Source organism: Peromyscus leucopus, chromosome X, assembly GCF_004664715.2.
Source record: "Peromyscus leucopus breed LL Stock chromosome X, UCI_PerLeu_2.1, whole genome shotgun sequence".
Classification (NCBI taxonomy): Eukaryota; Metazoa; Chordata; class Mammalia; order Rodentia; family Cricetidae; genus Peromyscus; species Peromyscus leucopus.
In genome coordinates this window covers 27,105,096-27,176,840 of record NC_051083.1, presented here as the reverse complement: position 1 = coordinate 27,176,840, position 71,745 = coordinate 27,105,096, and the positions used below count along the sequence as shown (strand labels likewise).

General features: G+C 41.2%; 1 protein-coding gene and 1 pseudogene across 3 annotated transcripts; both read right to left on the bottom strand.

Moving 5' to 3' along the window:
• Positions 1-17,232: 17,232 nt before the first annotated feature.
• Prps2 (phosphoribosyl pyrophosphate synthetase 2) lies at positions 17,233-53,884 on the bottom strand. 3 transcript variants are annotated; one of them, XM_028883553.2, is made up of 7 exons: positions 53,630-53,884; positions 45,895-46,087; positions 36,636-36,734; positions 35,041-35,165; positions 23,516-23,689; positions 22,155-22,314; positions 17,233-19,931 (listed from the first exon to the last, which is right to left on the bottom strand). In XM_028883553.2, exons 1-7 carry the CDS (start codon positions 53,749-53,751, stop codon positions 19,839-19,841), a joined length of 966 nt encoding a protein of 321 aa, XP_028739386.1. In that variant the 5' UTR covers positions 53,752-53,884; the 3' UTR covers positions 17,233-19,838. The 3 variants fall into 3 exon arrangements, with proteins under 3 accessions (XP_028739386.1, XP_028739387.1, XP_037055357.1); XM_028883554.2 differs by having other exon boundaries at positions 45,904-46,087; positions 53,630-53,883; XM_037199462.1 differs by lacking the exon at positions 53,630-53,884 and adding an exon at positions 53,070-53,528.
• On the bottom strand, positions 35,621-35,738 carry LOC114702953 (annotated as a pseudogene).
• Positions 53,885-71,745: the final 17,861 nt, after the last annotated feature.

The following is a 71,745-nucleotide window of genomic DNA, read 5'->3' as shown; positions in this document are numbered from 1 at the left end:
GGCTACTGGGTTCTTCTTCATTTGCTGTAGCATGCCTGTAGAATCAGAAATAAATTTACCACGGAAACAACCCAGATGGCACCCTCTGCTTCTGCTTTTCATGAACAATGCTGGAAATTAAGAGAATGTGAAGGGATTAAATTTTTTTTAGGTGACTGTGACTCCTAACAAGGGGTCAGAGGAAGGTTGCACTTGATTGTTTCCAATTACTCTGAATTACTGAGAAGTAGAGTAGGCACTGCAAGGGAGAATCAACTAGTCCACATTCATTTGGATGATATGTACTTTCTAATCTGCCTGGGGTATCTTCCTCTGATCCACTTTCTAATTTGTGGCTATATAAAACTGATAAATCAGCTTCAAAATCCCAGGCAACCAATAATGCCTGCAAAACAGGAGACCTTGTCAACTGAGACAAGTAGTAGTAATCCCCTAAAATTGGAGTTATGGACAGCTGTGAGCTGCCACATGGGTGCTGGGAATCGAAACCCATGTATGCTGGGAATCAAACCCTGATCTCCTTCAAGTACTTTTAACCACGGAGTTGTCTCTCCAATCCTTGAAGCAAAGTCCTCACAGCCTATTTCTTACAACTCTGGAATTAGTACAAGAAAAACAGTGGACTTGATTCAGATCATACAGCAAGGGATAACCATGCAAGCAATAAGAAGTAAATGCCCCCTTAGAAAACAATATATAAAAAGTAACAGCTGTCTCACATAGAAACAGTAACTGATCTGAACTGGTTCTGGAAGGGGGAAGCCATTGAAACAGTAGATTCTAAAGTGGATGAGGGAAAAAAAACTGACAGGAAATGCAAGGGACTCGGGTGGTGTGACAAAGTGCTTACCACAATATAGACTTACCATAATGTTTATTTACCCTGCACCCCCAGTACAGTCTCCAAGCCTTTCTATCTGGCTTTGGGGAGTTGGAGCCTGGGCCATACAAATAACATCACCTTGCTAGCTGATGCCTTCTGGTTGGGTTTGGGCAAAGAGAGGCCCTGGTTGTGCATAGGAAGGTAGAGTCTTTCTCCCTGTGGCTTCCTCCCTTTGTTTGGCTGGCATTGGTTATAACTCTTATTTACTGATGCTCTGGTCCCTCTGGTGGTATTGTCCCCACTGAATTCTAGTGATTGTTCCTTTCCCTTCCCCCTTTGGGCTCAAACTGTGGAATGCTCTTCCCTGAAGTGCTGTGTCATCCCTTTGATTTCCTTAAATCCAGTCCAAATATACACCTACTATGCTGAACTCATCAGTTTCTAAGATGAGCGTGGTATCTGTTTCCTGTCAGAGCTGTGGAAGCTGAAAACACTTACGTGACATGAAATATATTGGTGTTGGAGACAGTGGCGACAGCACTGTAAAAAAAATGTAAGTTTGTTTAAATTGATTTGTAGTTGCTATGCAATCTCAGTCAAATACCAACAGGATTTCATGAGAAACTTGCCAGATTGACTTGAAATGGGGACATTTGGGAAATCAAGCCTCTTTATTTATTCAATAATATGGGCAGCATTATCCATGAATGTCATCTGCTTTTGAATAATGAAGGGCATATTACCGAGTGCTCTGCATTGAATCTGATAGGGTAAGATCACTTTTGCGAACAGCCAGGTAATTGTGAATGAAAAAGGGTCAAGGCAAAAGCTTCTCCCCTAGATCTATGAATGTATTTCCATAATGCTGCAATCCTGAAGCAGCATGACACTAAACTTAGTAAGGAAACAGAACAGTCAGAATTAGGTAAAAAACACTCATAGGGATATGAAAGTCACTTCAGTGGCAAAAGGGATAACTCAAATAATCTTGGGCAACTGGCTTGGAGTTTAGAAAACAGTAAAGATATTTATCACATTCAAATTACTTTCTTAGAATCCAAAACATAAGACACAGCACACCGAGAGTGTTGAAAGAAACCATAGGGAGGGCTAGAGAGTTGGCTCAGTGATTCAAAGTACTGGCTGCTCTTTCAGGGGTCCTGGGTTTGATTCTCTGTAATCATATGGCAGCTCACAACCATCTGTAACTCCAGTCCCAGGACATCCAGAGTGCTTTTCTCTTATCTATTCAGGCACCAGACATACATGTGGTGCACATATATGCATGTGGGCAAAACACTCATACACTTAAAATAATAAAATAAAATAAAAATGAAACCAGAGAGAAGGAAGAAAGGAAGGAAGAAAGGAAGGAAGGAAAAATGACTCCATAAATGACTAAAAATAAAATCTAATTCCTTATCTACAAAGGGAAGGATAATGACATACAATCAGAAAAGATGTGTTTAGGACTTACATGCCTAGGTCATGAGAGATTATGATATTATATTCTGCTTTCTTGTATTGCTATTTATCCTTGATTCACATCTCTTAGTTAACCAAATGGTATTGTAGAACCCCAAATCTTGTTCATTGTGGGTACTTAAGAACTTTCTCTTTATTAATGATGGAAGTGACCGTGAAAATCAAAACAATTCAAAGGTGAATTTTGAACAGAAGAGCATTAGGCAGATTCATTGATTGAAGTGGCCAGTAATCTTCTTGGAGTCACTACCCGGTTGAATTAACTAGTTGAGTCAAGTGAAGCCTTATGACTCATTCATAATTAGTAAGGCCTCTAGTTTCTTCTTCACTTCTGGTGCGAGTGTGTAAGGTACTTTGATCATACTCACCCATACCCTCCATCACCATCCCCTTTCTTCTTCCTCCCCCTCCTGTTATTCCCCTTGTTCCTCAGATAGTTTCACTTCTACATTTCAGTCATCTCTACACATGCAATTTTGTGTGTCCATAAAGTCTAGGACCCACAAGGGAGAGAAAACAAGCAATAATTGTCTTTCTGAGGCTGATATAATTTCCTTAATATGGTGATCTCCAGTTGCATCCAGTTTTCTGCAAATAACATAACTCCATTCTTCTTTATGATTGAAAAAGTCTCACTGTGCATATATACTGTGCTTCCTTTACCCATTCACTCCTCTATTGTTTGGACATGTTGATTGATTGTGTAACTTGGCCATTATGAACAGTACTGCAGTAAGTGCGGATGTTCTAGTATCTCCATAATATGTTGATTTGAAGTCCTTTGGCTAAATATCCAGGAGTGAGTGGTATAGCTGGACCCCATGATAGTTCTAGTTAGTGTATTTTGAGAAATCTCCATAGTGACTACCATAGTGATCGTATTAGTTTACATCCCCGTCAGCAGTATATAATGGTCCCCTTTTGCCCTTCTTCTCCCTACTATTTGCTCTTATTTGTTTTCTTGCTAATCACTGTTCTGGCAGGCGTGAGATGGGATCCCATGTGTTTTTTTTTTTTTTGGGGGGGGGGGGTGTTTGGTGGCTAGCAAAGGTTAGCACTTTTTCAAAAAATACATTGATTGGCCGTTTGCACCCCAGTTCTTAAGAACTGTATTCTCATTTAATTAGTGCACTTATTTCCTGGCTTGTTTGAGTTCTTGTTCTATGTGTATTCTGGATAGTAATCCTCTGTCAGATGTTTAGCTTGCAAAGATTTCTCCCTGTTCTGTGGGCTGCCTTGTCTTTTCATTCTTTTTTTTTTAATTCCACAAGTTCCTGTTTATCAGTTGTTGGCTCTATTTCTTGATCAACTGGAATTCTACTCAGAAAGGTCTTTTTTAAAAATTATTTTTATTGTATGTATGTAAGTGTCTTGTCTACCTATATGTCTGTTCATGCATGCCTGGTGGCTACAGAGTCTAGAAGAGAGTGTCAGATTCCCCTGGATTGGAGTTACAGATGGTTGGCAGCTGCCATGTGGGTGCTGGGAATTGAACCTGGGTCCTCTGAAAGCCCAGCCAGTGCTCTGAACCACTCTGTCATTTTCTTGACTACTAAGATGTTTTAAGCTGGGCGGTGGTGGTATACACCTTTAATCCCAGCACTTGAGAGGCCGAGGCAGGCAGATCTCTGAGTTCAAAGCCAGCCTGGTCTACAAAGTGAGTTCCAGGACAACCAGGACTTTTACACAGAGAAACCCTGTCTCGAAAATCAAAACAAACAAAAAAATAAGATGTTTTAATCACTTTTCCCTCTCTTTTTTGTCTACCAGTTTTAATTTTTGCTCTTACATGAAGGTCTTTGGCCCATTTGGAGTTGATTTTTGCACAAGGTGAGAGATAGAGATCTAGCTTTCCCAGCACCATCTGTGGGAGAGGTATTTTTTAACCACATATATTTGGTATAATTGTCCAAAATCAGGTGGTCGTAGCTGTATGGCTTTATTTCTGAGTCTCCTATTCTATTCTATTGGTCTGTGTCTGTTTTAATAGAAAATAGTCATAAAAACTCTTTTATAATAAATACATCAGTTAAATATTTAAGTAAATAAACAATAAAAAAGAAACGAGAGATAGAAAGAACACTAGATTGAATGGGACCTTTTGGCAAAAAAGAAGGCAATGACCTTTTTCACAGAGGCCAGACCAGGACACGGGCTGTTATCCTCAGTTTCCCTTTGCCATATCTCTCTGAGATAAGGCACTGAACCTGAAGCTCACCATTTCAGCTTATCAGGCTGCCCAGGGAGCTCTTGGAACCTGCCTATCTCTGTCCCATATTTCTTCAGGTATGGACATGTCAGCCAGGCCTGAATTTTTACATAGGTGATGGAGCTTCAAGCCCATGTCCTTGTGTCTGCAGAGCAAGCCCTCTTACCCACTGAACCATCATCTCCCCAGCCCCTCAGATGTATTCCTATCTCCATTTCTCCTAGAAACCGTATTTGTTAATGCATACTTGGTTCTGTTCTTGGCTTTGCAGTTGAAACGCCTTTCATACTTCAATCTGGAGAGCATCTATACTGCAGATTTTATATAGCCTTTCCTCACAGCCACCAAATATTCCTTGGCGTGAATAGTCCACGGTATAATTCATGTTTTCTCTAGTATGGCCATATGGGTAGTGTTCTAGTTAACTTTGACTGTCAACGTGACACCCTAGAGTTATCTGAGAAGGGAGTTTCTACTGATTTTTTTAGAGATAAGCTTGTCTTGTGGTCATGTCTGTGGAATATTGCCTTCATTATTAATTGATGTTTGAGGGACCAGGACACTGTAAGCAGCACCCTTCCCTGGGCTTGTGGTCCTGGGCAAATATAAGAAAGCTAGCTACAAGCCTGAGAGAGCACAGCAAGCAGCATTCTTACATGGTTTCTGCTTCAAATACTTTCTTGAGTTCCTCCCCTGTCATCCTTCAGTGATGGATTGTGGTCTGGAAGTTTAAGCCAAATAAACCCTGTCCTCCCTTAACTCACTATTGGTCACAATGTTTTATCACAGCAACAGAAAAGGAACTAGAACAGATAGTTAATTATCATTGGTATTACAAATCACATAGTACAATTATCACATGACTTTTCTTGGGGAGTTAGGCACAAAAGTTTAGCCACTCCAGATAGGGCACTGATGACAGACCAAAACAACCACTGAACTCAAGTCTACCCCGGTGAATGAATAAGTGTAATGGGTTACTTACAGGAACATGGGTTAGGAGTTTCTTACTAGAGCACAGGCATCTTCTAGTTATACTACTGAAGAAGTGTCTTGGTGCCAAAACATGGGACCTAAAACCTGAGAAACCTTAAAAAAAAGAAGATTCTAAAACAGAGTTAAACACAGCTTCCTAGTTGTGTCTCTCAGGCCAGCCATGAGCTACAGTATGGTGGGTTCGCAGTGGCATGTGGACTTGAGTGTACATGGCAGATTTCTGCCATGGTACACAGTGGCATCTCCAAGCTGCACAGTGTACTGCATTATGACAGATTTAGCTTTTGATAGTACAGAAAAAAAAAGAAAAGAAAAAAAAAGAGGATTCTGGGTTACATGCTGCTAGATGGAAACATAGATCCACTGTGTCCCATAGTCATCTGTGAGCCTGGTTGCCAGAGCTGGTGGTAAACTAGTTCTGCCATGTTGGAAAGCTGAGGTAGGTGCAACCAGCAGCCAAACCTGCCATTTCAGTCCTAGTAATACTGCAGTTTAAAGCAATGGGTTCACAATAAGACAGATTAAGATGGAATAGTTTACAGTGTATGTAAAAATGTATGTAGGCTTGGAAGAGAGAAGAAAATGAATAAAGACAGTTATATAAAGAAATAGTTTTAAAAAAATAAAGTCTTTAAAGAGGCAGTAAAAGTATTATAAAAAAAATAAGCCATATAAAGATGGAAATCACACAGAGAGTCTGCTGGATTATATTGTTTTTGGGATTTTTAACTACAGAGAAACATTTGATTGTAAAGCCTGCTCAGTTAAACCAATATGTATATTTTAAAGATATCTTGACTTCAAAATTTGGATCTAAGGATATGTTGCTTTGGAAAGGAGGCTCTGCTTTTGTTTCCACAGGAAGCTATGGATTTGTTCCACATTAAGATGAATCAGGCTTGACCAACCAAGCCCCCCTGAAAGGTCTCTGATGACACCATGGCCCAGATGATCCAACATCCAGAACGGTTTCAAGGCAACTGGCTCAGAGAACACAGGCTCACAGACTATTCCAGTAAGTACTTGACCAAAATTCTTAATTTTCTCAGGATCCCCATAAGACTACCAGCACCCTCTATCAGCAGGAAATAGTCTAGAAAACTATGCCTATACCCCACCCCAAAAAATAAATTATGGATGTTTGTCTTTGTTTGAGTTGTTGGTTACAAATTGTTATTGGTCACAGTCAATCTCTTTCTAAAAAAGAAAGGGGGATATGATATGAAAATATAGAATATAGATAGGATAGGATAAAAGGGTGGATTATTGAACCTACATTTAAAGAGAAACTTATTTAAAATGTTTTACATTGGTATAGATTTTAGTTTATTGATACAAATTTAAAGTTAATTTGTTATACTGTATGTATATTTCTACTCTTGTTTAAAGTATTTTCTTTGTGCAACTCATTTGAAATTGCAGTGTATAGTTGAGAAATACAGATTAATAATTAGTCATCTATGATAATCAAACTTATAGTCATGTTAGTTAAGTTTTCTAGGTATACATAGATAGATTTCAGTTAGATAGGCAGTCTTCAAACATTTCAAAGACCTACAGAATATGGCATTTAAAATGTTTTAAAAACTTAGACTTTCCTAGACAATGAGACATGTCTGCTCCTGGCAGCACCGATTTACTTCATAGAGAAAGAGGGCCATCAAAGACACTCTATATGGACTTTATTTTCTTCTTGTCAAAAACAGCCATTTGGGCAAGAAACTGTTCTTGCCTGGACTACTTGAAAAACTGTCGCATTGATTGTATATGCAGGAACCATAGAAAGGTGACCACTGAACTTTGCAAGGCAAAATGGTTCTTCAGGTTTCTGCTTTGCAGAAGAAACTGCCAGACATTCTACAGGACACAGAGAAAAGTGACTGAGAGACTTTAGGCTTATGGGCTGAAGATGGATGCCCCAATACTGCAGAGGAACTTTGGATGACTGTCTAGGCAGGCAGCTGTCTCTGTCATTTGCAGAGTTTTGAAAGTTGCTTACAATGCTCTTCCTGTTTACTTAGGTAATATTATATCCTTCTGAGGTCTTTGATGTAGTTAGACTAGATAGTTATAATTATGGTTTTCCTTGGTTATGATAAGAGATAAAGTAGATATGAAACGTGAACTCACAAATATATGATAAATAAAATATATTTTTTAATTTTGCCAAATATGAAGAGACTAGATATTGTAACTGTAATTCTTGCTTGATAACTGTTTTGTTATATATAATTTTACTATGTTAAAGTTAAAACTTTCCCTTTTAAATGAACAGAAAAGGGGAAATGCTGTAGGATAATGCTTTTGTACATGGGTTTAATAAAACGCTGATTGGCCAGTATCCAGGCAGGAAGTATAGGTGGGATAAGCAGACAAGGAAAATTATGAGAAGAGGAAGGCTGAGTCACTAGACGCCATCCTGCCATCCAGGGAACAGTATGAAATGGCACACAGGTAAATCCACAGAAACACGTGGGCAACATATAGATTAACAGAAATGGGCTGAGTTTAAGTGTAAGAGATAGTCAGTAATTAGCCTGAGTTAATGGTTGAGCAGTTTTAATTAATACAAGTCTCTGTGTGCTAACTTGGATCTGAGCAGCTGTGGACTGGGTGGGACACAGAAAATTTCCAGCTACAGTGTCTCCCTCCTCCAGCAATTGTTAGTCACTTACAGGTCCTTGAGGAGGATAGTGCCTTGTGTATCCCATGAACCTCCCTCCCTGATGAGGGAATTACAATGGATTTAGTCTTCTGAGAACATCATGTGGGTATTTACATCTGCTCTGATTTCAAGACAGCAGCAGACATGTCATGTCTGGAAGACAGAGTTCACAGCAGCAACAAAAATCCTAGGCATGGGGAAGGCCTTCTGGAGAGTGAGCTGGTGCCCCTAGTTTGAATGATGATGGGTTCTGTATCATTGGCTGAGCCCTCTGCAGTGAAGTTAACTCAAAAGAAGTCATTGGATGGAAGAGAGAGAGAGATGAAAATAAGTCCCAAACAACTACGATGATACCAATAGACATGCTAATACGGAAAGGAGAAAACTGTGGAGCCTCAACCCTAGGTCAAAAACTATGGGCAACTGGGGAAAGCTAAGAGTGGGAAAAATGGTCTTCCCCAAGGAAAAACCTCCCAATTGGTTATCCAATACCAAGTGGCTAGCCCTGAGATTATATACATAGAGGTAACATTATAGACTGAGCAGGTTGTATTTATGTATTTAGGTATATATGTAACAAGAATTTTAAATAGACTCTGCATCTGAGAGAAAACAAGAGGGGGTTCATGGAGGAGCTGGAAGGAGGAAAGGGAAGGAGAAAATGTTGTATAATATAATTAAAAATTATTTTGAAAAAGAAAGAAAAGAGCTACCATGATACATGCTTTCTTAAAGCTAGAGAAATTCTTTACTGATGTTGAACTACATAAATTTGCTAATTGAATTGCTCAAGTTCATTCAATGCTGTGGTCCAATGTATAGGATACCTCTCTCTCTCTCTCTCTCTCTCTCTCTCTCTCTCTCTCTCTCACACACACACACACACACACACACACACACACACACACACACACACAGACTCCTTGCCTGATTTGGGAAAGCCTGTGAGAGGCAGGTAACATTCTTAATGATCTCCCATTCCTGCAGTTGTTTCTACTCTCTGATGTTATAAGCCAGATGTTTGGTGACAAATATCAGACTTGGGCATGAGGATGCTCTCCTCTAATTTCAACATAGTGTGCTCAAGCCAGCCTGAGTTTCAATGTGAAGGTCTATCTACAACAACAAACAAAAACACACATCACAGTGCTTTCATAACAGTTCCAGAGTTTTGACCTCTTTAGTTAGATACAACTTTGGGCATTTAAAACATAACACTCTTCTATGTGATATATTTGCAGATACATTCTCTTTGCAGCTGGCATATGGAAAAAACCCACAAACTATGAAAGTCTTTGTGTATAATGCATTTTTAGCATTGTAAAGCCCCACTGTCATAATTAACTTTTTCTTTTGTTTTTCATTCCCCCTTTAAACTGAGATATGAAATACCCTGCTGCTTAGTTCTTCTGTAAGTTTCATTTTACTATGAAATGAAAGTGCTGTGAAGACAACTGTGGCAGAGCATGCAAATTAATGTGACACACATCTTCTTTAGGGCTGAAGGCTGGTCCAAAATACACACTGGAATTCACCATATGAGTCGGAAGGGGCAAATGTTTGGAAAGAAGGCCCTTGATCCAAATCGTGGGGTAGATGACTTGGTTTCAAAGAAAGGAAAGGCCATTTTGAGATGAAATCACAAGCACAGGTGAAACTTAGCTGCCAGTTTTTGAAAATGCATATATTAAAAAAAAATCAGGGGCTGGGGCCATAGCTCAGTGACAGAGCAATTGTCTAACATGGAAATGGATGTGGATTTGATTCTTCAAAGCCACAATCCCCAAACTCAGAACTTAAGTTCATACAGTCAGAAGTAGTCAACACATTTCTAATTAATGCAAGGGCTTGCTAATGTATTGTTATAAGCAGTCAACCATTTGCTTCCCTTTCCTTTGGTGGCCATCCTGTAGAAGGTTCATCTTTTCTTTGTGTTTCCTCAGCAGAGTTCCTGTATGGTGATATTTTATTTGTGCCGAAATGTGATTTTATTTGTATGTTAATAAATAAAATTGCCTGGAGATCAGAGGTCATAGCAAGCCATAAGCAGAGTCAGGCAGTGGTAGCACACGCCCTTAATCCAATCACATGCCAGGCAGAGTCTCTGTGTGGTCAAGGACACAGCCAAGTGTGGTGACAGGAACCTTTAATCCCAGTACCAACCATAGAGACCTGGAGGTTTGTATAGACAGGCAGTGACGAGGAAGTCATGTGGTTGGGTTTAGAGCCAATGAGAAGGCAGAACAGAAAGGCAATAAAAAGTCAAGTCAGACAGGAAGAAGCTCTCTCTCTGAGGAAGCTACTGCTGGTGTTAAGATAAGGTAGTTGTGGCTCTTGCTCTGATCTCTTTGGCTATTACCCCCGTATTTGGCTCTGTGTTTCTTATTTACTAAGACTGTTTAGAAATTCATCTGCATTCCTGAGTCACTTTGGTTTGGAGCTTCTGATGAACAAAATCTTGTTTGGTGACATAAACACTTTGAAAATTTTGTCATGCCTCAGTTTGCCTTTCAAGCAATGCGTTTATTCTGTTGACAACTCTATGGAATTAGAGGTACCATCAGTCATGTAAATCTAACAACAGAATACCTGGGAGGCAGCTATATTAAACTTAATTTACCCACAAGGGAGCTAACCCTTGAAGAATCATATATTTATTACTAAGGCAGACTCCTGGCATTTTAAATTTTATTTATTTATTTATTTATTTATTTATTTTGAGGCAGGGTAACAGCCCTGGCTCTCTTGGAACTCACTCTGTAGACCAGGCTGGCTTTGAAGTCACAAAGATCTGCCTGCCTCTGTCTCCCCAGGACTGGGATTAAAGGTGTGCCACCAAGCCCAGCTTCTTTTATATTTTTAAATATGTGTATATATGAATATATGTCAAGTTTGTGCACGTGAGTGCAGTATGTGTGAAGGCCAGGAGAGAGCATTTGATCCCTTGGAAGTGGAGTTACATGTGGTTGTGAGCCACCAAGAGTGATGTCGGGCACCCAGCCAAGACCCTCTGCAAGACCATATGTGCTCTTCAGTGTTGAGCCATCTCTCCAGGACCTCAAGTCTTGAAACTGCTCACCCTCATATTTTACTATAAGTTATGGAATCAGCCAGGATTTTTAGCAACTTGATATATCCTGAGTTATGAGTTTAAGGATTTCTGCCCCATATTTGATGTTTCTACTTATATTAGATACTGTCATGTTTTGCTTATCTATTGCTGTGTAAAAATCAACACAAACCTTAGTGTCTTTAACACAGCACCAGTTTGCTGTTAATGCCAGCAAACAGTTGGCTACAGTTCTGCTGGGGAGCTTCTCAGTTGTTCACATCTGTGGTCTTTCAGGAGACCCTCTCCCACAAGGCTGTCAATCAGGTGGTTTTGCTTCTATCTATTGCCTCTGTGCAGGAGTTTGAAAAGCAAGGAGATGGGCTTGGTGGGGCAGACCTGAAGTTCCAGCTACTTGCGTTTAAGGCCTGCTTGGGCTACACGATCACTTTTCTTTTTTCCATGTGATTTAACTGGACTTTTATGGTGGCTAGTCCTAACAGCAAGCATTTCAAGAGAAACCATCTCTGGTAGACCAGTACATACTAAGTCTTTGCTTGCCTCATTCTTGCTAGTGTTTCATTTGTTGCCCAAGGCCAAACTCACCATGGAAAGGCAGTCCATAATGACATGAATACTGAGAAGCATAGTCCATTAGGAGACATGCAGGTAATAACACATCTCTTGGGGTTACTACAATGTCCTTGTAAAGGAATCAGTAGGTCAAGATCTGTTGTTTCTGATTCTTTTTTGTTTGTTTGTTTGTTTGTTTCTGATTCTTTGAAGGATGTTGGCTTGCAAACATCATGAAGCCTCTGCTGGGCAGAGACAGGAAGTTAACTAGTCCACATCTAGCCTCGACTACATAGTGAGACATTTTCTCAGGAAACAAGAAAATAAAGCAGAAGAATACTTTGGAGGGACTGGACAGATTGCTTGGTGGTTAAGAGCACTTGCTGAAGATCTGGGTATAACTTCCAGCACCCACATCAGGCAGCTCAAAACTGCCCCTCACTCCAGTTCCAGGGGATCTGATGAGCTCTTCTGGCCTCCAAGGCCATCAGGCAGCTGATGCACACACATATTTGTAGGCACTCACACATACATATAAAACTGAACTTTTTTATTTTTATTTTTTGGAGACTGAGTCTTTCTATGTAGCCCTGGATATTCTGGAACTTGCTATGTAGAATTTTTTTCTTTTTAAGAATACTACAGTTCTAAATATTGTGTTATTAGAATTTTTTTTTTTGAGACAAGGTTTCATGTAGTCTGGGCTTACCTCAAACTTCCTATGTAAGCAAAAATGACCTTAAACTTAACCCCCTTATTAGCCTCCTAAGTGCTGTGATTAAAAGCATTTCCCATGTCCTATTGTACCTGATTGTGCAGTTACAGAGATTGAACCCAGGGCTTTGTGCATGTTAGGCAAACACCTACCAATTGAACAATACTACAGTCCATAGTTTTAGAATATTAAATGGCATTAAAAAGCATAATATGCTAAGAAAGAAAAAGCTCTAGAACAAGTATTCATCTCAATATAAATCACTCTTTTTGTCACTGCTAATATTGCTCATTTATTACATTACTTTTCCTCAAATTTATTAAAATATGATTACTGAAAGCTGTTTCAGTTACTATTTTATTGCTGTGAAGAGACATCATGATCAAGGCGTCTTGTAAAAGAAAGTATTTAATGGGAGCCTACAGGTCCTGAGGTGAGTCTATGACCATTATAAAGGCAGGAGGGAGAGAGAGAGAGAGAGAGAGAGAGAGAGAGAGAGAGAGAGAGAGAGAGAGAAGGCCACAGCTTTTCTTCCTTCCTAAACAGTTCCACTACCTGGGGACCAAGCATTCAAATACATAAGCCTATGGGGGCCATTCTCATTCAAACCACCACAAGGCCTACTACTGAGCCATGCAAACATAGGAGAGTTTGGTGACCTCAGACTCCTTTTTCAAATTCTCTCTCTCTCTCTCTCTCTCTCTCTCTCTCTCTCTCTCTCTCTCTCACACACACACACACACACACACACACACACACACACACACGCTCACTCCTTGTAACTGAGCATTTGACAATCTAATTACTTCACTTGCAACCAACGCACCTAGCAACTTTAGAATCCCCTCCAGCTTCCATCTGCATCAGCTACATGTACTTCCATATCTGAACAATAGGGCCAGGAACTATGGTTATCCCTGTTGATCAGGATTGAAGAGTTTCCAGAGGTCAGACCTCCATTTTTCCCTCTTTCTTTCTTTCTTTCTTTCTTTCTTTCTTTCTTTCTTTCTTTCTTTCTTTCTTTCTTTCTTTCTTTCTTTCTCTCTCTCTCTCTCTCTCTCTCTCTCTCTCTCTTTCTTTCTTTCTTTCTTTTCAAGACAGAGTTTCTCTGTGTATCTCTGGCTGTCCTAGAACTTGCTCTGTAGACCAGGCTGGCCTCAAACTCACAGAGATTCACCTGCCTCTGCCTCCTGAGTGCTGGAATTAAAGGCTTGCACCACCACCGCCCAGCTCAGACCTCCACTTTTGAGACTAAGAATAAGTTTCAGTTGCTGGGCAGAGGCAGGTGAATCTCTGTGTGTTCAAAGCCAGCCTGGTCTACAAAGTGAATTCCAAGAAAGGCACAAAACTATACAGAGAAACCCTTTCTTGAAAAACCAAAAAAAAAAAAAACAAAAAAAAAAAAAAAAAAAAACCCAGACAAACCAAAATAAGTTGGCCACTCAATAGAGGAAGATAGAGAAGCAGCTTTCTATTATTCCCTCATTGGAACCAAAGTCAGCAACGGGTCCAACTATTTCAGGTAAATATAGAATGATAAAATTGCTGGAACATTGATAGCCTGTTGTGGGATATTATTTTAACTAGTGAAAAGTGTGTTATATTTGTTTATGCTGTGGAATATTACTTTAACTGTGGAAAGATGTGTTATATTTGTTTCTGTTGCATTTTGTTTAATTATGAAAAGATGTGTTGCATTTGTTTCACCTTGCCTGCCTAAGACACCTGATTGGTCTAATAAAGAGCTGAACGGCCAATAGCTAGACAGGAGAGGGATAGGTGGGGCTGCCAATCAGAGAGAATAAGTAGGAAGATAAATCTAGGCAGAGAGAGGAAAGGAGAAGAGAATGAGGGAGAAAGAAGCCAGTCATGGAGACAGCAGGAAAGTAAGATATACAGAAGGAAAGAAAAATAAAAAGCCCCAAGGCAAAACATAGACAAAAAGAAACAGAATAAAATAAGAGCTAAGCTAAGGCCAAGGATTCAAAACTAATAATACATTTCTGTGACATGATTTGGGCGTGGGTTGGTGGCCCAAAAGAAAAAGCCTGGTACAGTAACTATTTTCTCTTATGTGAATTTTGCAGAGACATTTAAATTTCACAGAAGTACAGACATTTGTCATGAGGTCACAATGTGCTTATAGCATGTCAGGGCCAGACTCCAGATTGCCACATTCCTGATTGAGGGCACTTCCCACTGCTTTCCATTTTGGGGCATTCTCATTTCCCATTTTATCGTGCCCTTAAAATTTAAAATGACTTCAGCTGGTTTATCTTTTGGCCACAGAACTCAACTGGGCACCACTTTCTGTGTGGTGGAGGGCTGGAGCCCAACAAGCCCTCAGTGGAGCAACATCTCCATGGCCATGAGGCATTCATTCCTACCTGCCATTTCTGCAGCCCACTTCGGAGTATGTCCTACATGCATCTGTGTGTTATTGTCTAAGTGCTACCTTTGACTCAGACAGGCATGTGCGAAGAACATGTACTTACTCCTTCTACAGTAGTAGGCAAAGAGGTTGTATCCCCCTTAAGGCTGAACACCTGCAAAACTCATGACTGTCTTGTGTCTTCCTGGCTTACAGCCATTTGAAAGGCATACTTAAAATGGCTGCTCTAAGATTTAAAGTTGGCATATACGCTGATCATTTGTGTGGTGTGGTGTGTGTGTGTCTGTGTATGTGTGTGTGTGTGTGTGTGTGTGTGTGTGTGTGTGTGAGAGAGAGAGAGAGAGAGAGAGAGAGAGAGAGAGAGAGATCAATGTCCTGTTGTATCATTCCTCTTTATTCCAGACAGTGTCTCTCACTGAATCTGGAGCTAGAGCTGGGCCGGCAGCCAGCAAGCCCTGTATCCACTCCTCAGAGTGCTGGGCTTATAGACATGTAAACAGCCACCTCTGACTTTTAATATATGAGCTGGGAATTTGAACTTGGGTTTTTGTTTGCCGAGCACCATTTTTCCCTGCTGAGCCATCTCCCTAGCCCGGAAAGCCCCACAAGTGACCAGTTCTAGGTAACCTGATGATTTATGAACACCATTTAGATGAAGGATATGGTGATGTTTCTATCCCGATCCCCCATCTACACTGACTGCCCTCCTTCTAACATATGATGGACCAAAAAGTATGTGCTGGAGGATGGCTGTTACATTCTGGAAAATTCTGTGGTAAATTATCACCTCTAGCAGTGGTCCCTCCACTAAGCTCTTTGTGGGCTCCTGTGGATTCAATGCTCTGAATTTCTCAGCCTTCATCTTTCTCTTCCCCACTTGGCCTGGTGCGTGTAGTTAATGGGTGAATTAGAGGGGACAAACATGAGAAAAGAACCACTTCCAAGAGGGGACAGCATTATCAGGTGCCACCGTAAAGCCGGTGTGTTGTTTGTACTTCTCCTTTGCTCCACTCCTCCTTTCACGTAATCCCAGCATTCCTATCGTGTTCTTCCTCAGTTTCCTCAGACCCATTGAAGTTCTTGACATTTCATGGTGATTTTTTTTTGTGCATGTCTGTATGTGTATGAGACCAGGTTCCACTGTGTAGCTCTGGCTGGCCTGGAGCTTACTATGTACACCAAGCTGGCCTTAAACTTTGGCGATCCACATGCCTTTGTCTCCTGAGTGCCTGAACTAAGGGCATGTGCCACCATGGCTGCATGGGGATTTTAAGGCCTTTGGTTGTCACTCTCATGCACTGTTTTCCATACTTTAAAGCTGGGCTTCACTACAGGAGAATAATTGTGGCTCTATCTTGTCCTGGGGCTAGAGAAGTAGCTCAGTCTATAAAGTTCTTGCTGCTCCAAAGCATTAAGACCTGAGTTTGTGTCTCCAGGACCCATGTAAAAAGCAGGGCATGGCAGCAGTTGCTTGTAATCCCAGTGCTGGGGAGATGGAGACAAGAAGATCCCTGAAGCTCATTGACCAGCTAGTCCCACCAAAACAGTGAGTTCCAGGTTCAGTGAGAGATGCTATCTCAAAAACAAAACAAAACAAAAACCACCAAACCAACCAACCAACCAAACAACCAAACAAAAAAAATGAGGCAGAGAATAACTGAAGATATCCAATATCAACCTTAGTGTTCACATCCATGCTCACACACACTCACACAACACAGACATGCAGTTATTTTGTCCCCACAAGCATAATTTAAACCACCACTGAAGCAGATGGCATGTTCTAAAGGGACAGGAACCCTTTCTGGCATTCTTTAAAACAAAGCACGTGAACAACTTCTATGTAGTCTGTACTTGTTTGGACTGCTCCAATACATGGGTACTGAATTTCACTATTTTGATGCATAATACATTGTCATGATTATGGTTATGCATGTGGGGGTAGATGTTTGCACGCCACAGTTTGCATGTGGTGGTCAGAGGACAATTGTCTCCTTCCACCATGTGGCTCCCAGGGATTGAATTCAAGTTGCTTGGTGGCACTTACCATCTCACCAATCTTGGTCTTTACTTTGAAATGTTAATATCTAGAATGATCATTATGCGGAGGAACTATGATGCTTTTCTGAAAGAAGATAGCTAATAAGTCTTTCTCAAAGCACAGCCTTCAAAATGGTGAAGAGTACACTTTAATTAACTTCTGGCTTTCCTTTAATTTTGCAAACCCGGTCTTAATGATATAGTAACACACATTCTCAGCTACTTCATCAACAGGTCACTTCGTCAAAAAACAAATTATTCTAAAATCATAATAGGAACTATGAAACAAAGTAGTCAGCATGATTTTATTGAAATGCCTTAGTAAATGTCACAGGATCTCAAAATTCTCTAGTCTCTAAAACCAGGGCAAGCACTGCAAAGAACAGACTCCTGAACTTAGTTGACATTGTCTCTAACAAAGGAAAGTCAGCATATGAACATCTACCAGTTGACTAAGAAAATTTTAGCTGGAGGCTAAACAACTTTGGTATATTTCTGTTTCCCTGACTCCCCTTTCTGGCCCTCCTGTCGGGGAGCTGGACAGAGCTATCTGTTGGTGATTTCCCCTTTGTTTCCTTACTGCAAGCAGCAAGGAACAGGGAAGTCCTGGGTCTAGACTGCTCACGAGTCAGCTTTTGTCATTTTGGCCAAACTGGAACAATCACAAATTTAAAATCTGTATTTCCATTGTATAAGGCTCGATTCAGTCTAATCAGTTCATTAGTGTATTCAGAGGTCCTTTAAAACACCTCCTCAGGCCAAGTAAAGCCAGAAACCATCAGTTCTCAATTTAGAGGACAGCCAGGCGGACTTTTATATAGGGGATTAAATCTGAAGATCATTATTGCAAGATCCACTGTATACACTCCTAAGCTTTAAACGCCTTAGATAAAATGTTTACCAACTGGCTTTTGTCATGCCAATACTTTGAGACATGTGCACACACATATCAAGCTGTCTCCATGTGGATGTGCACAGGGATGTCTTCATTCAGCACAGACATGAACCCCAAGAAATACAGACGTCACACATTTATCAAAAATAACAGTTGCATAGTGTCAAATAGGGTTTTTACACATGTCTAGTCAAGACTTTACAGTTTGTACCATAGATCTGAGCATCCCAGGTGATTGGACCACTTTCTTTAGAACAGTTACAAATAAAGTATTGTCAAAATGCTAGTTTCCATAATAACATAAATGATACTTTCTAACATTGATTTGACTTCTGCTGCCCTGAAGTTTGATATTCTAGAGTGCTGGTCAAGTATGTTGCTCAGATGGATAGGATTTTTCTACCCAAAAAATTTAGGGCCAGGAATTTATCTACCACTTTTAAGATTCAGCAAGGGAAAGAGAATGTTTAGCATTCCAAATCTTTAGTTACACAGGCAAATCCTTTTCTTTGGGGTCAGGCAAATTTGATAGGTTGTCCACCAACATGCATATAATCAGTCAGTGAATGGGTGACCTTTGCCACTTTAAATGATGCCTTTTTAAAGACTGCCTTTTGTTTGTTTTTGTTTCATGACACATGGGCTCAGGTTGAGTTTGAACTCACTATGTAGCCTAGGCTGGCCTCAAACTTGTGGTAATCTTCCTACTTCAGTTTTCTGAGTGCTGGGATTATAGGCATAAACCTCTAAACCTTGCTAAAAGACAATTTTATCAAGAATGCCACCCTCAGTGAAATTCCTCACGATGCTTTTTGAACCATTTTTTGAAGAAGCTCCTATTTACTTTTGCATCTGTTGTTTTGCAGGCCTCTTCTATCTTTACATTTTAACAACTTTAGAGATGATAATCAACCATTAGAGATTTAGTACTTCTGCTTACAAAGGGCCAAGAGCATTTAATCCGAGCTCATTAAACAGAGTTTGAATAAATACATTTGGTGGCACTCTTAAAACTTCCCCATTTTATTTATGTGAAAAAACAAAAAATAAAATAAAATAAACAGCCTAAAAAATGTGAGGGGATTTCAAGGAGTTTTTCTTTTGGTGGATATCTACACCAAGAAATTATTGGAAAAAATGAAAAGTAAAAGCTAGTGCTAAAAGTCTGGGCATAAGATGATAGGACATGAGGTGCATCCTAAATAATAATAATTCCTCTGGGATAAACAAAGATGCACATCAATGTGACCATGAACTCACTGACTACATCCTGAAGTGGTATCCAAATCACAGTGATCACTGATTATCATTTGGGAGTTTCAGGTAAGTTAACAGTTATGACATATCCTCAAAGTGGAAATTAAAAGTGATAGCCTTATGTTGTCTTCAATATGTCAAATGTTTACTATGAAAAGTCAATATATCAGTAACCATCTTAGGCTCAATAAAATTCAGTCCCAATTAAGGGCAATAATAAAATAAACTCAGTTATCATTTTCCCTAAAAAACAAGAAACAAAAATTCAAAATGCATGATACCATAAATTTTCTGAGGTTCACTCTGAAGTAAAGGCTATTTAGGATTTTACCCAAATGTCCACAGGCATTACCATTATAATATTTACACAGAAGGCTTTTATTTGAAGTCACCCTTGGCAACTTCAAAATAGATATATGACAAATTTCCACAATGGGATTTTAGGCTTAAAAGTTGTTGCCTCAAAATACTAAAAAGAATGAGGGAGAATACTAGTTCTTATTGACCACAGTTCACTTAAAGACCAAGTAACCACCACCTTCCCCTGCCCCCACAAAACTGAGAAGAAGTAGTCATGAACTTTAGAAGGGGAGACAAGGAATCTCAGAGTGTACATAGATCGGATGCTTTCGCCAGTGATCATCCTAGAATTGCTGAGTCCTAACACTAAAACAGCAGGCAGACAAAGACAGTAGGAAGTTGGAGGAGGCTTGCTCCACCTTCAACATCCCAATCCGGACTACAGTGGGACGTGGCTGAACAAGTAGGACACGGATTCTCCATTGTGGGTTCTTCGAATGGCTTCAGCCAGGATCATTGAAATGTCAATCACCTGAATAGCAAGGGGAAAACACAAAAGGCAGGAGTGAGTTCTAGTTCTCTAAAAGCCAAAAAGCTAGAAAGCCTACAAATGTTTTCTCCAGCATACATACGGTATGTTGTGGTCAAACCTGCAGCCATTTCTTTGGGAGTGTCCACACTGAAAATCTTCAGCTGTTTGTGGAGTTTAGCTTTATAGACATCACAACCAGCTGAGGTGACTACTATCAGTTCCTAGGAAGATTTTCATGGATACTCAGGGCTGCTGTTACCCACAGATGGTCCCTTCTTGGGACACTGGTTATTTAATTAGTTTTCTTTATTCATTGACAGAGGTTTTTCCCTATTTAGAAAAGATAGTGACTATAATCTTTTTTTTTAAGTTACAACTTTCATTTTACTTCTAAAGTTTTTGCTATAATCCAAGCATCCATTTATAAAACATGGCAATGTTTTTCATAAAATATTATAAATCAAATCCTTTATGAACTATCTTTCTATTTGGCTACATTTCAATTTGGAATGCCAACCCAATATGATTTTTAAAACTCTTTTATTTATTTATTGTTATTATTATTATTATTATTATTAGTGTGTGTGTGTGTGTGTGTATGTGTGATGTGTGGGTAAGCACATATATGCCATGGCATATATATGGAGGTCAGAAGACAGCTTTGTGGACTCAGGTTTTCTCCTTCTACCTTTAAGTGGGTTTCAGAGATGGAACTCAGATCACCAGACTTGCACAATAAGTGCTCACCTACTGAGTCATCTCACTGACCCCAAGAATTTTAAAAACATTGAGTGTCTGTCATGATAAAAGCATATCCATGATCATTTTACCTTGGGGTCAGCAAACTATTTTTTCCTGTGGAATATCAGAAAGTTAAAAGTTTGGAGTTATCTCTGTATCAAACACTCAATTCTGCATTGTGGTGAAAAGACAGTCATGGGCAACATAGGAATGAAACATGAGTATGTGTTAATAAAACTTTATTTAAAATATAGAGGCGGGCTAGACTTGGCCTTTGGATGGCAGCTACTACACTACTGTTAATCATGCATAAAAACATAAGGGACAACTACTCTATAATTTTCAAACTTGTCTCCTTGTGCTCAAATGACCTCTTTTTTCTCTCATCTGGATCAGAAATCGTGAAAAGCACCACTGTGTTCCACATTCATGCTTAATGAGGGAACCAGGGCTTCCTCTTAAGACCACAGTGACTGGCCAGGGGTAACTGAAAGATCAATTCAAAACAGAAGCTGCAGTTGTGTCAAGTGTCTACCGTCAGCTCTCTGGTAGCCTATGGGAATATAGTCAGGAGGGACATGAAGAAGTAGGTCCCCAAATATGCTTAGTAGAGCCTTCTGCCTCCCTCACTCCATTTTAGGAGATTATAGATGCAGGAGTGGAGTGTGCTACATAGTAATTCTGTGTTTAACTTTGTTTTTCAGTGTTGAGTATACTAGGCAAGTGCAATACCAAGCTATTTCCCCAGTGCTCTTAATGTTTTATATTGTGATTTTATTCATTTGCTACTTCTTTTGTTTCCTTCCTTCTACCTACTGAACCATCTCATGGGTGCTATTTGCTCTTTCTTTTTGTTTGTTTGTGAGGCAAGATTACGTGCAGCTTGGGCTAGTTTCCTCATGATACTCCTGCTTCTACTTCCAAGTACCATACATAGATCATTTCCTGTTTTTTTTTTTTTAAATTCTCTTTTGAGATACTGTCTCATCCTTCCTAGGATGGCTTTGAATTTGAAGATGACCATGAGTGCTTGATCTTGCATCTACCTCGTCAAGTACAGGGATTATAGGTATGTATCACCACGACTACTTTATTCGGTACTGGGGCTAGAACCCCCAGACTCAATGCATGCTATACAAGCACTCTACCAAAAGCATTACATCCCTATCCTCCTTCCCTATCCTCCATTTCCTTCCTTCCTTCCTTCCTTCCTTCCTTCCTTCCTTCCTTCCTTCCTTCCTTCCTCCCTTCCTTCCTTCCTTCCTTTCCTTCTTCCTTCTTCTTTGCTATTTCCAAATAGTGACCACTGACCTCTTAATCCTGGCCTTTCTCACGGATCTAATATGACTGATCGCCCTTCTGTAATGAGAAGCTTCAGTCTCTATTAGCATCTGCCTTAGCAAACAGAAAGCTGGATACTATGTTAAGGGTCTGAAGCAGGTGCCTTCATGCATGGTTCTGTCTGGGGTATATAGACAGTACCTGAATCTTGGAGCAATGTTTCATTTTGTCCTCTTGTGGAATTGTGTTGGTGACAACAACAGCTTCAAAGGCAGCATTATTTATTCTGGAAATAGCTGGCCCAGAGAAGATTCCATGGGTAAGGATAGCATAAACTTTGGTGGCACCAGCTGAGAGCAACCTTCAAAATAGAAGACAAAAAGTTATGAGTGGCATTGCATATCTGTAACCCTAGCACTAGGAAGACAGTGAGTTAAAAACAAGCCAGAGCTACTGAGCAAAGTCCTGTCTCAAAAAAATGAAGTGTCCACAAATATTCAAATATTCTTGAAATACTCTACATTACTAGTGAGAAGTGTGACCTATAAAAAAAATGGGACGAAACCATTTGCATTTATTAGGCCAAACTAGGGTCTTTTAAATGTATGTGTTAGCAAAATGCTCTGTGTCCCATTAAATCAGGATTATCAACCCTGATATTTGGATCTATATAATTCTTTGTCATACGGGCTATCTTGTCCATCATGGGAAAGCTCAGTAGCATTCCTGGTTCACATACTAGCAACACTCTCATGTCCTTAATTGTGACAAGCAATGATATTTTTAGACAATGTCAAACACTGTCTAGGGAATAAACTGTTCTGTGATGAGAACCACTGATTTCAACCAATAGGGCCAAAACATGTGATGTGTAATCAAGTCAGAACATTTCCAGTGAGAATGAGAGCATCTCCAATTGTATTCCACAGCTATGTGTGGCAAGGGAGTGGGTGGGGGCTCCTGTCCTGCCAAGTATAGCCTTTGGAAAGCCACATGAGTTATGAGGCTAGCCCAAAGGTTGAGCTGAAAGAAGCAAGGGTACAAACAAACAAAATTTCTGTCTTTCTGGGCTCAGTTTCTAGGGAAACACCTTCTCCGATCCTCTTAAAAATGACCTGAAAGTCCAACTTAGAAAATGAAAATGCCCATGGATTGGTGGTGTTTGTTTTTCCTACCAGGGAAAGAGGACTGAGAAAAAAATGAGCCTAGAGTCTCCTGTGGCCTAAAACTCTACTGTCAACTCGTCAGCAATAATTAAGAAACCAGGTTAAATTTCAAATAATAGATGCCCCATGGGTAAATGCACTTGCCACCAAGCCTGACAAGCTGAGTTCAATCCCTGTGACTCATAATGGAAAGGGAGAATTGAGGCACAAAAGTTGTCTTCTGACTTCCACTACTGTACCATAGCATGCATGCCTCAACTTGTGTGCGCGTGCATGTACACATGTACACACACACACACACACACACACACACACACACACACACAAATACAATAAAATTTTATATGGATGACTTTTTTACTGAGATGTTTTCTTGTCTTTCCTGGGATCACTTACTTATCTGCAGCATGGCAGATGGTACCACATGTGTCAGCCATGTCATCCACCAGGATGGCCACACGGTCCTTCACATCGCCCACGAGAACCATCCGGTCCACTTCATTTGCTTTCTTTCTCTCTTTGTGAATCAAGGCAAATTCCACATTCAGCCTGTCTGCAATTGATGTAACCCTGTGGAAAGATGCAAAGGAACATGCCAACACAGTCCAACTAAGAATTTATTACTGGGTGCTAGGCTGGGGAAATAGCTCAATTGTACATTGTTTGCCTTGGAAGAATAAGAACCTGTTCAATCCCTAGAACCCAAGTTAAAAAAAGCCAGGAGTGATGGTACAGGTTTATAATCCTAGCCTGTGGGAGGCAGAAATAAGCATGTCAGCCTATTTAGTGAACTCCAGGCAGGCCCTCAGTGAGAAACCCTGTCATAGACTGTTCCCTAGCAAGTATGTGCCCCAACGGTTCATCTCCAGCACTGCAAAAATAATAAAATCCGTATTTGAAAAAATATTTTAGGAATTCAGGATACTCAAGATAATAAAATTAGAATCAGGAACTCAATAAAAAGGATTAGCTCACACTTGTGACACCAGGCATAGTCGAGACTATACACTGCACAATCCATGTGGAAAAAGACACCGATGATGAACTCTGTCTGCCTCTGTTGTAGCTTGTCACAAATGTCAAGGCACCCTGGCAGTTGGCTAAGACTGCTGGTTAAGAAACTGATCCTCGATTTGTTAGGATTTGGGAGTCCATTTAAAACTCACAGGCACAACTTAAGACAAGTTACTCAGGACTTAACTATTTGCTTGGTTTCTGGGATGAAGGTAGGGACAAAAGTCTTTGTTAGCATATCCAGGCAATTTGTAGGCTTGTGAGGAGGGGCTTCATTGAGGCGTAATGAGACTCTGTCTAGGGGTGCTCAATCTGAAGTTTGTAGGCTGCATGTTTCCAAGGACAACTATGAATATGGCCCAACACAAAATTGTAGACTTACTCAAAACATTAGATTTAAAAGGAAGATTTATTTATTTTTGTTTTAGATGGATGTTCTGCCTGGTGTAGCATGTGTATACAGTGCCTATGGAGTCCAGAAGAGGGTGTTGGAGCTCCTGGAACTCTTATAGATGGTTATGAGCTACCATGTGGGTTCTGGGAAAAGAACCCGGGTCCTCTGGAAGTGAAACCAGTGTTCTTAACAGCTAAGCCATCTCTCAGGTCTGAGATATTTTTTAAGAGCACATTAAGTTGGAAGGGGAAAGTGGTGGGAGAAATGGGGCAAGAATTGGAGGTGAGGGGAGTGAGGATTTGATCAAAATATTATACACATGTGTGGAATTACCAAACACTACAAAAATGAGATTTAAAAATAATCTTCGATTGTATGGTTCTTAAGTGTAAGCTTTCTATATGACAATGAGGTGTTATAATGTCAGAAGGATGGCCACGCCCACCTAAAATCTAGTTCCTCTGCCATCCAATGTGACTGTTCATTGTTGTCAACTCAGGAGAAGCTGAGTACACAAGAGAAAGAGAAAGGGAAGTGATAGTGAGTGAGCCCATGGGATTTTGCATTTGTCTGTGAAAAATAAACTTTGATGATGAAGCTTCTTTTAAAACAATGCATAAATACAATGTGACATTAAATAATAATAATCAGTCACAAAACAATTCAGGCTAAAAAAATGGAAGAACTAACACAAATATACCCTAACTTAGGAGCAGTGCATGGAGGACATCCTTTCAATATAGGGCTATTCATCATGTCATCCTCAGATGACAACCAAGAAAGGAGTGTGGACTTGCATCAGGACAAAGTAAATGGACAACTGTCAGAGAAAAGCCATGTTCTGCTGTGCATGAAGCAGACACAGTTGGTACTCCATCCAGGTGACCATGCCCCAAGTCTGAAGACTTTCAGCATGGTAAGTAGTTCAGAAAATTGTAAAATACATATAACATAGACTTTACCTTTTAAACCACAAGTGTACAGTTTCATGGCATTAAGTGTATTCACAATGATACACAGTTCTGTCAAGTTCCAGAACATGCCACAAAACCAAAAGGAAACCCCACATCTATTAACTCGTGCTGGTATGCCCTGAGTGTCTTTCTTCAAATCTTTTGAGCATTAATCTGAGAGTAGAATTGCTTGAACATACGGAACTCTACACAACTTATTCAGTCAATATTTTCACAGCCTCAAGATACTTTTTACTCAATATGACCAAAGAAAATGAGACAACCTCTTTTTGCTGTTGTGTGTGTGTGTGTGTGTGTGTGTGTGTGTGTGTGTATGTGTGTGTGTATATGCATGTGTGTATGTGTAAATGTGTGTAGGTGAACGTGCTCATGCATGTGCACAGGCCAGGCAAGGATTTGGAGTGTCCCATTCTACCATTCTCCACTGTATCACTTTGAGACAGAGTTCTCATTAAACCTAGAGCTTGCTGCTTTGGCTAGGGTACCTGGCTTGCAACTTCCTTGGAGCTGCCTGTTCCTATTTCCTAGTGCTGAGATTATAGACAGGCGCAGCCATGCCCAACTTTTACTTAGGTGCTAAGGATTTAAACTCAGGTCTCCATGACATTTGGGGCTGCATTTTGGCCCTCTGGAAGATTAGGCAGCTTGACTATCCTTCCTAATGGAAAGAACCACAAAGGTAGATGATGCAGGAATTTGAGGGAACTATCATTACAAATGTATCCCGAAGCTGAAATGGTAGAACAAAACAGTTGTGGCAGGGATGGGAGAATCAGGTGACCACTGAAACTCTCTTAGAAGACTTAATAGTTTTTAAACAAGTGTGTGTGTGTGTGTGTGTGTGTGTGTGTGTGTGTGCGCGCGCGTGCATGCATGCATGCGCACGCACAGCGGCATCAGATCCCCTGGAGTTGGAGTTAGTGTGGTTGTGAGCTGCCTGACATGAGTACTAAGAATCCAGCTCTGGTCCTCTACCAGGTAAGAATGGCAAGTGCTTTCTAACCACTGAGCCATCTCTCCAGGCCCCTAACAATCTTAAGCTTCTGCTTCACTGCTAGGATTGTTGGGGTGTTGTTGTTGAGAGAATAAACCTAGGACCACTTGAAACAAGAATCTAACAGGAAAGTCCCGTGTAATGCAGGGGTGCCACCCATTTTCAATCCAGCATAGCAAGCAATGAAATCCCATCCTGCTACCCCAGTGGGAACAGGAAGAACATTAGCCCTGCCTCATTTCTGGTTCTGGGTGAAGGTCAGTTCTTTTTAGAACACTCTAAACCACATCTCCACTCTCCTGACGGTTGCTTATTTCAGTTCCCATTATACATATGACGAAAACCCTCAAGCAGAGGGGTAGTTCTCCAAGGGAACCAAAATAAATATGTGCAAGTCCTCTCAGGTTTACAAAGAAATTTTTCTGCAAAAAAAGGGGGACATAAGACATCCAAGAATATCAAAACACAGTAGCTAACAAAATGAAAATATCTAAGGTAGAGGATTAAAGATGAGATGAAGTTATAGTCCAGAACGTAACACACACACACACACACACACACACACACACAAAAGAGGAAGGAAACATGTAAACTGAGCTCAAAGTCATGAACAGCTGAGTGACAATGTGGCAGGAGTAGCTGTTGTCTGTCAAGAGAAAACAAAGAGGCCGCGGAGATGGCTTAGCTGGTAAAGGGCTTGCCATGTATACACAAAGACCCAAATTTGAGCCCCGGCAGCTACCTAAAAGGTGGATGTGGTGGTGTGTGCTTGTTATCCTAGTTCTGGGGGAGGTAGAGATGAGGATCCCTGGGGCTCACTGGTCAGGCAGGCTGCCTAACTGGTAACTCCTGGTCATAGTGAAAAAGCCTATCTCAAAAAAAAAAAAAAAAAAAGGCAGATAGCTACTAAAGAATAACACTCAAGGCTGACCTCTGCGTGCATGCACGCATGTACACACACACACACACACACACACACACACACACACACACACACACACTTCAAGAAAACACCTGAGAAATTTCCATAACTACTAGAAGACATTCTACTCTGACCAATAAATAAATGCAGTAAATGAATTCCCAAGTAATTGTAATAACAGAAGAACAGACATCTTAAAAGACATAAAATTGGTCCCCTTGAAAAGAATAGCTGTCAGACTAGCAGCCAAATTCTCAGCATCTACCACGAAGTCAGGCTATGAGTTTATAGACACTAAAATTGCACTTCACTGAAAAGGCAGCATGAAGATATATTCAGGCAAACTATACAGCCCAAAAACCCAACTCTAAAAGTCCATAGTAGGAACCAAAATTCTTGTCATCCCAGCAGACATCCTTCCTTTCTCAAGGTGTCCATCTACCAACAGTTTCCTTACTTAAACAGTTGCTTGGAAGAAGAAACCTGTAATTTGAAGGCAGGCAAAAATTTTGCCCCATAATCATCTTCAAGTATATACTATGCACATGCCAATTTCATGATAAACCTTTTAAACTCGGAAAAGGGAAAGGTGGTCTCTCAGAACACAAGACAGCATTTTTTTTTAAAAACGCACTTGAGCAGATTATGTAAAATGTAGATACTGAGTAATTTGTATTTATTTCATAAGGAACAGGAAGGGCCCTGGTCCACAGTATAGAAATGGGAGACACTACCATTTGTGGCTGAAGTTCTAAGCCTATGAAGTCCAGGTATAAGCTCAGAATCCCACTGAAAACAGGCAGGCAGAAAGACAGAGAGGCCAGGGAAAGAAAGTGAGCTATGTGGCTCTTGGCACTGAGGCACATGGACATCGGATCTCGGTGGAGTTCCAGCCATGTATGTTAGTTGCCAGTTCATGCAGCATAAGAGAAAGGGAAAGATTCCATCCCCCAATCCCGTGGGGCACTGTAATATTATCATTTCCTGAGATAGCTACATGTAAGTAATTGCATATACACAATGAAGACTCAATACATGCCCCTAATAAGTTAATACAACAAATCACACTGAAATCTTAGGTGGAAAGAGTTAGGATAAACATTATGTTTGATTGGTGCATATATGTGTGGAAGCCAGAGGTTGGTGTTGGGTATGTCTTCCTTTGTCATTCTTCACCTTATCATTGCAGACAAGGTTCTCACTGAACCTGGAGTTCACTGTTTTGGCTAGACGGCCTGACCAGCAAGCCCTTGGAATCTGTGTGTCTCTGCCTTAATAGTGTTAGAGACACACACTGCCACACCTAAGCTTTTATGTTGGTGCCAGGGATACAAACTCAGGGAAATATGTTTACCCAGCATTTTTACTCATGGAGTAATCTTTCCATATATACATTTAAATGTTATTTACTAGTAGTATGAGTGTGAGTACAGGCATGCACAGATCACTCTATGCCTGTGGAGGTCAGAGGACAACTCTTGGAAGCTGTGGATTCTGGGGATTGAACTCAGGTCACTAGACTTGCACGGCAAGCACTTTTATCTGCTGAGCCATTTCACTACCATTCCCAGACCCGTGTACGTGGTTTTCATTTCTTCTAGTCATATATTTCTACTCTTTTCTCTTTGCGTGTGCATATGAATTTTCAGGATAGCTAATACACTAAATTCTTCATACTTGTGTCCCTAAGGTTATAAAGTAGTTAAATTGTTTTTTCCTTCCAACTCTAAATTTTTATAGCACATGATCAAAGAGCACATAATTAGAAAAAGTTTACATATTAAGCACCCAGTAATACAACTAACTGTAAAGTGATGTAGGAGGTGGACGAAACTTGGTGCTTAATACACACACACACACACACACACACACACACACACACACATATATATATATATATATATATATATATATATATATATATATATATGGGATGCTTCTTTCTTATTGGTCTATGCCTTATAGGTGATCAACTCAATAAAGCTCCAAAGACTACCCAAGAGTGACCTCCTGTGGCAAGACAAAGCTTTACTTGAAAAGAATTTGGCCCCAAAGCTTTCTTTAAAACATCAGCCTTAGATTTCCCAGATAGACAATATTTTCTTTAGTGAAATATGACTTTTTGCATTAGGCAAAGAAACCAAAGATATCATCCACTATATATATATATATATATATATATATATATATATATATATATATATATATATGTATGTATGTATATATATATATATATATCACATACTACCTGCCAGGGTGTACCAGCAGGACTGTCAGTTGGAGAATAGCTCATTCCAAAATAGGATAATGACAAAGGAGTATAGCAGACACTTAAGGTAAAGAAAAAGGAGGTGAAGGAGGTGACCCAAATTCCCTCCTAAAGAACTGGTCTTTCCCAGCAGAGGGAGTAGGGTTGGCCAAATGAGAATGCTCTGGGAAGTTGTAAACAAAAGAGCATTTTAAACTTGTTCACTTACTTACACTTATTTACTCTGGTCTAGTCTCTCTTTCTCTCTCTGTGTGTGATGTAATGTACATATACATGCCTAGTGCTTAGAGAAAGCCATCAAATTTCTTGCTCTATCAATTCCTAGCTTATATTTTGAGGCAGGGTCTCTCACTGAACCTGGAGCTAGGCTGACAACCAGCAACTCCAGTGATTATTTATTCTCTACCCTCACATGCTAAGGTTACAGGGGGATGCAGCCATGCCTGGATTTTTAGACAGGCATTGGGAACTTAAACTTAGGTCCTCACGCTTGAGCAGAAAGAGTGCTTACCCACTAAGCATCTCCCAAGCTCTCTTTTGTGATTTTTGAAAGTAGGAATTTTCAAGTAAATAGAAGAACTTGGTATATAATAAAAGATGTTGTTTCAAACCAATAGAGAAAGGATGGATAATTTAATACTTCTTGAATGACTAGATAGCTGGTAGAGGAGAGGGGAATTAGATTTTTATTTTACTTTTTATTTCCCAATAAATGTCAAATGCAAGAAAAATCAGAACATTAAAAGAGAAAAGGAGGTCTTTAAAAATATTCAAAATCACAAGAGAAGAAAAATTTTAAGAGAAAGCCAAGTGCTTCATAAGCCCAGAAGCGAGAATGTGAAGAAAGCATAACTGTAAGATGATTTTCAAAGTCCTTCAGGGAATAAGAATATAAAAGGGGAAGGACATTAAAACTCTGAGAAAATATCTGAGACATTCATGAAAAGCAGAGCCCTAATCTCCTACTTTTGCCAATCCACAGGTAAAAGTCTCCAGTCAAGACAAGGACAGTTGTCATGGAAAACCCATTATGCCAGAAAGGATGCCTGCTCTCATTTCCAACAACCTGAGCTCACAGTAAGATATACCACAGGTAGCCTGCCTGATATGTCAAGTGAAACTAATAATATACTATGTGAGCAAAGCTGGGTACCAAGATACTGGCAGCCATATTGGGTAATGCCATCTGGAATATCATTTATGAAAGACCTGCTTTTGGCATTGTCCATCAAAATTCAAATGGCTTGTCTATTTGGATTGGCAGTTCTACTTCTTGGAGTGTATCTTACTTAGATAAGTGTGCAAAATGTCCAAGCAAGTCTGCTGCCTCTGAACTTCACAAACTACAGTGCCTATGAATGAGTAGCAAGAAATGATGAGAATGATGATGCATACACACAAGAGACTATTACATAGCTTTAAAAACAACCATGTAACCCTGAATGCAGGCAGCACCATCCCATGGAGTGGTTTCTTTCGCTGAATAGAAAGAAATATTAGGACCCAGCATTTATGTCTGTTTCCTGACCAAGAATGCAATGTGACTAGCTGCTTTACATGACTGCTGCCACGCCTTCCTGGCCATAATAGGTTGTACCTTCAAATCACAAGCCAAACTAAATCACTCCTCCCTTAAAAAATCATCAAGAATATCTGTTATGTAACTACGGGATTGCTGCTACAATATAGCAAGTACCCTTGTTAAAAATCCCAGTGGGGAAGTGTGTACAGCATTTGTGTGACTTTTACTGGTGTGACCAAACACCCAAAAGAAAACAACTCAAAGAGGAGAGGCTTCACTTTGGCTCATTGTTTGAGGAAATAAAGCACATCATGGTGGGAAATGGCTAGTAGCAGGCAGCCTCTTGGTGGCAGGTGCAGGTGGCTCATATTTGCCACATCTTAGAGGAACAGGAAGCAGAGAACCAAGCAGAAGCTGATCTGGGCTATAAACTACAGGGCCCACCCCACAATGACCCACTTCTTCTAGTCTCACGCTACCTCCCAAAGCAGCTGGAGAGCAAGTGTGCTGACACAGGAGGCTGTGGGAAACATTCCACGTTCAAACCATAGCAGCACATTATCATTTGTGTTTATGAAACAGGGGCAATCTGTGTTTGAACGCCATCCTAACACTGGAAAGAACAACAGTGCTTAACAAAGCTGAGTCATGTTTTGTACTATTCTTTCAATTTGTTTTAATTTTTCTATTACTGTGCGTATACGTGTGTGTATGTTTGTGTATGAACATGCACAAATGCCAGGGCCCATGTATGGCCATCAGAGAATAAGTTGAAGTCAGGTCTCTCCTCCTACCATGAGGGTCCCAGGTATCAAACTCTTGTTTGTAGTCAGGCTTGGATGCAGGGACTTTTAGCTGTTGGGCCATCTCACTTAATCCTACTTTGATTTTTTTTTTTTTTCTGAAAGCACGAATGATATTTTTGACTGTATATAGAGAGAGTTGGGATAAGAAAAAGGAAATGGCCAAAAGAACTCTATGGAATCTATTATTCTTTAGATTTACTTGGACCAAAGTTCTATTTTTTTTCTTAATGCCAGACAAAATGGTCACTCACTGTATCATCAATTGATATGAAAATGTCTCTAACAGCAGTCCCATACAAATAAACTGGTGTAGCCAAAGGCTGAGTCGGGAACATGGCTGGCAACTGCTAATGGGCATGGGGTTTCCTCTTCATGTGATGAAAATATTCTGGAGATGGATAATGGTAAGAGTTGCACACATCTGAGAATATACTGAAAACCACTGAGCTTTGTACTTTACATGGGTGAACTACAGTCATATGAATTACAACCTACACCTGATATTATAACCCAAGGTATCTAATACTCCTGGACCCCTTGGCCTGGGAGACATCTGATAGATGTAAATATATGTTCCACCTCATGACTTTGGGAAGCTTCCATATTAACTGCAAGCATTTCCAGAAGAAGTGACTCTGTAATGTCACTCACACTGCTCAAAATACAACATCACATGGGCAAGCCTCAATGTGTTGCCCAAGGTCACAACTGTGCTCATCCTGTTCTGGGCTAGATAATGCAGTGCTGTTCCAAGCCCATCCCTGCCTAGCTGGGGACTTGATAACCTAACTGCTACAGTCTTTTGTGTGTCTCCTTCCTGTGCAGAGACACTTCGGGTTTCTGTCAGAGGCCCCTCTCCAGTGACTGGCCCTCTTTCCTCCTCCTCCTCTTCTGTGCAGGGAGCCAAAGTGGCTCCTGGACAGCAGCTGAGAGCACAACAAATGTGCTCTCCTGAGAACCAGGGCCTGCACTGTTCTGGATGGGCTTTGGGACTGCTTTGTGGGCCACTCCTAAAGTTTTTAAGTGTGACTCTAGGTCTGCAGCTGAGTTGTAGGTGGATGAAGATATCAAAAAATGGGGAGAAGCTGCATGTGTGTGTGTGTGTGTGTGTGTGTGTGTGTACTCAAGTGTGTCTGTGTTGCACTGGGGATGGGACCCAGGGCAGTAGGCATGCCTAGCAATGTCCCACCACTGAGCCACACCCAAGGTCACTGCACTTTTGAGTCCTTCTGAAGCCTGAGGGTGACTCTTGCACCTGGATTCAAACAGTTGACTCACATTCACTCTCTTTTATTTTAGCTGATGGGTAGAGGTCTCGCTTACCTTTCCCTACCTTGGCAATAAAACTCCACTCGACTACATTGTCTTCCCACATAGCAGGTGGTAAGTTCTACAAGGTTCAGGGTCTTTAGCCTCAGTTTGCAGAACGCACTACCTTCTTATTCTCGTTGCAGCCTCAACACCACATGCTCTAATGGTTCGCACATTCCTTGAAGCTCTTCCATAGAGCTGCGTGACTTGGCCACTCAGTGCTACTTTCTTAGGCTGCCATTACGGCACTGGCCAATTTGTCTGTAAACTTGCTCATTTGTCAGCCATTCTGCCACTCCTCAGTACTGGATAGCTGTGCCCTGAATGGAGTCTGGGCATATTAGGCCCTCAGGGCTGGCTGGCATTACATGATCAGATGTCAGGTCACATTGTTCAGTGACTGCTCCCCGACCAACTCAAACTGTGGACGTCTTTCTCCATAAGGGACCTGCAGACTGAGACTAATGTTTGCATTAATTTTCTTTGTACAGGGAGTCCAGTACCCCAGGGACACTGAATATTCACCTGCCTGTGGCATGGCTTGTGGCTGGATTTCTCACGGTTGACTACTTTCTCCCACATCCAAAGGCTCTGCTTATTGGTCAGGGTCTGGATTTTAGCACCCTGCTTTATGGAGGCCCCTGCATAGGCGGGAGAGGCCAAGCTGCCAGCCCTTCCCCCTCCCAGGCCCATCCCCTAGACCATCAGAGTACAGCTCTCAGTACCATATGTATGCAGGCAGGCTGTAGGCAGCTCCCATTCTTGTCGTTCCACATTCATGTATTTCTTTTGAAAAACTGAGTTCTATTCTGGCTACTCCAGTCAAGTGTTGGGGTTTAGAAGGACAAACTCAGTCAATTGTGTTAATTAAAACGCTTTTTACAGAGAGTGCATATGTGTGTTCATTTTATTTTCATGAATAATATGAAATGCTGAGAGAGTGATGGGCTTCTGTGCTGAAGGCAAAGCCTGAGACTTAAGCAGTGGTTCATTTGTATAATAAAGTGTTATATAACTAAAAGCAAACTTTCTGGGGGCAGGGATATAGCTCAATGGTACCATTGCTTACCATGTAGGAGGCATTGAGTACTATCCTTAGCAATACACACACACACACACACACACACACACACACACACACACACACAGCACGCTTTTTTTCTTTTTGTTTTTTTGAGACAGGGTTTCTCCGTGTAGTTTTGGTGCCTGTCCTGGATCTCACTCTGTAGACCAGGCTGGCCTCGAACTCAGAGATCTTCCTGGTTCTGCCTCATAAGTGCTGGGATTAAAGACATGCGCCACCGCCACCCAACCAGAGCACACTTTTATAAAAAAGTTCTTCATGTGTCTTTGTGTGGTGTATACATATACGTGGAGGTCCCAGGTTAATGTCAGGAGTGCCCCTTGATTGTTCTTTTACCTTATTCATTGAGGAAGTGTCTCTCAATTAAACCCTGAGTTAGTCAGATAGCTCTGAGGATTCCCGACTCTGCCTTCCAAGGCTGAAATCACAGGCAGACCATTGAGCACACTTGGCATTTACATAAGTTCTGCAGACTCAATTCTGGCCCTCATGCTTGCCGGGCAATAGCTTTAACCACCGATCTATCTCACCAGTGCACAAAGCATGCTTTCTCCTTAGAGACATAGAGAAATACAGAAAGCAGGAAAGCAGTAGGGAAAGAGAAATCTGCATGGTATTGTTTGTATGGTACCTTTTGGCTCCTCCAGCATCTGGGGAAACGATGATACAGTTTTTCCATTCAGTGATGTTTTCCCGAATCCACTGAAGAACTGCAGGCTCTGCATACAAATTATCCACAGGAATATCAAAGAATCCCTAAGGAGAGAAATCAATGTCACTTTGCAGGTTTGTTTTCTGATTGAGTATGAGATTTATTAGAGTACATGAGTGGTGGAGTCAGTGGTTCAGCACAGTGGAAACCCCCAGGAGTGCAGGAACCATCACATGTCTGAAGGACCATGATTGGAGATGTATTTGGCCCACATTCACCAGGGAAAAGCTGCTTCTCAGCTACTATACTTTCCAATTCATCCGCATTAAACTTGGTGAAGTCTCAATTCTTTGAGATGTGGATTTTCCAGCAGCCAGAGAACTTGAACTTGACCCTGTGCAGGGTCTCAATCACATGTTCCTTTTTCTGCAGGTTGGCACATATAGACATGATGGCCTGGCCACTGTGCCCTGAAGCTTCTCTAAAGTGATACATATACCCATCTGAAGCCTGGACTAGAGACAACATGAGATAACAGACATGACTATCTACCAGAAAATTCTGTTTCTGAGGTCCCTTAGAGAAAGCCATACAAGCAGCCATCCAGGTAGGATGCTGTTTGCTGCCAGGGAACACCAGGCCCCACGAGGAAAGGAACTTAGCTTAATTGGATGCAGATTTTTAAAAAGATAATTGCAATCTCTAAATAATACTTGACTTATTTATCCAAAAGATACCTTTCTATAACAGTCTCCTCTTGGCTACTTGTAACAGAATTAAATCTAATGATACAGAGGTCATAAGACATCTTTTGGTCCAATTCATTTTCGGGGTATGCTGATATTCACGTGATGGCCAGTGCACTGAAGGAAACAATGGCATTGCAGGACAGAGGGGAAAGCAGGTGGCTTTGTTGCTGTTGTTGTCCTAGCATTTACCACCAATCAAATACTTCACATTCATAATATACCGTAAGTAGGCACCATGAAATGTGGCCTGTTTTAGTGACAAAAGAAGGAAGGTATGAAGAAATTAGAAATGTGTATTGCAGGAACAGGGGAATGGCTCAGTGTGTGAATATATAAAGTACTTGCTGTACAAGCATGACGTCCTGAATTGGAATCCCCAAAAGCCATGTAAAAGCTGGGTCTGATAGTGCACATTCTATCACACCAGTGCCGAGGAAGATCCCTGGAGCTCATTAGTCAGCCAACCTACCTGAATTGATGATGAGCTCTGGGTTCAGTGAGAGATCCTGTCATAAAAACTAAGGTGGAGAGTGATTGAGGAAGACATCCAGTGTTGACCCCTGGCCTTAACTTCTTTTTTCACACACGTGCATACTACAACGCTACCATTTCAACTATTTTACAGAAGTTTAGATGGAATCACAAAGCACATAAAAAAAAAGCATTCCTGTTTCTCCGAAATGAATTGGAGGCAAGGTGTGATAGGGATGGAGGCATCAGCAGAAAAGACAAACAGTCCAGAGAAGAGCTGTGCAGACTCAAACCTTTCAAAATTAGTTACAGACAGTTAGGACCTAACCATGGGCAGAGTAACAGTGCTGGTACCTGGATCTGAGAGGCATGCAGGTCCATGGTGATGATGTGATCAGCCCCAGCAACAGACAGCATGTTGGCCACAAGTTTAGCAGAAATTGGAGCACGACTCTAAAAAATAGAAACAAGGATTTAATATCAGAAAAAGCTGGAAACTGTTAGATTCCTCTCACAAAGATATACTTGAGGAAACCAAATCATGAATGGAACCAATAAGGAAAATTACAAGTTATGAGAACAAAAGATATATTAAATGCATTTGGTTACTAAATATTTACTATTGGTTGGCATTGTTTGTTTCTAAGTCTGGATCTCATAAAGCCCAGATTGGTCTCAAGCTCACTTATATAGCCAAGGATGACCTTGGACTCCTGATCTTCTTGCCTCCATCTCCTGAATGTTAAGATTATAGGCATGTGCCATCATGTTCAATTTCTGTGGTAGTACGGCTGGATCCCAGAGCTTCCTGTATCCTAGGCAAGCATTCTACCAACTAAACTATATCTCTAGCCTTATGTAACCTACTGTGAGGCCATGTACCTGACACTACAGTATAATGCAAATATCAAAGGAATAAAGTCAAACTGTGTACACGTGATGTCACAATTTCTATGATTCAAATAGTAAGAAAGCATGAAGAGGTCCAACAAGATGGTTTAAGAGATCACTTTTAAGGCAAGGCCAGCCAATGCTAGCAGAAGAGTGTTTTAGGAGGAAACAATGAAAACAACTCATCTAAGGCCCCAAAGAAGTCCAGCTAAAAAAGAAGTGCCATGTCCTGACAGACAAAAGCTAATCCTGTTACAAATTCAACAGCAACAACAACAACAACAAACAAAAAGCCAATAAAGAAAGAACGTTTACAGGTGATTGAGAATTCAACATTCATCGAAACAAGTTCATTGTTGTTACTGTCATCATGATTTTTCAAAAGTTACCTAACTTCTTTATAGCTTTAATTTCCACATCACAAATCAAAGGCAATGAAAAAGCCCACATGAAAGCAACCAAAGAGACTACACAGATATTATTAGCCATAGTTCAGACATCACGTTGGTGGAGATCAATTATTAACAGCATTGCATGCTTATAAACAAGCCACAAAAAGAAAGTACAATCTTAAAATTAAATGAGAATATTACTACATTTATTTCCTTTCAAACACCATTTTTTTTTTTAAAAAAAATACATATCACCCTATAATAAATATATATAAGACTTATACATTTATAAATACATTATAAATATAATCAATAAATATTAATAGTATGTTGTTAATATATAAACATTCATTTATATATTAATTTTACATTAATTACACACACATAAAGAATCAGAAAAAACATTCCTAACATTACCAGCAGATTTCCTAGAAAGTGAAACTACAGGGAAGTATTTTTTGCCTTTTTTTCTAAGCTAGAGTCTCACTAGGGAGCCCTAGCTGTACTGGAATTCACTTTGTAGAACAAGCTGGCCTTGAACTAACAGAAACCCACCTGGCACTGCCTCCAGAGTGCTGAGGTTACAGGGGGAAGCGTTTTTGTTTTGTTGTTCTCTTTTTTCTTTTTTAAATTTTAGGTGTGTGGGTTTTTTGCCTGTATGTATGTCTGAGCACCATGTGCGTGCAGTGCCTTCAGAGGCCAGAAGAGGGCGTTAGATTCCCTAGAACTAGAGTTACAGATGACTGTGAACCACCATGTGTGTGCTAGGAACTGAACCCAGGTCCTCTGCAACAGCAGCCTGTGCTCTTTGTCACTGAGCCATCTCTCCAGCCTTTCTTTTTCTTATTTTTAAAAGGTGGCTTTTTTTGTTTTTCTCTATACTAACTATACATCATGACTTACATTTTTGGTTCTTTTTTTAACTCCCCTGTATGGTATTTCATGTTACCTTTGGGAAAGAATCAAATTTTCTCATCCTTAATATCCAAATGACTCTGGTCAATCTGGCTGGAGCCAGTTCCTAACTCTTCTCCCTTGCCTCTGCTCCTGTGCCCTTCCCTGCAGAGTAGACTGGGCCTGTTCACTCTCTCTAGAGAATGCCATAGCCTTGTGTTACAAACTCAACTGCCCCTATCTCACCCCATCTATACCTGTGTGTTTGATCCTTCAAGGTCTGGCTCAAATATTGCAATTTTAAGTGCCCATAAGAATTACAGAAATAATCCCTCTCTTCTAAGGTGACACTTGGTTGATCAAGAACCTTTGACTAGATAGCCCAAAAGAAAAAATATGTAGTGATAAAAAGCCCAAAAGAAAAAATATGCAGTGATAAAATGACTCCTAATGATATTCTGCTATACTCATAGATCAGTGCCTTGTTCAGTCATCATCACAAAAGCTTCCTTCTGCAGCAGATGGGAACAAATACAGAGACCCACAGTCAGACATTATGCAGAGAGAGAGAGAGAGAGAGAGAGAGAGAGAGAGAGAGAGAGAGAGAGAGAGAGAGAGAGAAACCTTGGAACATTCAGCCCTAAATGGAATGTCATCTCCATCAACTCTCTCCCCTCAGAGCTCAGGGAACCCTGTGAAAGAGGAGGTAGAGAGAGTGTTAGGAGCCAGAGGGGACACCAAGAAAACAAGGCCCTCTAAATCAACATGAGCAAAGCTCACATGAATTCACAGAGACTTAGGCAGCATGCACAGGACCAACAGGGGTCTGCACCAGGTCCTCAGCATATATATTATGGCTTCTAAGTGAACTTCTAAAAGAAAGCATTTAATTGGCAGATTGCTAACAATTTCAGAGGTGAGTCCATGACTATCATGGTGAGGAGCATGGTAGCAGGTGGGAGGTGTGGTGCTGGAGCAGTGTTGAGAGCTTACCACAATCAGGAGGTATAGAGAGAATGAACCTGGCCTGACATGAGCTTTTAAAGCCTCAAAGTCCATGCCCAGCAACTCACCTCCTCCAACAAGGTCACATTTCCTAATCCTTCCCAAACAGTTCCACCAACTGTAGAACAAGCATTCAAACATAAGAGCCTACAGGGGCCATTCTCATTTAAACCATCACAAGTGTATATAGAAAAAAAAAATCAGTGTGGCATTTAAAAAGCAGATAAAGTGCTTACCTTGCAAGCATAAGTACATGAGTTCAAGCAGAGTCCACATTAAAATGTTGTGGTGTGGTGATAGGTGCTTGTAGTCCCTGTGCTGGGGAAGCGGGGACTGACATATACCCTGGGGCTCACTGGCCATCCTAGTCTATCTGACTAGTTTCAGGCCAGTGAGAAACCTCATCAAAACAAAAACAAAACAAAACAAAACAAAAAAACAACCAAACCAAAACGCAAAAAGATAGATAGCACTGAACGCCAGAATTATGACATCTGAGCTTGTGCACTTACTCATGCACACAGAAATGTACAGGACTGGCACACATACATGTTCCCCCAAGCACAAACACACACATACATACAAAGACTATAAGATTACAGAGACTTGTGTCAATTACTTTATCATTCAAATATGAACATGGCCTTACAAATGATTCTGAAAAAAAGAAGAAAAAAATCCAAGTTGACAGCCCTTCACTCTCTCAGAAGTAATTATGCCCTGCCTGGCTCACAACCCACTGTTCTCTCCAGGGAAGAGAACTAGCAATTACTGAGTGTCTACTACAGGAGCCAGTGAACGTCGGCTCATGGGCTAGACTTGCCTGATACCCGGTTTGGAGCTAGGGATGGTCTCCACACTTAGAAAAGCATTGGGAAAAAGACAAAAATAAGATTTTGTAGCATTTGCAGGTGACATAAAGTCCATACTTCAGTGAGCATAAATAAAGCACCATTGGAACAGAGTCATACCCATTTGTTTGCATATTGACTATGGCAGTTTCTACACTAAAATGGTAGAAATTGAGCTGTCACAACAACCATCCAATTGGGCTACAAAGCCCCAAATATTAACACTTGGTTCTTTTCAGAAAGCTCGTCCTCTTGTGTATGAAAGGCCAGGAGCTTCATCCACAGCAGCTCAGATGGTCCTTAGTTGTACAGGTGAGGACACTGAAGGCACAGAGTTTAAGTAGCTTTTACAAAGGGCAAACTGGGTGAATCACAGTGTTGGAATTCAAAGCTGAGCCCGCTTCATTGTAAAGCTGCAACTCCAGGGCTTACATCACGCCTTGGACAATTACGGTGACATCATCGTCACTTTCCTGTGTGAATATTCCATTGTGTTAAGTGGTCATTTATGAAACAGTTTCTTTCCTGTGAGAAGCTGCCCTTGGGTTCTGGTACTTACAAATCAAAGCTAAATAAACTGTTCCACATACACAGGGCAAAGGGTAAAAACACATGAAAGAAGTTGGGAAGATGGTTTAAAGCCCCAAGACTTTTCTGGACTTTTTCAGCAGGTACTTCTTGGTAGATGCAATTACACAGAATTTCTCTGTGCCATTAGAGGTTATGGGCAATACAGTCCCAAAGGAAGAGAAAAGAACAATAGGCAGCCTGGGAGGGCTGCCCAGATCTCCTCCCGTAGCCAACAAGAATGTTCTGTCTAGCTCCAGAGACTAACTGCAGCACATTGCTTTCTATGACATTCAAATACCACCTAGCTTTCTGTCTCCCTAAGTGAAGAAAAAAAAATGGAAGTACCTTCCTCCATCTCAAATTACGGTTTTTATCGTCATGGTCCCCAGACATTGGGAAATGGTAACACTAGGCTAAGAAGTGAAGTACACTACCACGTTCTAGTTATTTATTTCTCTTACTAAATCCTCATTGCCCTCACCCAGCAGTTTCCCAGCACCAAAGCTAAGCTGCATGGCCCAAGAGAAGAAGTGAATTATTAGAACTCTACAGAATGCAAATGGTACACCTGAAATGACAGGTGAACAGATTAAACCGGATGAGAGGACAAAATTGTTTCCTCACAATAGTTTGAGTCATACTGACTACACAGATCCATCTGAAGTCATGGTTGTAGGGGCCAGCCAGGTAGCTCAGCTGGTGAAGGTGTTTGCTATGCAAGCCTGAGCTGGACCCAAATAAAGGTGGAAAGAGAAACTGACATCCACATGTGTGCCATGGCATGTACACACACACACACACACACACACACACACACACACACACACACACACACACACATAAAAAGTAAGATTAAAAGTACAGGAAGTTATGGCTCCAGAACAATCCATGGGTCTTGGCCTCCTTAAAGGTCAGTTTAGGAGAGTGGTCATTTATCAGACTTGCTGAGAACAGTGTGAGGAGTGGGTACTTGTTTTCTGGCACAATCAGCCTTGGGCTTCCTTTTAATCTCTGGAGCAGTGGTTCTCAACCTATGGGTTGCGACCCACCCTGGGGTCAAATAAACCTTTCACAGGGGTCACTAGGGCCATCCTGCATGTCAGATATTTACATTATGATTCATACCTGTAGCAAAATGACAGTTATGAAGCAGCAATGGAAATAATTTTACGGTTAGGGGTCACCACAACATATTAAAGGGTCGCAGCATTAGGAAGGTTGAGAACCACTGCTCTAGTGTGTCCTGTCTGAAGTGATCAATGATAGGAAACCTATACTATGTCAAAGTTTAACCAAGCCTGAAAAATGTTCACCCCACCCATCAATGACTTCATTTAATACCCATTGGTGTAGCTGGAATACTGATGCCTGATTTGGGACTGTTGAACTTCAGAGTTAAAAGAGAATACACTGCTGCTTTTTAAAGCCATTCCTGTTTGTAGTTATTTATTGCAGAGGTGCTAAGAAATAAAACACTGCTATGGCTCTCAAATGTCGTCTCTCAAATGTCATCATATCCTCACCTCTTGATGATGGTCTTATTAGCAGCTAAGTTTGGAAAGGCGTGGGACACATGCTCAAAATGGCCCCATATGGAAAACATATCTAAATGTCTAACAACAGGGAAACTGGTAGCTAGCTGGTCACACAATGCAGTTCTGAAAAACAAAGCCCCTGGGGCTGGGAGAAAGTGGAGTGAGGTAATTCAAAGCCCCTGGGGCTGGGAGAAGGTGGGGTGAGGTGATTTAGTTGGTAAAGGTGCTTGCCACTAAACCTGATGACGTGTTCTTTCAATCCCTGGGACTCACATGTTGGAGGAGAAAAACAATGCCCACAAGTTTTCCTACCTTCACATGTGCACGCAAACACCCAAACACAACCAAACCTACCCCCCACACACTAAATATAATAAAATATAACAAAGTCACTGGTGTACTGAGAAACTCATAGAGCTCTTTTTGCTGGCATAGTGGACAGAGACCAAAAGACCAACACATCTCTTGCAATGCCAGGGGCAGGTGGCAGGCGGAACTAGATTCTCTATTGTAAGTTGGGAATAAAAGTAAGAAGAGGAATTAGTAAATACCACTTTAGAAAATGCGATCATGTATCAGTTATGTCAACAACAACCACCAAATGTGTCTCAATATTTGTATTCCTTAAAGAAGAATCTGGAGTTCCAATAAATGCTACCCCTCCAAGTGGACAGGACCATTGAAAGAAAAAAAAAACTAAAGAAAATACTGAAGAAGATACAACATAACACAATCTCCTGAGCCCACACAAAATGTAAAACCTACAAGACATGAACTTGATTCAAATTAATTACACTGACAAATGCCTTGCCAGTCAGTTTCCTTTCTGTTGCTGTGCTAAAACAAAGACAACTTAAAGGAGAAAGAGTTTAATTGCCTCACAATTCTAGGATACAGTCCATCATCTTGGAAAACTTAAGGGGGGAGGGACTTCAAGCAGACTCAAGCCAGAAGAATGGTGCTGCCCACTTTCACATTGAGTCTTCTGACATGAATTAATGTAACCAAGATAGTTCCCAAAGACATGCCCACAGTGGAACCTGACCTAGACAATCTGCCATTAGGTTTTTCTTCTCAGTTGATTCTAGGTTGTGTCAAGTTGACAAATAAAATTAAGCATTTCAGTGAGCAACTTCCTACAAGAGTGGGTTGTTATAAAAGAATGAAGCTGGCCCATTCCCATTCTCTTGTTCCTTGCTCACACATATCCCTTTCTACATGTGACTAGTTCCTTTCTCTGCCATATTGTGAATACCTGCCAGGATGCCAGAGTTGAGTTGTTTGGATTTTCCAGCCTAACTAAATGAACCCCTTTATTTTATAAGTTACTCAGCACAGATCCTTTAGTTACAGTAACATAAAACTGACTATAAAACTGAGTAGTACTCCAATGCAAAGTGTGGCTTGTTAGACTAAACCAAACCTGCTACATGTCTGGGCACTGCTTATGAGCTATTAAGTTTCTTTTGCATGTTTAAATGATTGGGAGGAAATGGAAATAGTATTTAATGGCATATAAAATAGTAAGTCACATGTGTCTATACATTTTAATTCTAGTTTGTTTTACAGTTTCACAATGCATGCTTTACATACCGACCACTCTCACCTTGCAACCTACCCCACCACCTGTGTCCACCCTCCTCCTCTCTGTATCTGTCACTTATATATTGTCCTCTATCTCTGTTTTTGAGGCACACAGTTGGGTAGCTGCAATAAAAATCAGGCATTTACAGAAAAAAATTGGCTGACTCTTTCTATCCATATATGAAAGTTGTCTTGAGTGCTGAATGTAATTCTTCATATCCCATTTTAATGAGCACTGAGTGACTAGCTGTGTTCGGTACAGACTCTGGAAACCATTCCTAAAGATGCTGGGATTAACATTTAAGGAGATCTTAGGACATGAATTCATGTTTACACAGGTTATTATTTTATTTTTATTTTTCAAATCCATGGGAATCCTGAGTGCATTTTTGAAACAATAGCTTCAAGTCATCACTGTCATGAAGTGAATGATATTGTCTCCCCAAATTCATACCTGATTACAAGTCTGAAATGGGACCTCACTGTAGAAAGATCTTCACAGATGCTATTAATGTAAAGAAAAGAAGATGAGGTCATTTTGGATAAGAGTGGCCCCAGATGCAATGATAGTGTCCTTGTAGAGGATAGAAGTGGAGACACAGAACTGGAGGAGAAGCCATGGCATGGAAGACACAGGCAGAGGCTAAGATATGTAGCCAGAATGAAGGGATGCCTAAAGCCCCCAGTAAAGTGGGCAAGGTGGGGAAGATTCTCCCCTAGGGTCTTAGAGGAAGCTAGATGAAATTGTGGTAGACTGAGTGGAGTCCTGCAAAAAGTATGTCCATGTCCTGACTCCCAGAACCAATTAATGCCACTTGGAGGTAGCATCTTTGCAGATGTAATTAGTAAAGGATCATGAGATAAGATCATCCTGAATGATGATGGCCTTATATGCGGTGACAGTGTCACACATAGAGAGAAGTGTCGTCTTGAAGACAAAGGCAGAGACTGAAACAATGGGGCCACTGGCCAAGAGAAGCCTGAATGCCTGGACAGTTGGAAGAGGCAGGAAGGATTCCCCTGTAGAACAAGCATGGCACTGACACATCTTGACCTTAGACATCTGGCCTGTGAACTTATAAAGAATATTTCCCTGCTCTGTAAATCTGTCCAGCTCATGGTAATTTGTGATAGTGCCCCTAACCAACCAAGATAAGTTCCTTGAATGTTTGTTTCAATTCTAACTTTTCTAACATGTCATAAAGGCTAAAAACAACTATATTTTTTTCAACTTCTCCTAGAAACTTACAGAGCCTTCACTAATGGGAATTTTGCTAAAATAATAAACAATATTAATGCTGTTCTCCTTACAAGGCTAAAAAGAGATAGAAGATTGATTTTAATTAAACTTTTGGGGGCATTGTAGATTCACATGCACTTGGAAGCCAACAATGCCGATGTCCTTATGGCCCCTTGTCTTACAATGGAAGCCACTTGCAAGAACATAATATTGAAACTGAAGTCCTTACCTTGATGCAAAGCTGTGAGTTAATTTGGATGGTCTTCAGTTCACCTGTACTCATTGAGGTGTGTGTGTGTGTGTGTGTGTGTATGTGTGTGTGTGTGTGTGTGTGTGTGTGTGTGTGAGAGAGAGAGAGAGAGAGAGAGAGAGAGAGAGAGAGAGAGAGAGAGAGAAATGTGTATATTTAGCTCTATCTACCACCTTACAAAACTCCATCATGACAAGGATAATGGTATTTGAATGCCTTGAAAACATACATTGCCTATGTTGACACATATGGTAAGTTCAATGACAGATCTGAAATAGACAAGGTGAGGGCACATATTTACATGATCATTGAGGAGGAAAGCCAATATATCTGGTTAGTCTAATGAAGGTAGTAGTAAAGAAACTGTGGTGAGCACAGCAGGTTTCTAGGGCAAGACACACCTCGCCTACCTTGTCCTTTTTATCTTGCCGGGCATACGGGAAGCAGGGTATCACAGCAGTTACCCTAGATGAGGATGCAATCTTGCACGCGTTGATCATGATGAGTAGCTCCATCAGGTTGTCATTAATTTCCCCACAGCCACTCTGGATGATATAGACATCTTCCCCTCTCACACTTTCACCAATCTCAACGCTACAAAAGAACAACGTCATCTTAGTTTCCTTTGCCTGTTGTTTAAAAACACTCTAGAAAGGTGACTTAAGGAATGGGGGCTTATTTTGGCTCATAGTTCAAGGTACATCCCATTATGGCTGAGGTTAAAATGGAGGGACCTCGAAGCAGCTGTGCATAATGCATTCTTCAATCGGAAAATAGAGAATATAAACTTATGTTGCTTTTCGGCTCCCTTCCCACTTATAAAGTCCAGGGCCCAGTCCAGGGAAGGGTACTACACAATGGGTGGGCCTTTCTGCCTCAGTTAACACAATTAAGATAATTTCCCACAAGCTGGCTCATAGGCCCATCTCCCAGGTGATCCTAGATTCTGTCAAGTTGACAATGAACAATCAGCCACCACAACATTGGTTAATATCAACGTTTCTAAGACTCCCTGAGACTCACCTCCAACTTCAGCAATCCAGCAGGTCCAATTATGAGACTCAGCACAGAGTCTCTATTCTGACTGTGACTTATGAGATGGCATGAACACAGAACAAAATCAGCAAAGGAAAAAGTACACAAGGGAATCCAGGTGTGAACTTTCAGGCATTCTCCCCCAGGGGAGTCACAGAAAGAAGTTCAGCTCAAAGTCTCCAGCAATGAACTGTGACAACTGGGAAGGGTTACCTACTAGGGTAGACATAGAGACTTAGGGCCCAGGCTTTTTATTGGAAGCTGGTCAATGTAGTCACCTACTGCCTAGTGCATACCAAAATGCTAGCTTTGCACCAGGCGGGTGGGAGCTCAGTGCAAGCCACATTGTTTCCTGGTCATTAACAGTTCACATACAACGAGCCATTCTTACCAAAGAATGGTGTGGGAATCCCTGTAAGAGCTAAGTTCCCATAGGCCAGCCAAGAGCTGACCTTGCAAGGAACCTTTCTAAGTTCCAGGCCTTCTCTGAAAATTCCTTGTGGTAATTTTTCTATTATGAAAGTTAAGCATGGATAATTCAAATCACAGGGCTGAAGAGATGGCTCAGTTGGAAATGTGCCTATCAGCCCAAGCATAGAGGACCTGAGTTTGGCTCCCCAGAACCAACACTTAAAAAAAAAAGGCCAGTTGCACTGCCACACACATCTATAACCCCAGCTCTGGGGAAGCAGAGACAGCCAGGCAGCTGAATAAATGAGCTCCAGGTTCAGTGAGAGTCCTATCTCAAGGAGTAAAGCAGAGATGGATGGAGGAAGTCATCTGATACTGACCTCTGGACTCTACATGTACATGACCACGGAAGCATGTACATATACCACATACACAATCAAATCATGATTAAAGTATGATTCAGCCTGTAATCCCAGTACTTAGGAGGCTGAGATAAGAGGAGTCCTGAATTTCAGGCCAGCCTGGACTACAGAGGGAGAACTAGTCTCTGTGTCTCTGTCTCTGTCTCGCTCTAAGGCTTATAACAGTTAAATAACCCGGAGACAACCAATTTCAATCTTTGATGGCTTTTTAGATAGAGATTTATTTTCAAGTCTCCAGCTACCATGTGAGACTTGAGTCTTGATTTTTCATGAAGCATCAAGTATTGACTTCTCACTATAGAAGATGAGGATTTAACATCTCTTCATCAATACTCCATCACAAAGATGAATGCTTCCAACCTCACCATCATGTCAATACAGATCAGTATTCAAGCTAAAGATTGATTGCTACATTTGAACTCTGTCCATGATCAGAGCCGAGCTGTGAAATAAACTAAAACCAACATTCGTATTTTTCTTTTATGCACAAGTTTCGATGTGTGTATGTATCTTTTACCTTAGCCTTCCTCTGGTGAATTTTCTATTTACTACACATTCACATTTCACCCCACATAGTCCACTAACAATTTCAATCTCCTAGTGTCAGTCTTCAAGTCCATCTCCACTTTCCCATTTTGCCAATATCCTACCCACAGCTGGATGACATGAATGGCCCAGATGCCATAGGGATTCTCTCCACCTTGTTGCCGCACTCCGTTGGTCATTTTCTGTGTCCTATTATGGCATACTTCCTTGTTTTGCTAGTTGTCATCCTGTACTCCTGGAGAGTTAGTGGTAGCCAACTTTGATATATTTGGGACACTATGTACATCATGTGAATTTTGTTTCTGTGTAACTTATCTTAAGATAGGATTCAGAAAACTGGGGCTATGAATGGTAGAGTATTTGTATAAACAAACATGAAACCCTGGGTTCTACCCCCTATAATGGAAAAATAAATATAGAAAACTTCACTGTGCCCACCTGAATACAGCTACTTAAAAGTACATCATCATAATCTGGTGTGATGGCATACACTTAGAGTTCCAGCCAAGATGACTTTGAACTCTTCTTCTTGCCTCTATCTTCTAAGTGCTAGAATTACAGGCATGTGCCACCATGATGGGTTGTGAAAATGAGTTTTGATATTTTTTCACAGTCCTCTTGCATAAGGCTCTCTGTTATGGATGTTAACAGTACACTGTAAACCCAGAATGAAAGGAACAGAAAGAAACTGAAATCTATCTCTTTATTTTGAGTGCTAAAGAATGAACACAATTCTTGGGCCAGTGAGGTGGCTTAGTAGATAAAAGCAGATGCTGCCCAAGCCTGACAACCTGTGTTCAGTCCCTGAAATCCACATAAGAAGCTGAATGTTCCAACTATTGTTTTTTTTTGTTTTTTGTTTTTTGTTTTTTGAGACAGGGTTTCTCTGTGTAGCTTTGCCCCTTTCCTGGGACTCACTTGGTAGCCCAGGCTGGCCTCGAACTCACAGAGAACCGCCTGGCTCTGCCTCCTGAGTGCTGGGATTAAAGGCGTGTGCCACCACCGCCTGGTTATGTTCCAACTATTGGATTAACACAATTACATCAAGTATAGAGCTAATTTAATTTGGCAAGTATCTGCAACCCCAGAACTCCTCCTATACAGAGGTACTACTTCTACAAGTGCAAGGAGAGAACTGATTCCTCAGTGTGTCATGGCATTCATGTGCACATACATACATACAAATAACTTAAAATGTAACATAATTACATCAAGTATAGGACTAATTTAATTTGGAAAGCAAATATTACATAGCTCAGGGGTTGACAGAAAAGAATACAGCACACAACCTCTTTTTGCATAGCCTCCACACAACAATAAGGATGGTTTGGTAGTCCCAGTAATGAATACCCCTAAAGACATCTATACCCGAATCCTTTGAATATCGTATATTATATAGCAAGTGGGATGTATATATGCAGATGGAATCAAGCATGCTAATCAGCTGATCTTAAAACATAAAGGTCATAGCAGACTATTTAAATTTGTCCCAGGTGATCAGAGCTGACCTTCAAATCGGAAGAGGAAGACTATGAGTGTGAAGAAGGGATATGATGACTAAAGCAAACCAGAGAGATCCTCTACTGCTGAAGCTTTCCAGATCCCAGGGCTGTGGGGTGCCTACAAAACTGAAAAGGGGACTGGGACTCTAGCTTGCTAGAGTGCTTGCCTAATATGCATGAAGCTTTGAGTTGGGTCCCCACCAGTAGGTAAAAACAGGTATGGTGACACACTCCTGTGATCCTGGTACTTGGGAGGTAGAGACAGGAGGATTGGAAGTCCAAGGTCCTCATCAGCAACATTGAGAGTGTTCAGGGCTAGCCTAGGCTACATGTGACACTAAGCAAAAGAAAAGAAAGCTGGAAAAGGCAATGGAATAAACAGATTCCCATGAAGTTTCAGGAGGAAAAGCAGCCCTATTGACCTTGCAGGACTTGTAGTGGATAGACATGTAAGACATAGCAGTAACAGGGATGGCATGTGGCCAGCAATGCCTAAAATATTTACGATCTGGCTCTTTACAGAAAGTCTCAGATCTCCTGGTCTTATGACTGTTTATCCCCACAAGATCACATTCTTTAGCCTGCTTTTCCTCACCAAGGCACTGCAATCCTATGACTAGCAGTCCAGGGGAGCACAGAAAACACCATGGCAACATTTCTTCCAAAGCCAGTTCTGCTTCTGCTTACAATGAACACATCCCCACCCCAATCTGTAGTGTAGATCTCTAATGGGTTGTGTGGATCAGCTCAAGGGACCCTCAGACAAGAAGACTGAAGCAATGCTGAATGGCCACAGCAATGTAAATGGTGGCTGCGTATTTTATAACATTTTTTTCTATTGTGACATAGGATTTAAGTCTCTTCCCTAGAATCTAGATGCCTTCCCTAGACCTAAGAAGGCTTTGACCAATACAATGTTATAGAAGTGATGATACGCCAGCTTCTAAGTCCAGGCCTTAACTGACTGGCACTTAACTACTTCCTGACTTTTGAAACTCTCCCTCTTGGAACACAGCTTCTGTGCTACAAGGGAATCTAAGCAGCCCTGTGGAGTGGTTCTTAGCCAAGCATCCAGGCAAAAGCTAGCCAAACTTATCAGCCACATGAGTGAGCTATCTTCAAAAATGGGTCCTAAGGTCCCAGTGCCCACCCTAGCTGCCACCACTGGAGACAGAAACAAACCTTCTTTGCTCTGACCTGCACAAATTTCAGGTCTGGGAATCAAATAAACAGATTGCTTTAAGCCATTGAGTTCTGGGTGTACTGTTAAATGTCAGCAACCAGAATACTGGGTCCCATGGTACAGGTAAGGACCCTGACAGCAGTAAATTAACCAGGGTAAAATACTACAAGAGACTTGAGATACCATCATGAGTACTGCCCTCCAAGTCATAGAGGGTTCGCTGGGGTCGGAAGAGAAGCTGGAATATACTTCTCCCTGAAAAATGGAAGCAATTCAGAGATGAGAAGGTAAAAGTGGAGTGTGCCTGTCTCATTAAGTAGCATTTAAGAAAACTAGGAATCCAGGTGCTGAGAGCCAGGGCACAGCATCCGGACTCCTGCTCTTCACTCAGCAGGAGGCACTGAGGAAACAGTACCTTACATGAGTCCATTTTCTCTTGTTTTTGCTCTTTGTTTTCTCATCTCTACGGTCAATTTGGGGACTGTGTGTAAGAAATCAACCTCTGTCCCATTGTAGTTCATAAAAAGAATTAGCACATTAACCTTGTAAATTCTTCTAGGTGACAGAAACATAAAATGTATCTAGGTGTTGTGCATGTCTGTAATCCCAGCACTTGGGAGGTGAAGGCAGGAGGATCAGGAATTCAAGGCTAGCCTCACTCAGTGAGCTCTGGACCAGGCTAGACTATATGAGGCCTTGACTCAAAGAAAGCAAAAGCAAATAATACAACCACAACAAACAAAACAAAAACTCAGCCCAACATGGAGATGAGGGGTCTTGGACACTTTACAGTTCCTAATGGTCAAATGTGGTTAAAAGAGAACCCAAATGAAATAAAAACAAGTCTGCTTTCCATTTCGAATAAATGTATGAACAATTACACTTGAACTTCCCAGTGAGTTTCACCCAACGGCCCATATAGGACTTGTAGCAGAAATCCAATACTAACCCAGCAATGAACTCACCTAGACTAGCTATGCTCTGCAGCAAAGAATTGTTCTGCACCAAGATAACAAGGAAGAGTTGCTTTATTTACTTTCAAAACCCACAAGGTCCAGAAACATCTCCTTTATTTACATGACAACACCCTGTGGACAAAGACTCTTATTCTACTAGTGTTCTCGGAGCTTGGACAGGACTGAGAAAATTCTGCAATAGTCAAACCTAGATCTATTCTTCTCCAAAGTCCTAGAGCACCCTCCATATATTAAACTCTACAAAGGGAGCTGTGGATGTAGCTCAGTTGTCGAGTCTTCTTGTCTAGCATGCACAAGGACCTGAGATCCATCCTCAGTACTGAAAACAAACAAACAAAGGCAAAGTGACCTTTAAAAAAAAAAGACATTGTTTTATATTTAGCTAAGCTGGTCTCAAACTTCCTATGTAGCCGGGGATGCTCTTGAATTCCTGCTTCTCTTGCTTCTTCCTCCCAAGTGTTGGGATTGTAGTGTATGCGGCGGCTACATCCTGTTTTGATGTGGTACAGGGGACCAAACCCTGGGCTTTATGCATGCTTGTCAAGCAACTCTAGCAATGGAGCTACATCCCCAACCCCAAAGGGGCATTCTTAGCCTGAATTGTCTATACAGTAATACTATCTGCCATCTGTTTCTCCTATTATCATCCAAGGTGTGTAAATGGAGTTTACCACCTAGAAAAGGTCACATGGGATGCACATAGCCTTTAGAAAAAAAATCTTTGTCATCGACATTAACCTAACTCTTAGCTGGGTCTGGTGACACACATAACTGTAATTCTAATACTTTCAAAGTAGGGGTGGGTACTCCTGTGAGTTTGAGGCCTGCCTGGGCTACACAGTGAATTCAGTAAGATCCTAGATACTATAGACAAATCCTGTCTCAGAAACGCAAAATAAAGCAACAAAAAGAAAAAAAAATGCCCTTAACTTCACAAATTCTCGATTGACTCAAAGTTGTCAAGATTTTCTGCTTTCTTCTGAAAATTTAAAAGTTTTAGATCTGACATTTCTGTCTATGATCCATTTCAAGTTAATTGGAGAAGGGTTGAACCCCCCCCCCCCCGCCCCGTAAACTTGTTGGATGAATTGCAACCCTGCCGAATGTAGAATGGTTATCTGTCACTGTGCGCTGGTTAATTGGACTAAACAGAATGAGGAAAAGTAACTGGCCTCGGGCAAGTGGGATAAGGAGCGCTCCCAGTCCAACTTCAGAAGAAGGCTACTGCCTGCCTGGCTGCACGGAATACTGGTGACCACCTCTTGCTCCCGAGAGAAATGGGTACAATTTTTGCCAAACGAGGCTCTTGCAGCTGTGCGCAGCTGAGTTCCATAAACACAAAGAAGCTATTAGTTCGCAATATTCGATGCAGCAAAGTTAAAGGAAGCCCAGGAGCGCTCAACACGTGCGTCCTGCTTCCCAGGCTCTTTCCAACTCGCACACAAACCCACCCTTCTGGATAAGGCAGTACTCAACACCCAAGCTGCTGAGAAGAGTCACCTGAGCAGCTGGCAGCACTCTGATCGCCAGCCGCTGGAAGTAGCATTCGAAAGTTCCCCAAGTAAATCCAGTGCCCGGGACCTGTACAGAAACCTTTTCACCACGCTTGAGTCTGGGTTTCCGCCTGGTAGAGACTCGGAAACTGGGGCGGGCGGATCCACAGATGTCTCCCTACCCCCACCATTCCAGGCACCGATGTGATGCCCACAAGCTTCGCCCACTCTCTCAGACGCGCAGTGACTGCACTGATGTCGCCCTTCCGGACTGAGGACACCAGGCAAGGCGGCGCAAAGAGGAGCCTGGGGTGCCTAAGGATCGATAGGTCGCCGAAGTCCGGGTGCTGGAGGCCCAGCTACCAGAGGGACAACAGCGCGCAAAGACTCCAGGGTGACTGGGGGGGGTTGGGGGGCTCCCTTGCTGGACTTCTTTCTCCCCGGGCGCAGCCGCGGTGGCTCTGAAGCCGCGTTGCTGCCGTCCCGCCCCGGAAGGGAGAGCACAGCGCCCTCCGAGGTTGCCCGGGCAAGAGTTGGCTCCTGCCTCAACCCTGGTGTGGCTCCCACCTGGTCTCCTGGTTGCTGAACTTCTTGGTGACCACCTTGCCCAGCTCCAGGCCCAGGCGATCGGCCACGCGCTGCGACAGGTCCTGGTGAGAGCTGCCGCTGAAGAGCACGATGTTGGGCATGGTGACGCACGGTGGCTGAGGGGCGCCCTGCGAAGGAGAAAGTGATAGCGACGCAGACTGCTGCTGCTACTGCTGCTGCTGCCGCTGCCGCTGCCGCTACCGCTGCCGCTGCCGCTGCCGCTGCTGCCGCCGCTACCGCTACCGCTACCGCTGCCGGTGCCGCCGCTGCCGCTACCGCTGACGCTGTTGCTGCGGTGCCCGCTGCTGCTGGTGGAGCGGGAAAAACGCGGCAGCGGGACCTAGGGGGAGGGGAGGAGCTGGGGGAGGAGCCAGAGAGAGAGAGAGCAAGCCAGCGAGAGAGGAGGAGCAGCCGACTAGTTGCTGGAGGGTGCTGGGAAGCGGCTGCTGCCCACGCAGGCTGGGCACGCAGGTTGTGAAGTTCTGGGTGGTCCAGAAACACCCAGGTGCGGTTGCTCGGTAGGGGAGCTCGATGCTCCACACTTGAAATGCCTTTAAGTGGGGAGGTCAACAAACCAGATGGAGCGGACAGAGAGAGAGAGCAAGCGATTGCGGGAAGGGGCCATAGGGGTGCCTCGCAGCCAAGAGCCGCCTTTCAACCCGGAAGCTCAGAACCCAGAGGTGATACTTGGGGTTCAAGTGCACCCAGCGTCCATGTGGGAGAGACCCACACAGCTACCTGCATTTGCACCCGAGTGTGAAGCATGTTTCTTTCACTTTATATCATAGTATATACTACCTTTGAAGCTGGACTAGGAAAAAGGTTTTCCCACCAACGAGAATTCCTTATCTCTCATAAATTTAGATGTGTATTTTGAAAAGTAAGCTCAAATATTATTTTGTTTTCGATTTTTTTCAGTAATAGCTGAATATTCGTTTTCTTTCTTATTATGTAAATGCCTACACATACTTCTCTTTTGCCTCTTGGTTGACAAAGCCTGAAAATTTGAGCGTCTGGTTCTTAATAGTTAAGTGTGCTGCTCCGTAAAGGAACCACTGATGTGAGCCACCATTTGAGCCCTAAGCTCAAGTGCAAGGGGCCCATTGACTCTACCCAATGGACTCTGAGTCCTCATTTTTATGTAGATAGGCTAGTCCTCTGGCTCCTTTCACAACACTGTTGGATTCTCATGAGCCTAACTCCTCCAAAGCTGAGGTCCGGGGCTAGGAGAAGAAGCTAATGCACTATCAGAGCCAATCAATGGGCACAAACTAAAACCAAATGTAAGGAAAGGAGATGCATCCTGAGCTCATGGAGGAGTGGGGCACTGGTGATCCTGATTACCGCTTTTTTAAAAGCTTGGAGAGACAGATTAACCTTGTCAGATAAATAGCTGGGCTCCACTAATGTCCACTGAGAATTGGCTTGCCATCCACACCCAAGGCCACTTGCAGCTGAATTGGAATTGTAGCCCACTCTAAAGGTACATCCTGTGTTACTGGGATTAGGGAGATTGTTCAAATCCTTGTTTTTGTTTTTTGTTTTTCCATTTGGGTCCTTCCTTGTACTTTGTGAATTGGATGTCTGCTTTAGTGATGCAAGCCTTTAATCTCAGCACTCTGGAAGCAGATACAGGTGGATCTCTGTGAATTCAAGGCCAGCCTGGTCTAGTGGAACCCTGTCTTTCAGAACTTCTACCGCCCCCTCCCCCCCTTGGCAAACTGAAGCAAATTAGATTCACAAAAGGGTTTCTTTTGAAACTCCAGTGACCTGCTTACCAAAAAGTTCTCCAAAGCACCATTACAGTTGAATTTCTGTCCCCTTTCATTCTGCTGACAAAGGTGTATATGTCCTATTGTATTTTTTTTAAGCCAAGGTGATGGTGATATAAATAATCACATCTATTGGGAAGTTAAGATGGGGATCAAGAATCCCAGGCCAGCCTGTGCTACATAGTGAGACTTTGTCTCAAAAACAACTGCAGCAATAATAATCTACCTGCACTGTGTTTTAAGCTACACCCAGTCATGTGCTGCATAAAGATTCAGATGACAGACCACACCATTAAGATTATATCGTTTAATGATGTAACAGCTGTCTTGGTTCATTTATGTACACTCTACTATGCTTACAGGAGCATGAATTCACTTCATGATGTATTTCTCAAAACATTCCACATGGTAAGTGGCATATGACTGTATTCCATAATAAATTAAATTTGTATAATAAATTGCCCTAGAAATGAGATTTATACTCATACTCAACCATATGTCTAAAAATTTTATTGAATGAATCTGCTAACATAATTATACTTAAACTCATCTAATAAAATTTACTACCAGCAATGTTACTGTAATTTTTCTGTCCTTAAATATTTGTCTCATAGATAAAATTTATTAATCATGACATTTCTCTAAATATATACATGCTATCAGGGGGAAAGTAGCTTCTGATCAGTGTGGGGTCCTAGGATTCTTTGATAACAAAACTGATAGAGCATAAAATAATATGTTGAAGTTCCCAATCTCTAGGTTAATTCATAGATGAGATTCTAGAAGCTAAGATTAAGTTGTAACCTTGTTAATAGCATGAGATGAAATATCTGTGTTAGCATGACAAGGAAAATGCGTGGTAATAGACTATGCTTGAGTGTTGAGTGTACAGGGGGCAAACTGTGCTTACAATTGCTGAGGATACTAATGGGAGTCAACAAAAACCATTCTAAGAAGCAGGCTGTGCACAAAGCCATCACTGAGGAATGTACAGGCTTAAGAAAACACCTATAGAAAGAAACACTTTCTCTCCCAAGCACCTTTGTCTTTGATCCACAGGAGGCCGATTATGGAAAAAACGTTCATCTACAACTGTCTCTCAACTTTAGCACAACTGACAGACTGTGTGATTCTTTGTTGTGGGGCTTTCCTGTCTATATAGGATACTCAGAAGCATCCTGCCCTGGTCTCAACCCATGATAAACCAGTAGCCCCTCTCTACCTGTTGGGACAACTAAAGTGGCTCCAGGAACAATTAAATATCCCCTGGCAGGGCAAAATGACCCCAGGTTAAGAACCAGTTGTCTGAGTGAGCCCCTGGACCTTTCCTCCTCCATGTGGACTTTTCCTGGTGGCCATTCAGGCTTCCTCACAATGTAGCTTCAGAGTTGCAAGAAAGAGTCATCCAAAAAGACAATCCTCAATGATAAATGAATAAATGAATACATGAATGGAACCGTACTGAGATTCATCTTGTACTCTACCATCAAATTAATTAAAAATTAGATAATCCTTGTGAACAAACACTAATACTCTGCTTGTATCTTGCTTGCTGATATCCTGCTGCCCAAAGCAAGTCACATGGTCAAGATCAGAGTCAGTGTGGTGTGAATGAACAAAAGAGTTGCACGTTATGTCCACCAAAGTTCCACCACAGTCATCTTCATTCCTGGAGGGAGAGGGGCTCCAGGAAAGCACAGCCTCTGCTACTGTTTAAATTCAGAAGCAAAGACTACATACTCTGTGCATATGGCCTTTTAGTCCTTACCCATATTGCACAACATTTACTATTTTAAGATCGATATATTCTCGGGAAAAATTAAAATGGTGAGAATTCCCATTGCTAATATGTGACTTCACTTGTGAATGGAGAGGAGTGAAATGGGAAAAGAATCAAATGTTCAAACTTAGGGACAGGTTTATATCTTGCCTTTTCTACTTCTTTTCATGTAGTGAGTTTTCTGCATGTTTGCTGAATGAATTTGTTTCTCACCTAGGATGAGAAATATATGTATGTAATGTATGGAATAAATATCTCAAAGTTGCATGACTATTCAAAGTTAGCAAAGGAATCAGAATGTGAGTGTTCCAGCACATTCTTTTCACTTTAGAAGTGTTGCCCCAAGTGCATATACTACAAGCTTCATAGATAATTCAAATTTTGCAAGTAGCACAAAGAAACTGGTGAAGTCATTTTAATAATATAAATTATTTAATACAAAATATTCAAACTAGTATTACTGCAATATGTAATTAGCAAGAAGGAATTAATAAGATGTTCATGTTGGTTGCAATCCTTCAAACTCTGATGTATGTATTATACCTATAAATGACACATTGCAATGTGGAATGTGACTTTCCCACACCTGAACTGCCAGACAGCCAGGGATGGCTAGCAGCTGCTACCTTTCAGTTATGATTTCTAAGAGCAATCAAAGCCAAGTTTCCCTGACAAGTCTGTTCTCTTAGCAAAGAATGCACAGTTAACTATAAAACACTGAAGCTTATCTACAGTTACTTCTCAAAATAACCTATAGTGGGGCCTCAGAAGATGGCCCATTTGGTAAGAGAGCTTGCTGAGTATGCTTGAAGACATGAGTTTGGATCCGCAGCACCCCATGTATAAAGGCCAGATAGAAGCCTAATGTAGCCACATGCCTATTACCAGTTCTGGGAGTTGGGTGAGTGGAGACAAGCGCAGGTGACAGACCAGGACATCTTAAGTTTTCCTCTGTACACATATACGCACACCACATATGAGCACTTGCACACACACCCCTGCATATCTCCCGGATATCCTAAAGCGGGCTCAACTTTTCAGTTTTATTGCTCTATTAGTGACATTTTCATTTAGAATCCAGTGCTTTTCTGATTTCAATTTCTACATGTTTGCTTTTCACTTACTACTTACAGATTTTTTTTCAATGGAGTTTTTAAATCTATCCACCACATATAGCTTTTGGAACTGTTAAAGTTGTTGCCATATTTTCTTCCAGCTGCTTCAGATGTTCACCTATTTCTTCTAATCTTTAATTAGTGTATGTAAAAAGGATAAGACCATCAAACCATACACACTTGTCCAAAATAGATAAAAGACCTCAATGTAAGAGGTAAAATTAAAAAAACCCTTGGAAGAAGACCTGTACAGGTCTTCATGACTGTGGCTCAAGAAATGGTTTCCTTGATGACATGACAATTATGTGGTGATATATTGTATACCCCAATAGAGCTTACCTGGGGATCAGAGGACAGAGCCAGACACTAAATTAGACATAGAGGTCAGGCACTGGTGGCACACACCCTTAATCTTATCACTCGGAGGCAGATATCCTTCTGCATCTCTGTGAGTTCAAGGCCACACTGGGCTACATGAGAGAAACAGAACCAGGCAGTGGTGACACATGCCTTTAATCCCAGGAAGTAATATGGCAGGACACAGAAAGGTATATAAGGTATGAACAAACAGGAACTCACTCTCTTGAGGCTGAGGATTTTGTAGAGGTAAACTAGTGGCTAGCTGTTATGCTTTTCTGATCTTTCAGCTTTCACCCCAGTATCTGGCTCTGGGCTTTTTATTGTAATACCTTTTAAGATTCATGTTACATAACTATAAGCAACTGCCACTATAAAAATGTATAAACTGGACATCAAAACTGAAATAAAGAAGAATTTGTGCTTTAAAAGATAGCATCAAGGAAGCACAAGAGAACTCAAAGAGTGATAGAAAATGTTTTACAAATCCTGTATCTCATGAGGAATTTATATCTAGAAAGTGGTATGGAAAAATGACCACAACTCAATAACAAAAAGAGAAGTCAGTTTAAAAATGGGCAAAGGAGCCTGCACATGGATTTTTCCAAAAGTTTTGTTCTTTTGTTTCACTTGGTAAAACTCGGAAATATCCAAGATACTCTTCAGTAGGTGAAAGGCTAAGTAAATTATGATATGTCCGGGTGATGGAATACCATTTGTGGATAAAGGGAAATAGATCATCAAACTATGAAAAGACATGGAGGACAGGGTTGAGGATGCAGCTGAGTTGGTTGAGAGCTTGTCTGGCAAGCATGAAGCCCTGAGTTCCATCCTCAACATCACACAAACAGGGCGTGGTATGGAATACCTATAATCCCAACACTTGGGAGATTGAGACAAGAAGATCAGACGTTCACCACATGGTTTGGCTACATAGTGAGATGGAGATCAGTGTGTGATGCATGAGAAACTGTATTGAAAAATTAGTTACGGAGGAAATTCAAATGCATATCACCAAGTGAATATCGTCAGTGTGCACGACTCCAACTTCATGAGAATCTCAAAAAGACAAAGCTATAAATACAGTAAGAGGAAAAATCAGAATCTGCCTGGGGTTTGAGGGAAAAGAAGGATGAATGAACAGAGGATTGTTTTTAGGGTGGGGAAACTATTTCTTACAGTGGATATGTGTCTGTGTAAATTTGTTAAATCCACAGAAGGTACAGCATCAAGAGTGGATTTTAACATCAACTCTGACCATGATGTGCCACAGAAGTACATGTCATGAAGTGGAGTATTGGGTGTGGTGAAGGCTGTGCATATGTGAGAGCAAGGGATCTACCTTTTTACTTCATTTTGATGTGGACACAAAACTTCTCGAAAAATAAGCTCCATTAAATAATGGGAAAATACATAGGTAAAAGACCTGATTATGTCTCAAAAACAACAGCTGCCAATGACTACTCAGCTACCCAGGAGGGTAGCAATCATCAAAAAGACAGTTAATCTCAAATATTGATGAGAATGTGGAACGACAGGAGCCCTGCTATACAGCTGGCAGGGATGTAAAAAAGTTCATCTGCTTTGGGAAACAGTCTTGCTGCTCCTTCAGCATTGAGCACAGAGTTACTGTATGAGCTAGCAATCCCATTTATTGGGATATACCCAGAATAGTTGAAAGCAGGCACTCCAACACTTTACATGAATACTCTCAGCAGCATGATTCAAAATACAAAAAAAAAAAAAAGAGGAAAGTAACCCAAGTGACCATCATGAACATATAAGTGAAATGTCATGTAACCATTTGTGATAGTTTGAATGTAACTGGTCCCCATCAGCTCATAGGGAGTGATGCTATTAGGAGGTGTGGCTTTGTTGGAGTAGGTATGGCCTTGTTGGAAGAAGTGTGTCACTGTGGGGGTGGGTTTTGAGGTTTCCTATGCTCAGGATACTGCCCAGTGTCTCAGTTGACCTCCTATTGCCTGCAAGGTGTAGCACTCTCAACTCCAGCACCATGTCTGCCTGTGTGCCGCCATGCTTCCTATCATGATGATAATGGACTAAACCTCTGAAACTGTAAACGAGCCACCCGAATTAAATGTTTTCCTTTAGAAGAGTTGCCGTGGTCATGGTGTCTCTTCACAGCAATAGAAACCCTAATTAAGACACCATTCAATATACTATTCTTCAGCAATAAATATAAATGAAAAGCCAGAGGGATAAGTCAGTGAAGGGATTGCCAAGTAAGCATGAAAACCAAAGTTGGAATCAGCCTAGACTTCCATCACTTAGTGGATGAAGATGTGATACATATATACAGTCAATTTGGTTAAGACCTTAAAAAATTACTAAATCAGAGGGGAAGTGGATGAGACCAGAAAATATTATATTAAGTGAGGTAACTCAGGCTCAGAAAGTAGTGCTCATTTTCTGTCATATGCAGATTGTAGTTTCTATTCTCTTTTTATCTGTATTTGTGTAGGAATGGGTGTGTATAGAACCCAGGAAATGAAAACAGGGATTCATGAAAGGAGAAGAAAGATGCTTCCATGGAGAGTGGTGAGATAATAGAATCCTTCTGACATAAATTTGGAAGGGGAATAGGATAGGAAGGATTTAAACAGGGATGAGGAGCAGGGAGATGGGAGAAGCCTGGGGGGGGGTGTCAACCAAAACTAAGTACATACGAGAACGCCATAGAGAGAAATATGCTACTTTGCAGGCTAGTTAAAAAAAAAAAAGTCATGCATGGTGACACACGATCCCAGTACTGAGAAGGTAGAGGCAGATAGATCCCTAGGCCTGGCTAGCCAGCTAACCTAGACTAACTGTCAAATTCTAGGTCAAGTGAGGACTCCTGTCTCATCAAACTGATCAAAACAATAACAAAAACAAAATCCAAGTTGGATGATACCTCAAAAATGACACTAGAGATTGTCAAGTGGCCATCAGGTACCTCCATGGTCACAAGTGCAAACAATGCACATGTCCAATAAAGAAATAAAGTTTCAATACATGCTACAGTATGGGTTAACTCCAAAATCAGGTGAGCAAGAAAAGATCCAGACACCAAAGACTACATCCTGCATGATCTCATTTACATCAAATGTTTAGAATTTACAAATCTATGGAAAGAAAGTAAATAAGAGGTTGCCTAGGATTGGGAGCCTGGCAAGATCAAGGAAGATGGAACTATAGCAAAGGGATATGAGTACTTGGTGAGGTGTAAAAAAAGTGTTCTGACATTGATCATGGTGCCAACTTTGCAAATAGGCTAACAGCCATCAAATTTTACATGTTAGTTGGGTAAATTGGACAGGAAATGAATTGTATCTCAGTAAAGTTGTTAAAAGCAAAGATACTTGTGGTAGTTTGAATGAAAATAAGATCTAATGAAAATTTCCACTTAGTTTGTTCACGTTTTTTATTTGAGTGACTGCACTTTGAAAATAAGATCATAAGATCATGTGTTTGAATAAATGGTCCCCAGTTGGTGGAAGTGTTTAGAGAGATTAAGAGGTATGGCCTTCAAGAAAGTGTGTCACTAGGGGTGGGAAAAGCCCAAATCATTTCCTGTTAGCTCTCTGTGCCTTGTACTGTACTTGTGAATCAAGATGTAAGCTCTCAGCTAGTACTTCCATGCTATGCCTGCCTGCCTGCCTGCTGCCATACTCCCAGCTATCATAGTCATGGACTCTAATCCTATAGAACCACGTACCCCTAATTAAACTATTTCTTTTATAAGTTGCCATGGTCATGGTGTCCTATCACAGCAATAGAAAAGTAATTAAGACAGAATAAACATTATTTTTGTCTCCAACACCATGATCACAAAGAGTATAACACATCAAACTCTCCTGCAGTTACAGACAGTGAAATCCATTGCTGGTTTTCATGTAACAACAACCATTTTCTTTCTATTGTGCAGGTGTTTTGAACCTTACCCGCCCAGTGCAAACTTTCTAATCTTGCCATTCCTTCCTATCTATGGGTATTAGCTGGAACTGCTCAGCAAGGTGCTTCCCTTTCTCTTCTAGTGACAGTTGATTACCCTAATATTTGATTTGGATTAGAAAGGCACAATGCAGGTTTACTTTTTAACCCAGCAAGGTTTATATGCTCTCCTTAAAGGAATATGCTTTCTTTGGAAATCTGGTTGATTCAAGTTCTGGGGCAGGAATGAATGGGATGTGAACCAGGATATATTTTGTTAGCTATCTCAAAGAAAAGAAATAGATCAAAAGGATGAAAATGCCAGTTTATGTCAATTACTATGATTCAAAAGTAAGACAATGTGAGCAAAAATAAATTCAAGTGTATACACATATAACATTTTCAAAGAGTAAAAAAATTAAGTTGCAATTGCTTAAAACATACCAAATATATAAACACCAAAAAAGCCAAAGTGCAGTCACTCAAATAAAAATGTGAACAAACTAAGTGGAAATTTTCATTAGATTCAAGTGATACCTAGTTTTGTTACTTTCAGACTAACTGATTCTCATGAAAATTGTTCATTAAAGCCTAAGTTTTCTTGAGAGGCAATGTGAAGGTGGAATGACACCAGTATCTCTGTTTATTCCATGAAATCAGATGGTATTAATGAGACTGTCGTTTTCATGTGAGCTGTGCCAGGCACTTCTGGAAATAAGGTCAAACACAAGGAGTCTGGTGGCCTCTTTTGGCTGCAGATAGCTGGATACAGGATGGCAGTATGCGTACTTTACGCAGAGGAGTGGAGGCAAGAGAAGTAGTATAGAAATTCACAGCCTGCATACAATTGGTAGTGTAAGCAACGTGTATAACAGCTGAGGTAGAAGGTTCTTTCAGGGAATCTCTCAACAGTTTGTGTGTTGGAAGTTTGGTCCCCAGCATGGCAGTGCTGGGAAACTGTGTGGAAACATGAAGAGGCAGAGCCTTGTGGTTGGTCATTGCAGCAATGCTCTGTGAAGAGGAAGGTGGTTCTTGTGAGACCCTGAGTTGGCTTTCCTGCCACATGGGCTCATTTCAATACGATGTCATCTGCCATGAACTTAGTGCAGACCACCTGGTCAAATTTAACTTTAGTGTGAGACAAGTGAATAGAGAAGTGGAGGGTCTAATGTAAGTGAGAACCAATAAAAACAACTTGTCTCAAATCTTTTCTAGAATAAAGTGGATTTTAAGAGGAGGAACAATTAAGGGCCTTGTGATGTCAGAGAGCTCTGTGTTATGGCTCTCTGTCTCCTCCACTTCCTGTACGTACAAGCAACAGAAGCAATTTGTCATCATTGAGATAAAAAAAGAGGATTTCTCATTCCTCACAGCAGTGGTCTCAGCTTCTAAATAATCCTAATAATTCAATGTGTGTGTGTGTGTGTGTGTGTGTGTGTGTGTGTGTGTGTTATGTTATAGTTGGATGCTCATGTGGATGCATGTGTGTGCACATGAGTGTTGAGGCCAGAGGTCAAGCATGGTTGTTTTTCCTCAGGCTCCATTTGCTTTTTTTCTTTTTTAAGACAGCCTCCTACTGTCCTCAGCCTCAATGATTAGATGATTACCCTGAGCTGGCCCACCAAGAAAGGGTAGGGATCCACCTGTCTCAGCTTCCCAGCTCCCACATCTAGCCTCTTTACATAAATTCTGAGGTTAGAACTCAGGTCCTTATGCTTGAATCCAAAGCACTTTCCCTACTGAGATATCTGCCCAGTCCTCGATGATGCAGTTTGGATGAAGACTGCATCAAGAAAGTGTTTTAACACTCTGCTTTGCTCACCCTCTTTTACTGCCCCCTCTCAAGTTCTGGTGATGGAACCTAGGGCTTCATGCATGCTAGACAAGTGCTCCACATTGCCAGTTAGCCTTGGGTTTTTAAATTTTGCTCCTTTACAGTCTCTTTGATGCCATCAAAGCCCATTACATAATCCTGATGATTTACGTGTTTACATCCCTAGTTTACAACTTTTCTCTGAAAGTTACAGTTGAACATACAATTATACTCACAAGGTTTTTTGTTTTTGTTTTTTTTTTGTGTGTGTGTAAACCGAATTTTACACAGGTGTATACCTGCTCATCCACATATTTTCTGTGACTGCACTCATACCACCAGGGTAGAGATGATAGGTTGGGGATATAAATCTTTCTGGCCTGGAAGCTGCCAATCTGTGCTTCCTCTCACTGGCCCTCTCTAGAACATCTGATCTTCTTATCTTGGCTTAGTAATGTCACGTTCTTACTCTCCCTGCACACAATTCTCTTTTCGTCCCATTCCTGCCCCGCCTTTTCTTTATCTTATTGTTCTCTGTGTGGACTGCCTTTGTAAAAGTTATCTTAAGTTAGCACTCTCTTGTCTTTTGTCACATAGTGACTGTCTTCACCATTGTGACTGAAATGTGGGGAGCATTAGTCTGTAGATTAAGTACATCTGAACACAGTTTGATCTTCAGAGTCCCACACACAGCGGCAGTTGAGATAGTAAATTTGCTTGGCTTTGTAGGCTACAGGGTCTCTTGCCACTATCCAAGTCTTTGGTCTTAGCACACATAAAGCAATAGGTGTGGTTGTGTTACTAACATTATCTATGAATACCCAAATTACAACTTCATTTCATTTTTAATGTGCCATGAAATCTGTTTTTTAAATGTGTTATTCCTCTGTGGAATTTCCTCTAATCATTAAAAAAATCTAAATACTATTCTTAGCTGAAAGACTATATGGAAGTGGAACATGCAGAATTTGGCCAGTAAGCCATAAGTAGCTTACTGGCCCCTCACTTAGTACCCTGGCAGACAGATTCACACAAAGTAGTTTCTGTTTTAAATAAAGAAGGCATACAAATCTGGGCAGGCTGGTACATGTCTGTAATCTTAGCTTTCTGGAGGCTGAAGCAGGAGGATTGTGAATTTTAGGGAAGCCTCAGCTGTATAGCAAAACCCTTTCTCTAAATAAGTAAATAACTAATCATGTAAAATAAAAATGTGTGTAGTCAAGAGCTTAAAAATAAGAAATGCTCTCCATCAGATACTCCTTAACCTTGCTTTTCTGAGAAGGCATAGTACGTGTTTACATGAAAGCATGATTCTTCTGCAATTGATAGAATGTAGGCAGCACGCAGGAGTTTGCTAGGTGTTTGGAATCTTTGAGACCTACTTCTCATCCCATGCAGGTGCACCCACACTAATAAATAGTTTAGCTATAAAGCATCATTGGGACTGAGTGATCCCTAGAAACCCATTAGAGCAGTAAGTGCTAACAGCAGCAAAACACACCTTTCTGATCATTGTGCAAAAAGGCACATACAACCAAAACAGCAGGAGCCTGCCAAGTTCTACCACAAGTGTTTGTCCCCCCAGATCCTGAATTGTCTCTTCTCATATCTCAAACAGAGGGATGGCATGGGTGGGTGTTGAAAAGCACCCCATCTAGCTGGGTTTGCGTTCGGCATTGTTGAGGCTTTATTCATGACTCAGATACTTAGACTGTCATTGTCTCTTCCTACCGTCATCAGGTGGTAAGGACTGAGATCATAGCTTTGTTTCTCCTTATTAGCCCAACAAAAAAACTGGCTGAGAGTGGCGGCACACGCCTTTAAATCCCAGCACTCTGGAGGCAGAGGCAGGCGGGTCTCTGAGTTCAAGGCCAGCATGGTCTATGTACTGAGTTCCAGGACAGTCAGGGCTATTACACAGAGAAACCCTGTTTTGAAAAACCAAAAAGAAAAAAGAAAAAGGAAAGAAAGAAGAAGACATAAACGATAACCAGAAGTGGTGACACATGCCCATAATCTCAACATTCAGGAGGCTAAAACAGGAGAATCTTGAGTTCATGTTTGAGTTATACAGTGAGACTCTGTTTCAAGAAAAAAAAGACAAGTTTTTATATTAATATTTTTCACCGAGGCATCGAGGAAACACTAAAACCAAGGCTTTCTTAACACTTTAAACTGTTTGTATAAAAATGATATTACTTTTTATAAGGTAAATATTTTCTAAACATGAACTCAGAAGGAGGCAGGGGAGTTCAGTGTGCACTCTCTCTGAAGCTTTCTCATCACACCAGAACTGGATTGCACCCACAGTTTGTGAACAACAAAAAAATGTGCTTTCCCATGAATGCCAACTAAAAACTGCCTCTTTACCGATGCTGGAAAACAAGATGTAGTTTCATTTTAGAGCTTTTCAAAGAAGGATTAATGTGACCTTATTCAGGCTTGAAAAGCCTCAGCTCAAGTGTCTTTAGGGAAAAAGCCCTGCTTAGTAAATGATTAACTTCCCTGGCATACCTTCAAGGTCACCCTGTCACGGGTAAGAGAAAAATTGGCCAGCCACTACCAGGGATTTTCTATCTGGCAGTCTCCTCTCTGCTGCTGTGTAGACCCTCAATACCAGATGCTTCAGATAAAGCCATTAAAGCATATTGTGTAAAATACAAAGGCTAGAAATCATATCAATCAAATACAGTAAAAGGTTGATCATTCATTCATTTGTTCATGGATGCGACCCCAAGAAGGAATTGTGGGTCTTATGGTGTGCTAAGCTCCTTTTCTTATGAATATGGGAGTCTCACAGCAGCCTTGCTAGGCATTGCTTCACCAGTTCAAATGAAGAAACAGGCTCTCACACAACAACACATCCAAGATTACCTGGCAAGTAATGGAACTCTTTCTTGTTTTACAATTGCTCAGTGCCTAGTATTAGAGAAGGCAGGTTGACCCTAGGGAGCTAGAGGAACTCTAGGTATCTCCAGACATTACTTGGGTATCACTACGTTACCAGCTGCAAGTCCTTTTCTGTTCCAGGATCGAATGCAGGTTAGCATATTGTAAGTAGTAGATACTTTTTGTTGCTTACATTTCTTAATTTTATTTTAATTTTACATTTCTTCATTTGTATGTGTGTGTGTGTGTGTGATGTGTGGGCCTTAACATAGCTGTGAAGGTCAGAGGACAACTCTTCGAAGTTGGCTTTCTCCTTCTACCATGTGGATCCCAGAGATAGAACTCAGGTCATCAGGCTTTATGGTAAGTGCCTTTATCCACCAAGCCATCTCACCATCCCTGCTTTGTTTCTGTAGCCCAGGCTAGCCTTAAACGCATCTTCCTGACATACCCACATTAGGATTTTTTGATATTGCTTGTTTGTTTTTTATTGCTTTCTGTTCAACTGTCATCTTTCTTTCTCTCCCTTCCTTCCTTCCTTTCTCTCCTTCCCTCTTTCCTTCCTTCCTTCCTTCCTTCCTTCCTTCCTTCCTTCCTTCCTTCCTTCCTTCCTTCCTTCCTTCTTCTTTCTTTCTTCCTTTCTTTTAGATAAAGTTCTCATGTGGCTCAGGCTGGCCCCTAACCTACTATACAGATGTGGCTGATCTTGAACTTCTTATCCTCTTGCCTCCATGCCCCAAGTGCTAGAATTATGGGCCTTCATTACTACATTCAGATATTTGTAAAAGAAAAAAAATTGAGGCTGGATCTTACACATTCTAGTTTGTTCTGGAACTAGATATGTAGGTTAGGAAAACCCTGAATTTCTGACACACCTATGTATATGAAGATAGTCTTGAACTCCTAAACCTACTACTTCTATTTACCCAGTGCTGGGATTAAATAAAGGGGTGTACATCATACCCAGCCAGCATTTTTCCTTTAATATGTCATCTAGAGACAATTAAAAAGAGCACTGCATTTGTGTCAGTGTATATTTTATGAAGACATCCCTCTAAGCCACAGTTAGGAAACCAACTTCCTACACAACTGTCTTCCAGGTCTTCATAGACATGTTTTGTTGTTGCCTTGAATCTGAGCTAGATGCCAACGAGCTTTGAAAATGTGGAAGATTCAGATAAACACCAGATCTGTGACTCTTCTTAGAAAGTAGAACCATCTGGCAACCCTGATGCTACCTTCCTCTGCAGCCACGGTAGTCTGCCTGTCCTGCGGCTGAGATTGACACCTCCGCCCAGTATAAGTAACATCCTTCCCTTTAGCATCTGCACCAGCAATCTCTACATTAGTTCCACCAAGGCCAAATGCACATTGTACTTGTCGGCTTCAACTGTGCTTGAGCTTGCCCTTGAGCCAGGGACTACCCCTCTGCTTGATTCGTTAGCTCTTGTAGGCATCTGCCTTTGCCTGTGTGCCTCTAAGCCTCGGGACTTGTTTAAATTAAAGGGCAAATAGCTGCCTGTCTCCAATTATGCTGGGCCTGCACTACAGCTCAGAACGTGCATGTGGCTGGAGGAATGTAATTATCTTCCTGGAAGAGAGGGTGTTTTCACTATGCAATGAAAAACAAACAAACAAAAACCAAAAGCAAACAAAACAACAACCCAAGGAAGGCACCAAGCAGATTGGGGTAGCTGTTGTTTTATTGAAGTGGTAGTACTGAAGCTCTAGAGCATGTACTATCCTTATTAGAACACTGCAGGGAAGGACAGGGTCAGGGATAGACTCCCACAGTGGCTTGGAACCCCATCCTCCTCACTGCAAAGGATCTGCTGCCTGACTTGTATCTTAGATAAGTAAAATTCCCATCTTAGAACGAATAACGTAGCCCAGAGAAAATAGGTAAGAACAGAACTTTGGGCCTTCTGATTTGTCTTTCAGATGCTGCTTCTTGGTAACTTTCTGTTCCGTATGAGTTGTAGCTATAGATAGGAAGCTAGAGATTTGCAGGTTTACCTTAGTGCTCCGGATAGTACTCATTTTAGAACATATGTCTATTTTTATTGCCTTCCAGTGAAAGGATTAATTGAACCATCATGGTTTGAATATTGTCTTTATGATTGGGAAGAACTACAGTGTGGAAAGCAAATGCTACTTATGGTAAAAAACTTTTAGTAAGAATGAAAACTCACCATTTTACCTTTCCATAAGAAACTGCTGGAGAATCTGTTTCTTGAAAAGTAGAGGAAATTTAAGATAATATCACCTCTTAATATGCTCATGTATTGTAAACTTGTGATTTTGGAGACAAATAAATAAAATGACTTGTTGTGGATCATGTATTATATTATACAAATGAGATATTCAACTGCCCTAATAAATTAGCAGTTGAGGGCAGCTACCCTTCAAAGACATGGGTATACATATGAAGACACACACACACACACACACACACACACACACACACGAGTTTTTCTTTTAAGTGAGTCAGCTTTTGAAAAGGAAAATACGTTTTTAATAATCCCTACACCTTTTCATAAAAGAGAATAATTTGAATTGTGCCTATTATTCAGAATTGTGAACAATAAACTATCTGGCCATATGTTCTCTCTAGTTTTCTTCTTGAGAGCTTGTTTGGAGGCTCTAACAGTAGAGCACAGGTACTTGTCCAGCCAGTCTTCAAAGCAGTGAGTGGGCAGCTTCAGGAGGGACACACATGGAAGAGTAAGGGAGAAAGGAGACACTGTCTAGCCAGATCGCCCTCATATCCCAATTTTCTTCTTGAAGTAAATCACTGAACTCTACTCTATTCAGCTGTAATACATAGAGACAAACATCCCACTGTTTTCATTCATTTTTCAATTAATTCTTATGAAACTCGAAGAGGGATAAACTACTAGATCCATTTTATAGATAAACCAACTAAAGGATAGAGAGAAAACACTAGCCTGATAGGCTTCTGAGGGGTGGCAGAGCTGAGATTTCAACTCAGGATTTTCTAATCTCCCAATCTGTCTGCTGAACCCCTGCAATACTACCCTTGCTTATTGTAATGGCCTTATGGCTTTTGATTCCTGTGTTAAGCAAAAGAAAAGTAGCACTGTTCTTCTTCAGCCCCAGACCCCACCGCCATTGCTGTGAGGAAGAAACAGGGATCAGGGGTCTCTTGGCCTCCAGTCTTCTGGACACCTGCTTCCTGAACAGATCTAAAAGGTCTGGAGCTGGAAATATCAAGCGTGTGTGTGTGTGTGTGTGTGTGTGTGTGTGTGTGTGTGTGTATGTGTGTGTGTGTGTGCGCGCGCGCGCGCACGCGCCTGTGTTTTAATTTTATTTCCATTCCTAAAGGGATTTGGACCAGTTTCAAGACAAACAGTACAAAAATAACCAGACTAAACCCTACTAACACAGATTAAAAATGACCAAGTTGATTTGGAAGAATTATGTTAGAAAGCCAAGTCAGAAGAAAACATTTGAAATGCCAAGCAGCTCCAAGTTTCCAGGAAGCCATGGGAGGCCCAGAAGGTAACAAATGGCTTCATGATGCCTGCTGGTGACAGAGAGAGGAGCCCACAGCCTCGGGCCTTCCATTGATGCCTTGGGTGAAGTCAACTTGCAGGAAGAAACGAAAGACTCACAAACTGTGATGAATTTAGCACCTATATTCTTTTTTTTTTTTGAGACAGGGTTTCTCTGTAGCTTTGGAGCCTGTTCTGGAACTTGCTTTGTAGACCAGGCTGGCCTCAAACTCACAGAGATCCACCTGGCTCTGCCTCCCAAGTGCAGGGATTAAAGGCATGCGCCACCACCGCCCGGCTAAGCACCTATATTCTTAATATATCCATTCTACTAGTTCTTTACTCTGTTGGAAAACAAACCCCCAAGCCAGGGGGCAAGATTGAGTCCATTTAATGTTTCTCATATGTGTATGGATTTAGGGCTGACCACTTGGGGTTGGAGAACCCATCAATGGCTTCATTCCTGGAAGAAAGTGAGCTCTGTTTACAGGAGTCAGAGAGATATTTGTACTTACAAACTAATGCTCTAAAGACCTTCAGAAACAGATTGATCCAACACATGTGAAGAGGACCAAGCTGAATACAATGGAAACAAGTTTTTGCAAGGAACAAAACCAGTGAATATGACAGTGAAGGTCACTTAAATTTCATGGTGTACATTCTGTTAGTGGGACACTTCAGTTTAAGGTGCAAGCAAAACATGAAATTCTAATATGGATGAACTGGAAGAAATCTCATTTGAGAAACATACAATGTGGACAGAAGAAATCTCACAAGGCATCACCCCAAGACGAAGAACTACAGACGAAGAATCAATGGCTGATGAAAGAGCTTGTTTTTCTCCAGGTATGAGACTCTTGATGGTTTCTCCAACCTCAAGTGCTCAGCTCTAAATATATACACATATGAGCAACATTAAAT

Coding starts and splice junctions, on each gene's coding strand:
- Prps2 (XM_028883553.2), bottom strand. CDS start 53,751: ATGCCCAACATCGTGCTCTTCAGCGGCAGCTCTCACCAGGACCTGTCG. Junction 35,166..36,635: donor TGCATGCCTCTCAGATCCAG/GTACCAGCACTG, acceptor TTCTCTCCTTAG/GGATTCTTTGATATTCCTGT. Junction 23,690..35,040: donor GATGCTGGAGGAGCCAAAAG/GTACCATACAAA, acceptor ATCTTTCCACAG/GGTTACATCAATTGCAGACA.